This window comes from Hesperophylax consimilis, chromosome 1 (genome assembly GCF_061612785.1).
Source record: "Hesperophylax consimilis isolate HC1 chromosome 1, BYU_Hcon_1.0, whole genome shotgun sequence".
NCBI lineage: Eukaryota > Metazoa > Arthropoda > Insecta > Trichoptera > Limnephilidae > Hesperophylax > Hesperophylax consimilis.
Window position 1 is genome coordinate 35559635 of NC_142836.1, and position 72089 is coordinate 35631723.

Sequence of the window (72089 nt, forward strand, 5' to 3'; positions counted from 1 at the left end):
CCTAGCGAGACAGGAGCAGAAAAATATATGTAAACCTGTTTATAAAGATGTACTCAATAAATTGAAAATAGAAATTGAAAGGAATCTTTTATTACCTGCTTCTTAAACATAATGTTTCTAATCAATGTAATCTGTAATCAATATAATTTATCGGTGGTGTATACGAGTACATAACAGTAACATTTCGGTTGTGTATATGTGACATTTTAAAATTCAAAAATAGAGGTTGCCTCATTCACGAAAATGAGACAACCTCTGAAATTATATTATTTTTAAACAGTCAGTAACGACAGTAAAATTAGTTTTTTTGATATCTCCAAAAATTACTAAGTTATGAGCTTTCAAAGTGAACTCAGCTAATGCCATAGTGTCTCATAATTCTAATGATAGTGCTGTAGTATCGCCGCGCATGCACAGTGATGTCACACACTTTTCAGCCGGCCGTAAATATCAACATTCTATCAACACGGTAACATCTTCGGTACCTACTATACGGTATTTCCCAAAAGTTTAAAAATTTCTGTTCTCTGCAAGCTCTAATTAGTATGAAACATTTGAAAAAACATATGAAAATTCATTATTACGTCTTAGGCCTAGTTGTTTCGTAGAAATTCTGTGAATTTCTACGAGAATTATGATTACTTAATTTATGTAATGTTGATATAAAAAAGTAAATTAATGAGTTAAATTACTTAGTTTACTAATTTTGATGTAAAAAGGTAAATTATTAATTAAATTACTTAATTGAGGTAATTTTTATGTAAAAAAATAAATTAATTAATTTAATTACTTAATTTATGTAATGTTGATGTAAAAAAGTAAATTATTTAATTAAATTACTTAATTTATGTAATTTTAATGTAAAAAATGTTTAAATTAATTAGTAAAATTACTTAATTTAGGTAATTTTATAACTGCGGCGAAATGTGTTCAGCCAAGTTTAGCCATTCAGCCCATTGAGTTTTTTTGACAGTTGAAAAGGTTCCCGTTAAATGCCGATTCTCAGTCCGTTTCAGCTTTTGAAAAAAATGTGATCAGCGGAAGAGGATAACTGTCATGTTGTTAAGCTTGTCAGCCTAGTACAACTTGATAAAAACCTAAAACTCATTTAGAATCGGGGACCTTTCAAATGTCAACAAAATGGCGCTGGTTACAATTGAATTTCTGAGAAACATTCAGAGTATTGGCACATTGCTAGTCAATCCAAGGGAGCCTGCTATGCCTCAATACAAAGGACTATACCATCAAAACCGTGGTTTCAGCAATTCCCTCATTTTTCCAAAAAAGAAATTTCTTCACTCATTCGAATGAGGATCGGTCATTGTTCCGTTCCTTCCCATCTTTTTAAAATTCACGTCCTTGACTCCCCAGATTGTACATTCTGTGGTCTAGAAGTGGGAACTTTAGATCACATATTTTTTGGTTGTCCCTCTCTAAACAAATATCCTCTCTTCTATCAAGCCTTAACTAAAATTGCCTCCCCTCCATTCAACATTTCATCTCTTTTAAGTCTGAACTCGACTCCAATTTTCATTATAATTTTGAAATTTGCCTATTTAAATAAAATTAATATTTAAATTCACCTTTCAATACACCTTTCTCAATAATTTTAAATGATGGCCAAGAACACCCTTGAAGGGTGAAAGCCAGAAATAATGGAAAAAAAAAAAAAAAACTGGGCCTTATTATTATTTTTTTTATATTTTTAAAACATATTATTATTATGAATATTATATTATGAATTAATTATGCCCCAGTTATAATTGGTGGTATATATTGGCACGACCGAGAAACGAATCCTGATCAACTGCTTGGAAGGCAACTATGCTGACCATAGTTGCCTATATTTATTTATTTATTTATTTTTTATAATATTGATTTTATGATTTTGACTGTCCAACTAGGAAGGATTCCCGTTTCAGGACAGTCAAATTTACAGGTTTCAAGTTATCCTAGACGAATACAGGATTTAAGACTAGCTAAAATAAGTATGTTAAAACGAAGATACATAAAAAAGATACATAGAGGCGTTCGTGATTTCAAATTACATTTTTAGTATCATTTCGGAATCAGTCCTGCCTAGATCCAACAACCATAATATATATTATCTTCCTGATAATATATTCGATTCAAAATAAGTTGTATCTTGTACAACCATGATCCTTTTGAAAAGACCTTCTGAAAATGCGTTTAACAGACATCCTCGCTAAAACATTATTAATGTGACTGCCCAAAAACTTCAAGTTAGGAGGTTTCCAAGACCTATTGTTAGATTAATGATATCACGCGTGTATGCATAAACATCCACAGATTAATTTCCGTGATTTATTACATGCGGGGTCTAATCGATACACGTAGGTAATTATTTGCATAAATATCATGATGTTCTATTGGAATCATCAAAAAAAATATTTAAACATTAATTCAATCATTTTCAATGCGTTTTAAATAAATATATCATAACAATCGCAGCATGGTGAAGGCAGAAAAGGCTATATTTTTTATCGACTGTTTTTCATTAGATAGATACTTGGTATTTGTTTTGAACTTTTAGATCACGCCTCACGATATATCATTTCATGGCGTTGCATAAAGGACATGGGTTAATATTGAATAATAGTTCTATACTCATAACTTCTTGTATCTCTTCAACCCCATATCTAATGGAATTATTTCCTTCTTCTGCACGTTCGTCCCACTGCAACGACCTGTGAACTCAAGTTATTTCGAATAAAATTATTTGCCTTTCAAGATAATATGACTTACCACTCTTAGGACAGGGTGTTACACAGAATTTGAAAAATTCATCAAATTACAAAGTTAATCTTCAAGTTCTGTGAAGGTTCAATTCAAGTTCTGTTATTATTTCAGTTTTGTGAAACATCTGGTTTTTTTTTATGTAATACCTCACAAGAGTGTCCCTGCCTGTGCAGTGTACAGACAGGGGAACTATGTCACCACCCGGTTGGGCGGCGTTGTGAGGCGGAATAAGGTAGGGGCTGTAGGAAGGGATTTGTTAATGCGGGCCTTGAAGAGGCTCGGATTATAGGAGGGAGGAAAAACAGATGCCGGTAGCTCGTTCCACATACGAGCTGACTTACACAAAAACGAGTCGTAAAAACGGCCCGTTCTCATGAAGCCAACGTCAACCGTGAACGGGTGTTCAGTTCGTGTCCGTCGAGTTTCGCGCACGTGCACCGGTGCATCAGGAATCAATGCTGCTAGCTCCTTGGAGCAGCTGCTAGCTCCATTGAAATACCTGTAGAACAGACACAGCATGCCTACATTGCGTCTATGCATTAGAGAAGGCAATCGGTCTGTTAACAACGGATTGTCAATCAGACGGATCGCTCTCCTTTGCACAGATTCAAGCAGGTTTATTAAGTATTTTGGGGCACCAACCCAAAAGTGGCTCCCAAATTCAATAGTTGGGCGGACTTGAGACTTTTGCAGGGTCAGCAGCTGGTCACTGTTGAAAAATCTCCTAGCCCTGTACAAGACGCCCAACTTTTTGGAGGCCTGATTTACTCGGGCTTCTATGGATCCCCGATGGTAACGATATGCTAACAGAACTTGAATAGAACCTTCACAGAACTTGAAAATCAGCTATGAAATTTGATGAATTGTTCGAATTCAATGAAAAAAACCGTCCTTAGTTTTCAAGTTCTGCGAAGGTTTAATTCAAGTTCTGTTATTATTTCAGTTTTTTGAAACATCTGGTTTGTAACAATATGATAACAGAGCTTGAATAGAACCTTCACAAAACTTCACGAAAATCAGTTTTGAAATTTGATGAAGTGTTCAAATTCTGTGAAACAACCCGTCCTTAATCTCTTACGGAATACCAGTCGCTTTATTTTCAATTTCCATTGAACTCGATGCGTAATGGCTGGTTTTAACAAGATTATTAATATTATTAATGTTGAAAAGAAGAACAAATATATTTCGTGGATTGAAAAAATTTTCCTATTATTTGTGGAAATTGGAAAACGTGGAAGAGTTGATAGTTAATTAACGAATTTGTGGAAGTTTTCTTTACCGAACGGTAATAGCGTAAATTTGATTGTCGCACACCATCCCCTTTGGATTTCTCTGTTGCACGACGTGTCATTTATTGATATTTAAACCACAGATGATCTTCTTTTAAAAAAATACAATATAAATTCATTTTTTTCTTTATTTACAAGGCTACTTCAATCTATTTGGCGATTATTATAATACTTTTTAAATCGTTAGTAGATAACTAACAAACACGGACGGCGCTTGGCGCTGGTAAAAACCTCAAAGGCGGTGTGTTAGGTTATTTTTTTTGGTTTGACTACTTTGCGCTTTGACAAGTTGGTTCCTGGAGCGAACAGCTCCAATTGCACAGGACCGGCCCTGCTAACAAAGATATTTGAAAAGTTTTAATACAATTTATTAAAAAAAATCAGCGTATGATTATTGTACCTTAGGAAATTTAAATATGCACGGAGAAAAATGAGTATGAATGAATAAAATCCTGTTAAAAACGTGATGGCTAGCCATTGAATATTAGTTCAATCAGAATTTATAGGAACACGTGTTCATGCAGCTGCGCTTTTATTGATAAATATAATGACGCAATCCTCAATTTTAGATTTTTTATAAATATGTGTCCGACATCCTCATTCAACAAAACATTCGAGTTTTACTGATAATTTGTTAGAAAATCTGTCAATTCATTCGTAAAAGGCTTGCAGTCCCGTTTTTAACAGAAATACGAATAATTTTACCAGATTTTTAAAAAATTTGCAATCTTTTATATCAGTTAGTATTAGTCGTGTAATTTTGAGAAATAATTTAACTTCTGGCTTCTAATGCGAAGATGGTTGACACCGTTTAACACAACTGTGTTCCTAACAAATTGGCCTGCACCCACTCGCCTACCGAGATTATGTAATAATTTTGATGCAATATTCAAATAAATAAATTGCATCATAAGTTTACAATTTGTCTTTAAAAATTCATGGCAGTTTGCAATTAATTACAAGACGAACAGTAGGTGGCAATCATTCATTAGCACATATGAATATTGATACGAAACCGACAGCCTTTTAAAATAGATATCGCCTACAAAAGATATATCCTCCTCATTACACAGACTTGAATATTGATCAATGTTATTGATTTAGATCAACTAAGATATTCTGCAAGTATTTAAAATATTTTCTTTTATTTTCCTATTCACCGATAGGTACCAATCATTAAAGTGCAATATTTAATAAGATATTTTTTTACTATGAAATTTTAGAACTCTCTTCCAGTTGTGTGCACTTGTTATAAAGGTTCTTAGTAAAAAGTCTTACGTTATGGAATTTTATCATGAATTAACCCTTTCAAAGATAGAAATAACGAAATCTTTATTATTGCGTTATAAGAATTCTTTGCAGTAATTGATTACCTCAATTAAAACGACATCTTTTTGTGATATTGTAGTTTGGTTCATGATTATACAATGGAAGGCAATATATATATTTTTTAATTCTATTAGCTCCTGAAACCATCTTTACAAAGAGACAAATTTATGAACAAAAATACTATGTATTTTTTTAAGGGTTAATCACCCTTCTCTGCTCCAAATATACCAACCATATGTGAACTATATTTATTGATTTTTGAATTATTTTTTAGCATTAGCTTTACACACTTCCCTCGGGGGCTATATCATCTTTGAGGATGCTGTGTGGAGGTCTTTTAAGGAAATTAAGGAGATGATGTTCTGGGAAAGAAAAAAGTATGATGGATGGTTAAGAAAATGGGGGTCGGTGTATCCGATAGTAACATACGTATGAATCTATCCCTCCCAATGCATTGCTAGGCGATAGATCGAGAGAGTCCGGCTGGAGAGGTGAAATGGTCTCCCTCAATCCCAAGCAGGTCAGCCTTGCAGACCTGGGCCAAACTCACCCCCCATGAACCGGTCACCCCTGCTAAGACACCAACAGTAACGAACCTGAGCGTGAGTTCTGGCCTCCTGTAAATTACACAAAATGTTCTGCCTGAAATTTATATTGGTCAATACAACATTATTTTAAGCTTGCATTGTCGAATTATTACTAAACTCTGAAAGGAAGACTAATGGAAAGTGAATTTAAAAAATGCGGAAAAAGATTGTCGAAAATGAGTGGCACTGAAGATACTGGAGCCGCGATTGGAGATGCTGTGTAGGGTATATTTTTAAGGAAAGGAAGGATAAGAACTTCTGGAATGGAAAAGGGTATGAGACGTAGGTAGGAATCTGAGGGTTGGTATGTCCAGGAGTGACGTATGAATCCGTCCCTCCCACTGCGATGTAAGACGATGGGTCGAGAGAGTCAGGATGAAGACGTCAAAAAGTGTCTTCCTCCACCGGCCTCACAAGATCCCACCTGTCACGCAATTGGTGGGCAGATTCATCCGCCAGCAAGACCTGGACAAACCTCACCCCATGAACCCGGGTAGCCCGCTAAGCCTCCAAACGTATCGAATCACTTGCGGCAACATATGGCAGAGGTATCGGTTATCCAATAAATGGTTCCCAGGACTGTGGTCCCATACCCGCCTCCCAAATTGGACAATTAATAAAACTATTATTCCCTGAAGGTAGGCATCCTTTTATTTATTATACTTACGAGTATTTCACGAAGGTTTCTACTTGCCAAGTTGTCCCGGTAATAAATGATATTTATTCAATCACGTTGAGGTGTGTACTTTTAAAGTAACAATATCATCACCACTTTCAGGACATTTGCGAAACCATCCATGGATATTCCGGTTAAAATCTGTCCATAATTATATTATATTATGATATGACCCAACATTACCAGTTTATCGCCTTCCTACATTCAATGTATTAAATATCTCTAAAATGATCTCAATAACTAAAATACGTTGCTATATACATATTACTGTATTGACATTTGATCTTTTAATAATCACATTGCATGAATATTATTTTAATTTGATAATATCATTCCTTTCAGCTATAGAGTGTTGCAGTTATGTCAATACTGCATTCCTACAAGCGATAGGTTCATATTCTTAAAATTTTATATGTGATAAATATTTAAATATGTGACATTTAAATCAGTTTTATTTCACATTTTCTGGCAGGGACATTAACACTAACTAAAAACTTAAGAGAGAATACAGTTATAATATTGGTCTATCTCCAATTTTGGTCGAAAATGAGTTAAGTACATAAATGTACTAAAGATAAACTTTTTTTTTGGGTTCGAATATTGCATCTCCAAAACCCACCATCCCAAAGGTATTAAACCTATTAAAATATACTGTAAATCCTTTAGGCAATGTTATGAGCACAGAGATTGAATATCCAATATCTTACGATTAACATTCATGCCCTAAATATTGTATTTACGTCAGATACTACAGTATGGAACTGTAAACTTATTGTATTTACGTCAGATACTACAGTATGGAACTTTAAACTTATTGTATTTACGTCAGATACTACAGTATGGAACTTTAAACTTATTGTATTTACGTCAGATACTACAGTAAGGATCTGTAAACTTATTGTTTTATCAAAAAATATAATATTCCGAGGTTTGCAAACTTTCTATTTCAGTTTTCTCAGGTGGAGATACAATATTTTAACATTAAACTATCACTTTATTATATTCAGTATATTACGAATTTAGATGTGAATCTGGAAAATAAAAATTTTCATCAATATGTCACATTATTTCTGACCTCGTTATATTGCAAAATCGCTTCTGTGTCAGTGAAATGAACCTAGAGAAAAAAATAGGTAATAATTCGGCAAGATTGCTGATAAATCTTCACTGGTATAGTTATCATTATTACAGAATGCAGTCCGTACAAACATGCGGTCATTATTATTCATACATAAGCTTAGGTTAATATCATTTTATTGAAATCAATTATCAATACCTAATATTATCACAATGTTGACAATTTGTTTTCCTTAGGTAAACTATTGATAAGATTTTCATTGTTAATAATTTTAAAGTTCTCAAAATTATAATATTCTATTGATGTTTTATTCACTAGCAGCCTTACTAAAAACATGGTGTAAATATTACGCGGCGCGTAAGATCAGAACAGTGAAAACTTGACTTATTATAATGGCGTTTGTTTGGTTAAAACAGTCTTAAACCAGGCTTTACCACGCCTACGTTGAACGGGAGTGTTACAATATAATTAGTAACAACCTAAGTATTTACTTAGTGAATAAAATATTTAGTCCGTTTATAATTAAACATACTGATTTGAGTTGTCGCTGCATGGGTGCGTGATTTTAAATTGTATTCCTACGTTATGCGTAAAATTATTAAAGTTAAACAAATTCTTATTTTTAAAGTTGTATATAATAATTTTACATATTTGTAATAAGCATTTACTTTGAGGCTCGTCATAATTTACAATAAAAAGATATAAATTTGTTTTAGACCACTTTAATTTTAATTACACTCTACCGGTTTCGGAAGCACCCTTCCTTCGTCAAGAGAATATTAAAACTGAAGGAAACAATAAAAATACAAAATGTATAAAAATACATAAATTTATAATAATTTTAAATCATATCAGACAAGTGACAAAGAAAGTACCAATATTATTTTATTGTTTAATAATTAATCTTAGTTAGATGTCTTAATTTTTCAAAATTTCTTATTACTTACTTAGGACGGGATGTTTCGGAGAATTGAACAATTCATCAAATTTCAACATTCATTTTCGGATTCTGTGAAAGTCCTATTCAAGTTCTGTTATTATTTCAGTTCTGTCAAGCAACTAACCTATAATTATGAACGTTGAAAATTGATAAATTGTTCAAATTCTGCGAAACAACCCGTCCTATATTATTATTTTAAGGTTCTTCTTTTGAAAGACAAAGAAAAATGCATTTTTTATGAATACTTTCATCTCTACAAATTCTACAATTATTATTAAAAAAATTATAATACTTGACGGATTTATTTAGCGCAATTTTTATGAAATATCACCTCAAGGGCGCTACAAATATGAAAAATAACAAAATACTACAGTTGTTTGCCGTATACTTAACTACTATATTTAAATTTAAATAGGTAGGCCTAGTGAAACGATGAGAAATGGTAGTTTTATACATTTTCGTAAGTCTTGAATAATTATGTATTTACAAATGCCGCGGGTTGTGAAGTTTCGATTTTTTCCTACCTTTAACCATAAATCCAGGAATTAGACACCTGGTAGTTTTAAAAATACGTGCCGACGGGCTAGGCACATATTATAATTTGGCTGGCAACTCAATCATTTTTTTCATAAAACAAAAACTTTGTATTTAACCACGAACTTTTATTATTTTACATATCAACCGGTTTCGCTTAAACCAAGAATATCCGGAAGCTTAGTTTAAGCAAAACCAGTCGATGTGTAAAATAATAAAAGTTCGTGGTTACATACAAAGCGTTTGTTTTATTTAAAAATATAATGCCTAGTCACAAATTAATTGCTTCTTACGAAAAAAAATCTATTATTTAATGTTAACATGGATAAATCTTAGGGAATTATTATTTAAGCACAAATTAAAATATTATCAAAGCACCACTAGTGTATTATTTTATCTACAAAATAACCCGATTATTAGTGAATCTAGTTTGGTAATTAGTTACTATTTGTCGAAAGACTCTCACTGGAAAGAAATGTTACCGCCGGATCACATATTCGTTCAACCCGAAATCATTCAACAAACTGATTCACCGAATACGGGGCCGGGTTCACAATATTTCCGTTCGATACTTACTTATCGTCTCAATATTACGATTAAGTTTTTGCCATTCAAAAAAGGCCCTAAAAGCTAGGTAGTAAACGGTGCAGTTTCGCTCGACTCCCACCACCCATTGTGGGCAGTTTGTGCTATACATTTGGCGGTATGGAAAGATCGCCATGTATCCGACGCTCCTTTCCTATGCGATTTGACGCATATAAAAAGATGGAGCACGGACTGGAAAAATCATTCCAAAGCCACTTGTCGTGAAGTCAGTAGTATTCCATTGTTTGCTCTCTCACACGGATAACTCATTCGCCATGATTTCGGTAAGTCACTATCTTCCCATTCAACGCTTTACCCAATACAGACAATCTTAAGTTACCCCTACGTTTGGGGTAGAAAGGCACTTCAAAAAATAAAATACAAAAATTTCACACAATTTTGAAAAAAAAAAAAAAAAAAAAAAAAAAAACAATATTTTTGTTAATTTTAATTTTGACATCTTTATAAAAAGCATTTCAGATGTTGTTAATAAATTACAAACAAAAATTAGATTCGAAAAAAAAATAATAATAATAACTATAACTATAATCTAATTATAATTTGTAGCTATAATTCCAATGGCCATTTCAAAAGTATTTATTTGAAATCAATAGCTTTCCTTTTCATCTGAACCAGTATTACCTATTGTTTTCGTCGCGAGCCGTTCAATCTCCAACAAAGGGTAATAAAGATCTATCAGAAAGTTCATTCAAATTAATATTTGCGGTTTGGGTTGAGGTTTGAGAATACCTACATTTCGTTCACCTTATATTCTATGCAAATTTTGAGGATTAACCTAATTTGTACGAAATATGGACTAGTTGTAAAAGTGAATACACGGTCAGCTGTTACGAAATAATACGACAGTATATACACTTGAACGGACCCTACCTACTACCGACTACCGACTAGAAAAGTGTACCATTATGATTATGATCTACGGAAGAGTAATTACCTGTGTACGTACTTAGATAAGCTTACGAACGAGTAGGTACTTCGTGATCTTTGATACAAACTTTAGTACCTATAATACCTAGGATAAACCGATTAATAATTAGAGTTTTTTTTCGGAGGTTTTCCGTATTTTCTTTTTTTATCACTCTTAATTATTTGTACGTTCATTTTTAAAACTGTATCCAAATTATAATATGCAAAGAAATCATTTTAAATGTGCGTTCGATTATTTCAATCACTCTTAGCCACTCTGAACCTTAACTTGTAGCCTTTCATGCTCTTAATTTTCTTAAAACCGAATTTTATTCCAATTTCAATTTAAATATTCTACCTACCCATGCGTACCCATTCATAAGTACCCACCAATTTAAAGTGATCACAAAATAAGCTTGACTTTAATATAACGTTAATCGCAAAAAAAATCAGAAATTCTTACAAATTGCATTTCTATTTGGCAGAATTCCCATAATTTTATTATTTGACGAATATTGCTGATTATTTCACCGTGGGAAGCAGTTGGTTTTACACATGTCCGACACAGTAAGCTATTATCACGCGACACTGTTCAAGGAGGTGTTTCTTATAATATGTTTTACAATAATTGACTAATAGCATCAATTGTTATTATTATGAGTTATATTTATCTTTACCCCATCGATAAATCACATTTCACGACGGTTTCCTAATGATAACGCTACACAACTCGGTTGAACGTTTAATTGTTCATTTACTATGCTTTTATAAACTTTTTAGTATGCGTTATGAACTTACGTAAGTAAGTATACTAAGTATTTAGAATAAACTTCTAATTCTTCTGCTGCAATCTCCTATCGAGGTTGATTATAATCAGGGTAATATATTCATCCTGCAGACTCCACCCCCCATAGCACTTATGTAATGTGGGCTTCTACGGCCTACAACGTCTTCAATCAATCGACCCATGTAATTCCCATCAATAATTCATAATGTTTTCAAATGATTCATATCTATTAAAATATCGCAATTTGTGAGCGTAGGGTAAAAAATCTTCTAAATTAGGTTACTTCGTATTCCTATTATTAAGGATTATAATACATGCTATGTAATTTGGTCATATTTAATAGATTAATCACATCTAGTTCTATTTTGCAATTTTTGACTACTCTATGAAGAACTTATTAATTGGTAACATTATATGTCTAGTGTATTTTGAGGACGCAACTAATCAAATAGTAATAAAAATAGTAAAAAGTGATCTAGCTGTTCAAGTAAATGAATGTTTGTAACTGATTCTGTTTTGCCCTTTTTCAGATCGCAGTATTAGCCGCCGTACTGACCCTTAGCGTCGCCGCCCCACAATACGGACACCAATCCAACCCCAACCAGTTCATCCCCATCGTGCGACAGGCCCAGGAAGTCAACCATGACGGCTCCTATCAGTACAGGTAATATCCCCAAAACTGTATGATAAAATTACCATAAGATACAACGATTACACGAGTACCTATATATTTCTTTTTTCGTTTATTAAAAGTAGGGTGATATTTAGGAATCCGTCTTAGTATTGCATACATTGCATGTTATACAATACTAACCGTTTACGCACCATGATGTCAATATAATAATGCTTCGTGAAGACCTCCTCCGTGACGCATAGGTAAGCTCTTTGACTCTAGACCAGGGGTACATCTTTCTAATCTTTCTAATTACATGTAGAATACAAATAAACAATATAAAATTGTATATTTACAGATCGTTCCAGAGTGAAAATACTCTCAGTATCGCGTATGACCAAGATTCAGAATCAAAACTTTGCTTGAAATTTAGTTACATTTAATTTTTTTTTTTTTTTTTTTAATTTTTTTTTAAAAAGAAAGACAAACATTCCCGGGTTACGAATAACCCAACAATGTTTGAAAATCTCCTACTACCACCACAGAAAGCCGAAAATGTTGCTTGTGTTGTGATGGAGGACTTAGCCAGCCGAGGAATCGAACACGCGACGCTCGGGTGAGACCCAAGCGCTATGCCCACTCAACCACTGACCGGTCGAAGGGACCGAATTTAGGACGGGTTGTTTCGGAAAATTTGAACAATTCATCAAATTTCAACGTTCATTTTCGGGTTCTGTGAAAGACTTATTCAAGTTCTGTTTTTATATCATTGTAGGCTAGTTGCTTGACAAAACTGAAATAAAAACAGAACTTGAAAAAATCTTTCACAGAACTTGAAAATGACCGTTGAAATTTGATGAATTGTTCAGATTCTCCGAAACAACCCGTCCTTAGTGACCAAGCCTGAATTTCAAAGTACTATCAAACCTTCCTGTGCCTCTCTCGACCTTCCTTATATAAGTCAAATGGCTCGGGACAGCTGGAAATATTGTACGGAATCACAAAATGAACCAATTAATTTAATCGCGCAGTAACTTTTCCCGATTTTCCAGAAAAAAATACGAGTACCTAATTGACTATACAAATCTACCAATTACTCATTAAAGTCGATGGTAATATTATCGCTTCTCTTGCAATCCGCAATACTAAATATTTCCACTCGCTAAACCTTTAAATATCAAACGATGAGTCACGTTAATATTCACGTTTTATTGTAAACCGCATTTTGCGATATTTACGTAATTACTTCTCAATAAATTGCGTATTCAATTCGTTTACGTAGCCTATTATTATGGGTGGCTATAACAATCAGACATTTCGTAACGCACATGTCTCATTTAATTTTGTAAGATATTCTGCCAGTGAAGTAAATCCACGCATTTCTGCACAGATAGTAAATAACTACTCGTATGTTAAAGTGTGGAGAAAAGTTAGCACGACATAATACTTCAAACGGTCGAGCGCTATTTTTAAAACGATCGATATATCTGCAGAAATATATTGCTTCCCTGAAAACAGATCCATTCTCACCTCTGCATACTTTTTCAAGTAGATTTTTTTTTATTTTTTGGAATAACTTATTGAGTAAAACCTCAAATCGTAATATTTAATTATTTATTTTTGTAAGCAATATTACCAAAAAATAAAAAATCATCCTAGACTTGCAAAAAAAGTCAATAGATGTCGCACATTAAAATAAAAATATGATATATTTATCTAAAGACACTGTCTAGATTACATTTAGTTCGGGTTAAATCCTGCGATCATACATAAAGGTAGCTGCCAATAAAAATGTGCGGTGAGAAAAATTAAGACAATGTTGATAGTTCTTATTCGAAGTATGATACAATATGACCGATAGTCATATTGTATCATACTTCGATGGTCATATTCTATATAGTATGATTAAATATGACCGAAGGAGATAGGGTCCCATTAGCTCAGTTGGTAGAGCGGTGCCCGGCAAGTCAAGGGTCCTGGGTTCCTAGATGTGACCATATCTTTTTCTGATTTTTCTGTTTCAAATTTTCGTTAAGGAATCGCTAATATTGTCTTCAATAATTAAGAAAAGAATATTCTACACAAATAATTATTAGATAATAAACAAAACTCGCCCGTGTAGTAGCGATTACACTTGTATCGAGCCAGTAAACTGGATGATCTCTCTATCAATAACAATAAACAATAGGAGATGCTTGCAGTAACACGGTGTTAATGTTAATATCGGCTTATTGATAATCGTGATCAGCCGCAAGCTAAGAGTTCCGCCTTGATTCTTTGTAGTTATTAGTTGTGCAACTTGACACGCCCAAGACTGTGATATTCGCGGGATCAGCAATACAGTCCGTTTCTCACGGGGAATCCTTGCACAGTACCATTAGTCTGCCATCCTACCTACGCCTGTTTACCTAACATTTATCTGCACTTTGACTAGGTACACGAATAGAGTGGCCAGGTGTGGTGCAGGTCACAGGTCATGAGGTGGGTAGACCAGGTAGGGCTATACCATCGGACGCATCCAAGAGTAGTTAATGAGATCGTTCAAGCCTTCCACTCGTAACGAATCGATTTTACTTGGTTATTAACAGCGGTTTTGTGTCACAACTAGGTATGTTGTGTTTTCATTCCATTAAATTCACATAAAATTAATGTTATCAGATCTTCATAGTAATGATTTAATAGCCAATATAAAGATAAGTCGCTTCAAAAATACTGTGCCTTTTTTTCAAAACTGCTTCTTGCTCTATTATTACCACAGATTCCATCTTCTGGAATAAATTAGTTTCTTCGGTAGGTAGGTACCGTATTTATTTTTAATGTTTAAATGGTCATTTATCCTACCTTTCAGTGGTTATGAATATATGTAGTGTGCTAACAGTGTTAACTGTAGTTAGGTAGTACCTATATTAGGTCATCTGCCAGTTTTTATTGCACGTTACACTATTTACACCGTAGATTATTATTTCTTCGCTAGGTACCTACTGCATATTTCAACGCTTAATGTGGTAATTTCAGCTATGAAACCGGAAATGGAATCGTCGCCCAGGAGCAGGGATACCTGAAGAACGCTGGCAACCCCGAAACCGAGGCTCAGGTCGCTCAGGGCTCCTACAGCTACACCGGTCCCGATGGAATCCCAATCACCGTTACCTACATTGCTGACGAGAACGGTAACCAACCACTTATTCGTATTCCTTTTCTTCAAACTCCTTACGACTTCCACCATACAGCTTTGGACATAGATCCGAAACCGGCAGTTCTTTTCATGTCCTCAGCCCATTTCATATGTAAGCTTCTCTTTCCAAAACAAGGATGCCACACGATGATGTTGTAATTATTCTAACTGTCTTCTGTTAGTCGTGAGTAATACTAATATATCGTCAAAACCAGCTCCATTAGGCTTGATCTAATTGGTTTATTTGTTTATCCAGGTTTCCGTGCCGAAGGCGCCCATCTGCCCACACCTCCCCCAATCCCAGAAGCCATCGCCAAGGCCCTTCAGCTGATCCAGAACCAGCCCCAGCAGCCCCAGCCCCAATACAACCAGAACCAGTTCAACAACCAGAACAAATACAACCGTCGTTTCTAGATACCAGCTCCCCCTAACCTAACCTCACTTTTCCACACGATTCTTTCTAAACGGTTTCGTGCAATCGACAAAGGCCAGTCATCTCGGTATTACTCTGTAAATTTTAATCAGGATGACGGAAAATCAAAAGACATTATATTTATCTCAAGACATAATGTCTTTATGATTTCACATCTCTGTCTATTTCTCTCTGCGATCAGCATGTAGAATTAAGTAAAGAAAGAGTGATGATATTAATTTATTGATTTTATTTCGTCGTCAAGTAATGTTTATTTACCGACGTATAAAATAATATATGACATAATATTTATGAAATATTAACGAATATCGAAGTATTATTTTAATAAGCAATGAATCGTATTTAACACATTTTCTTTCGTGAGAAAATAATGAAATGATGCAGGTTTTCTACATTTGTAAAATATACATTGCAATATTTGCATTGTAAACCAAAAACACAATAAATAATTAGCACAAATTACTTGTTTTATTTCTTTTGTAATTATAAAATATTATAATGAATCGTTTACACAATGCCTCATTTACACACCCAATTACTTGTCTCAAATCAAATTAACTGAACCTCAAAGTGGGTAAAATATACAATGGAAACGGAATTTAAAAAACAATCTTTCATGAACTATAAATTGAGATACATTCAAGAATGCAGCTACTTAAATTATTCAGTTGTAATTAGGAATCCAGACCGTTTTTTTAAATAACAATCTATTAATTCTACATAAAATCATTTATTATAAAAATTATGTATTTAGAATCGGCATTTGTTAATCTATATAATCATATATTTTTAAGCCATAATATTTTTTCCCTGGAGTTCCCTAGTATTATTACTGGTACCTACCTTATATTTTCAAACATTTTACTTAACTCTTCCAATATTCAAAACCATTTTTAAAAAAGCAAGCCCAGCAACACCAAGTAAAATGAGTAAAAATGCACACATTTTAGAAAACAATGCAAAATAAAAAAGTTGTACTAAAATATTCGTTAAAAACTTGCCAGTATTTTCAGGTTACCTTGCGTTGCTCGGGGCCGGTATTTCACTTGCTTTTAAAGCTCGGTGTGAAATATATTTACGTTTGTCCTGAACGTTCCTGTTCGGAACCCTGACAATCTAACCTGACTGAAAACATTCCTCAGTACTAGGTAGTAATACAATAAACGCATGAAAATAATCTTCATTGTGTGTAAATTTTTTAACGTGATCCTTCCTACTGATCTAAAATCTTTTTTATCATTCTTAACAATGTCTAGCATTCCATTGTGTTGATGAGATCGCGCAACTACTAATCAAGTCGGCATTTTTTATTACGAGTCACAGGAAGCAGCATGATGGAGATTACTTAGGTACCTACTTCAAGGTTTGACTGATGTAATAGGTACGAACTTGATTATTTTATGGGCACAACGATCAGCGTTTGAAGTTAGATACCTACTACATCATACATTTAAAAATCTCTAGCCAGTATTAGTTCAGTGCATTCAGAGCAATCCCGCATTACAAATAGTTTTCCAAGTCGCGCTCAATTGGCTATTTTTAAAACATTACAAGATTACTATTGTTGGGTTGCGAGAAAACGGTGCTATCATTTTACAAAATCATCTATTATTTGTAGACCGGAACCGGAAACAAAACTAAATATATTTATAGCTCTACTTAAGCTTGAAAGGTCACTTTTGCGTGATTTACCCTGCTTTTCGAAGATTATAGCCTCTATTTGTATTATAGCTTGTTTGCAGTTTTTCTCTATGGATTTTATTATGTTTACAAACTTGCGTCGGCGTCCTGTCGTGTGTCAAAATTAGACACAATGAGCGGTTCTGGGCGGGCGTAAAACATTTATAAATTTGAATAATTGTTTGAACTACGTAATGGCCAATTAGTATTCTGACGCCATAAATGTTAGTGTATCGTATGAGCTTATAGTGACTTAAAAATGGGGTGTTTTTCAAGTAAAACTTCTGTGCAGAATGCACCAACAACATCAAAAAACTGTACTGATGTATTGTGGTTTGTTATATATGTGGCCTTCTGGGTGTTGATGGTAAGATTTAAACTATTCTTTTAATTGAATTCTAACCGAATGGTTTTTAATTTTTTTAAATATAGAGTTTATCATTCTTGTTTTGCTAATTACAGAAGATTTCTCCCACTCATGGGTGTGTTTCGGAATAGAAATTTAATACATGCAACTTTCAAAAGTGAAACGACGTATGCAGTTATGATTATGTTATATAATATGCTTGATATGTCATCCAATGACACACTCCTAACAAACTTAAAAATTAGGTTACCTTCCGAAATAATGAATAATAATATATTCTTCTTAACATTTTTTAAGGAAGTTAGGCAACATAATACCGCCCTAAGTGTGATACTACGATAGTGATAATCAAGAAATGTAAAAAACATGATTATTTGTTTTAGATAATAATAGCGGCTTTTGCCTGTGTATACGGCAACCCGCTGAGGATTATCAATGGGTATGATTCTTTTGGCAACACATGTGGATTGAAGCATAATGACAAACTATCCCAGTTTCCCCTCTCAGGAATAAATACTTTTGACAAACGTTACTTGCTATTCCTAGATGTAAAGCACCTAAGGAAATCCCTAAAGATCTGTGTGAAGCAATGTCCTACCAGGAGACTGGAGTCACTCGATCAGATAAATCAGTTTTATAGAGAGACGGGATCTAACCTTTGCCGGTATGATTATGATTTCAACAATCCCAAACCTGATTCTTCCAAAGTCATTAATGACCTTCTGGGACCGTGTCCAACTCTGCCGGTGTACGAGAGCATTCCAGTGCTCCACCGATGCTTCCCTAAGCCAGTCAAAGAAATTGCTCAAAAAGTTTTCTCTGACTTTTACGAGTACCTAAATAGCTGGGAAACCATAGAGCAGATATTGGCCGATTTGTACTCATCATGGAAGGAATTGATAATATTTTCGTTTGTTGCTTTTGGTAAGTTACTTAATTATTCCTTTTGTGTAATTTATGTGCAATTTTTTTAATCTATTGTTCCGCTGGAAATATTATTTGCCGATTCTCCTAATTGAATTATCATATTGGACATTGTTAGCCTACAAGGCCACTTTGGCCAATATTTGTTTAGCACAATTATTACACATCTTCTGCATTTGAAACAAACCAATGTACCTACATAGCTACATAGCAATTATTATAATAATTATTGAGCTGCAAAATTTCAGAATCAGATATGTTTATTTTAATTATCTGACGTAACTGAACAAATTCGATTTTGCTGTTATCACTTAACACGTTGAACGCCATTGTAGAAATGAAGAATAATTACCATTTTAAATTTGAAAAAAAAATACTCAGATGGCATCGGCGACCATCAAAAAGTAATCCTTTTTTTTTACCAAAATTTTCCATGAAAATCAAGAAAATTAACTGCGGTCACCGGTGACCGTCATGGCGCTATGGGAGAAAATGACGATTTTCGTTATGAGGTCACTGGTGACCTACATGGCGTTCAACGTGTTAAAATGCAAATAACAATTTCTCAAATATTATTTTTATACATGCAATTTGGGTGTCAAACCATTTCTAATTTATTAATAATTATGATAATTTATAGATCATTTTTTCGATTCCTGAAAAAAATATTTTGGAGATCGCGAAATTAGCTCGATTATCCAATGCCATGAGAAGCAGAAAAAATTACTGTTTTTAAATATGTATTCGCATTCTGGTACTCATTTTTTGTAGTGCAACATTATTCAGGTGATACATGATTCCTAACCTAATACTAAAAATCACAACATTGACACGTTGCAGGGATATCACTTGTCATGGTATTCATCCTCCACTGGTTGGCAACCCTTGTGTCATGGATCTTCATGATTGCCGTGTCCATCTCCTCCGTCCTTGGCACGGCCCTGCTGTGGTACACCTACTACGAGATACGACACGGCCTGCGCCAAATTCCCGATGATATGATTTTGCTGGTAATAAATCATTACTAATTTTATTTATTAACAGTTCAAATGATCACATGCAAACGTTATCGAGGTCTAAATGACATGCACAGACCTGGTTGGGAAGGGGGTTGCTTGTAGAGTTGTTGGATAAAGCCTCGGAAAATGATTTTTTGGCAGGCAAGAACAGTTTAGAACTAACTATAAAACCATCACTGTTTCTCTTCGCAGGGGTAGGCAGAGAAGATGGACCGCCAAACGACTCTTTTTTTCTTTTTTTTTAACATTCCCGGGTTACGAATAACCTGACAATATTTTAAAATCTCCTACTACCACCGTAGTAACCGTAAAATGTTGCTTGTGTTGTGACGGAGGACTGAGCCAGTGAACACGCTACGCCTGGGTGGGACCCAAACGCAATGCCAACTCAGCCACTGACCTTACTTAATTCACATTCATATCCTTCTGTTATTCCGACTCAAGTATTTGGTTCACTTGATTGTACCATGTCTTCCACGAGCGTCCCCGACTTCTACATATATTATATTCTCCTTAAATTCCCTTCTTCGTTCATTCGCTCTACATGCCCAAACTATCTATGCGCCCCTTTCTTAATCTTATTCATTTCGCTTACATCTGCTTTGTATTATTTGCGAATCTGCACAATTCTCAGGGTTTTACCACACATATGCCTCATTTCTACAGTATTCAGTCTACTTTCACCTTCCTCTGCCAGTTCCATACCTCATGTCCTCCATTATTGGAGTTTTCTGTTTTTACACTTCTTTCAATATCCCCGTCAGCCTTTCCATCTCTCGTAAACATACTTCCCAAACACACAAACTCATCCACCTGCTCCAAGTATTCATCATTTACAACTACATTGCACACTGTTTTTTTCCCCTCTTTTTCGAACACCATGACTTTGAACTTGTTTACATTCATCATTAACTCATTCTTCATACATACTTCGCTTATCCTATACACGATAATGTAGATCTTCTGTACTGTTAAAAATCTAATCTATATAATGGGCAACATACTTTCAGATTACTAGATTTCTTGAGCATGCCCACCTCTATTAATTCTTGCATACAATAATCCATTTATAGATTGAATAATCATGATGACATTACACAGCCTTGCTTAACACCTGTAATGTCAAACCACCCTATAAATCCGTTAAGGCGATGCCATACGTAGTAATGCAAAATCATGTGTTTTTGGTTTGAAAATGTGGTCGCCTAGAAATGTTTCAGATGCTTTAATTAAATACTTCGAGTAGAATACATCTTGGCCTTTGAAATAATCGAGAAATTTTTAGATAAGTCTTTTTATAAGCCCAGAAAAAATAATGTAAAGGCCCATGAAAATTGCTTTAAAGTTCAAAATCTCCTACTTACGAACCCACTTTCGGTTATGATTTTATTGTATAATGTGGCAAAATAAGTTATTTATAAAATGATCGAAAAATAATTAAATATTTATGCCTGAACATCCACAAAATAAAATAAAAGGCACTTTTTGGCCATGTTTTTTTCTTGCATAAATCAAAACAGGCGGATGGTGTTCAGCGGGAATTTAAACCTTATCGCCATCTAGGTAAGGGTTGTTATTGATAGCGGCTCAATTTAAAATATTACACGACTTAGTGCATCGCCTTAACTAGGGTTTGCAATCCTGTGGGATTTCAGCAGAATTTGATCCCGCTGATTTGCGGTATTTTCAATTGTGGGATTACAGATTTGAACAAAATACTAAATGTTTCCCAGAAACTTGCTAAAATGATGAAACTTTAAAACCTGGAATCGCTTTTACGACGGAGATACTTTCAGTTAGCACACACTTTCTTTGCTGAACTGCAGTGCACAAATATCCGTTCACATAAGGGTGACAGTTCTTATTTTTTTTTTTTATGATAAACTATCAATAATTAATGCTTATAAGACAAGGTTTTTATGCATAGCACAAAGGATAACAAATTGTTATAAGCATTAATCACTCGCCTGTCTTATAAACATTAGTTTATCATTAAAAAATATATGAGTCGTGTAATTTCTATACCCGCTATATCAACTTTCATTGATTTGGAGAAAACCGCAAAAAACTGTCACATCTCTAGCGTACACATAAGTAATTGCATTAAAAAAATTTATATAATGAATTGGAGTAAAAAAATTTCGAAAAGCATTTATTTTTCTATATATGTCTAGCAATAATTAAGTAATTTCGATAAATAAAATGGATAAAGCGGATTTTGATACTCACTTCGTGATATAGAGGCTTTTGAAAGTCAACTGAGCCGACATGGCGGGTTTAGAAACACACGCGTAGATCATTTTGGCACACGAGCGTGGCGTCACAGCGGCGGCCATATTGTATTTAGGCAAAATAACTGCTTGTGATTGGTTGAATCCGATATAGCGCGTTTTGATAGTAACTTTCTGTATGATATAGCGGATTTGGTTTCTCACTCGCAGTTTTAACATGGTTTTTGGTCGTGATAAGGAGGGTTTTGAAACTCAATTTTAGGCTCCCTTGTTGCTCGCAAAAATGTGAACAAGATGTCATACTCAGATCATTTTGTCAAAAAATCGGATATAGCGGGTACAGTAGAACCTCGTTAATTCGAAATCCAGCGGACATCAAAAATCAAATTTCGAATTAACGAATTCCCACGTAATTCGAAATTTTATGAAAAAAAAAAAAAAAAAAAACGCCAAAAATCGATTTTCTCGGCCGCCTCTTCAAATCCGGGTGGTATTTTAGTTGTAAATTCGTATTAATACCAATTATTTCTTTATTTTCGCGGTCGATTACCGTAGCGGCCGGCCCTGTAAATTCAGATATTCGCAATAAATTCGTAAAAATGCTATATATTTACGCGTAAATCGAGATTTCGCTGCCGATTTCGGTCGCGGCCTACCCTTTAAATTGAGATATTCGTAAAAATACGATATATTTCCGCGTAAATCGAGATTTCGCGGTAATTTTCTGTCGCGGCCGGCCCTTTATTTCAAATATCTGAATTTGAATTCGTAAAAATTCGATATATTTCCGCGTAAAACGAGGATTCGCGGCCGTATTCTGTCGCGGCCGGCTCTTCAAATTCAGATATTCGAAAAAAAATCATAAAAATGCTATATATTTACGCGTAAATCGAGATTTCGCTGCCGATTTCGGTAGCGGCCTACCCTTTAAATTGAGATATTCGTAAAAATACGATATATTTCCGCGTAAATCGAGATTTCGCGGTAATTTTCTGTCGCGGCCGGCCCTTTATTTCAAATATCTGAATTTGAATTCGTAAAAATACGATATATTTCCGCGTAAAACGAGAATTCGCGGCCGTATTCCGTCGCGGCCGGCTCTTCAAATTCAGATATTCAAAATAAATTCGTAAAAATATGATATATTTCCGCGTAAATCGAATTTTGTCGGCAGTTTTTCGTCGCGGCCGGCCTTTTAAGTTCAGATATTTGAAGTAAATTCGTAAAAATATGTCATATTTCGGCATGGATCGAAAATTTTCGGCCGATTTCCGTCGCGCCGTATTTTTTCAACGCGGATATTCGAAGTAAAGTTAGTAAAAATACGATATATTTACGCGTAAATCGAAATTACGCGGCCGAGTTTCGTCGCGGCCGACCCTTTAAATGCAGATATTTGGCGTAAACTCGTAAAACTACGACATATATCCGCGTAAAATGTATTTTCTCGGCCCTTTAAACTCGGATATTCGAAATAAATTTGAAAAAATACGACATTCCAGTGTAAATCGATTCAGATTTACAAAATAATAATACTAATTAGGACGATGTATAACCACGTAAAAATACATTTTTCGGCGTTTTACCGCCACGGCGGACTTTTAGATTCAGATTTACGAAATATTATGATTTATTTTCGAAAAATCAGATTTTTTCGAATTACACGAACAAATTTTCGTGCGCGGACAAAAATAAATTTCGAATTAACGAATTTCGAATTTAAAAAAATTTAATATGAAAAAAATTTTCAGCGGAAATTTTTTTTGCGAAAATTTCGAATTACGCGTTTTTTCGAATTATCGGGGTTCGAATTAACGGGGTTCTACTGTAGTAATGTGGCATAATGACCCATTCTGTGCCCACCATTATAGGTCTTTCATTACGGGCTCCTTTATCAGAATTCACGTTTGTATGGGGAGTTTCCACCGTTGTTTGAAGTTAGATTGCACCCAGATACTCCACTACTTCTGTCGGCTTGCTGACGTATTTATTCAAATTGACAGTCTAACCTAGGTCTCGTAGTAGGTGCAAAAAACAGTTTTGTTTGGATCTTAAAAGTTTCCCTGTCCTGGCAGACCAGAAGAAAATTGTCTAGGTATACAATGGTCCTCACATTTTGATGTCGTAGGGTTTCTGCAACCCAATTAGTCACCTGGGCAAAGGCTTGTGTAGCACTGCTCAAGCCCTGGGGAAGGTATGTCGTTTGTAAAGACTGTCCTTTGTATTTATAATCATTAGAAAACTATGGTGAGTCTCTGCGACTGGTATGTGAAAATATGTCTATTTTTATCATCCAGTCAAAATGTGATTGGTGAAATTCAGAAACTTTCTGCTGAGATATTTTAAAGTATATGATTTAAGATTTTCTCGGCCAAAAGTATTTTTGTTATTTGTTTTTGGGGTATTATGCCGTGTTGCGCTAACTCCTTCTTTAGCCAACGTTTCGGACAGCATTGCAGTGTCCATCATCACACATCTGCCCTGATAATGGACACTGCAATGCTGTCCGAAACGTTGGCTAAAGAAGGAGTTAGCGCAACACGGCATAATACCCCAAAAACAAATAACAAAAATATTTTAAAGTAAATTTTCTTACCGATAAGAAGACTTTCCAGGTTAAGGATAGGTCTGTTGCACGGACCTTTTTGACAATGAACATTTGGGAAAGAAAACCGGAGTTGTTGACTGCCGGGTTTAATTTGAGGATTACTATTTCCATTGTCATTGCTGGGGTAGTCTTTGTCACATATCTTTTTAAAATGAGGGTAGTTAGGCGTAAAAATAGGGGCTTTGTAGAGAAGGGGATTCTGTATCCCCCTATGAAAAATCAATCTAAAAATAGAACAACTTCGGGAGCATTTAGAGCAGCCCAATTGTTTTTGTAATTCTGTAATTACCCTGCCCGAAATCTTAATGGTGCACCCCTACCCCTGTAGCAATGCCGGTTAAAGGTCTGCCCTCGCACCGATCTCGGGGGTCTCTTTGGGCATCAGCCTCCCTCGGAACAGAAAATTTGTCCCGGGACGGAAAGAAATCTCGGGCCGGAAAATGTTGAACTGTTTTTGCTACCTATTTCTTTCCGGGCCCTTCCTTTGGTGGACCAGTTGAAGTGTTGGCCTGTGGTAAATACCAAAAAACAATTTTTTACTCCTTCCAATTTCTGCAACTGAGTAGAGAGTACCTCTTCATTGAACAGATGAGAGGAAAGAAGGGATCTGTATTAGTATCCTGTGCTTCGAAACCCCATTCCTTCAGTCGCTGCAGAGACTGCTGCTGTTGCTCCCTATGCTTGAGAGCTGCATGGGTCATCGCCGCAAAAGATTTTTCAATTGTGGCGTATTGAACAGACGCCGAATCAAATGGACCGGCAAGGTGGTCTTCAATGACCTTGTTCTATCTTACGTTGCTCCAATATTTTGTATTATTACATATATTATTATTATTATATACAACGGTTTATACTGTTGAAGGCGCTCTAACACCTCGAGTCTGTCTCGAGATGGTGCAGGCATTAAAGGTCATTTAAGACAAATGGTTGACAAATACGAGGATTATGCCACGTATTCTCTGAGGCTGCATTCTCTACGTATCCTGCTTCGAGAGTTCAAGGAATAAAAACTATCGGACCTTAAACGCCTGCGACGCCTTTTTCGTTTATTGTCACACAATAAAGATGCTATCTCTCACCAAGGAATATTCTGGATAAGGAATGGCACTACATAATACACATTATCATGAAACTTGTTTGCTGATATCTTTGATTATTATTTTATGTAAAACTTTGCATATTTGTTTTGTGAGAAGAACAGAATGGAGTATGTATATAAAAAAAGTTTTGTAATTAATTGATTTTAGGAATCCTTGAGAAATGAGAAAACATTCTTATGGTATTCAATCATGATGATTTCTTTGATTATTATTTTTTATTTATAAAACTTTACACATTTGTTTTGTGAGAAAAACAGAATGGAATTATTTTATATGTATATAAAATAATTTTGTAGTTTATTGATTGTTATTTTTGTTTTAGGAATCCTTGAGGAATGAAAAAGCGTTCTTATGGTATTCAATCATCGCAACTGTCATCACGGTAAGTTTCAAAATAACAAATTTTCTTTTGAAGGCTGAAAGGGTTTAAAAAATAAATCTTCTTTTATGGGAATCTTACGTGCTGGTTTTACTGTAATGTGTTAAATTTAATTTGCAGGTTATTTTGTTACTGCTGGTCTTCTTCATGCGCACCCGAGTGTCCTTCCTGGCAGCACTGTTCAAGGAGACGGCTGCCTGTCTCGGGGCCATCCCAGGCCTCTTCCTGCAGCCCCTCATCACTTTCTTCTTCCTCATGATATTCTTCATCTTCTGGATGTTTATCATTGTAAGTACCTATTACCAGCCTTAATCTTTAACCAACTGTAAACTTGCTACAACTGTACCAACACCAAAATGTGCACATACTTTGTTTGGTGAAATGCTTTGCAATTAGTGATGTGCACCCGCGAATATTCCCCGACCTAATATAAATTCCCGATAGTCGAAAATTTACTTGTTTATTAAGAAAGTTATTCTGAATGAGATTATATTTTTTATGAAAATGTATTATATTCATAAGTTAGTTTTTCAATATCTCCAAACATAATGAAGTTATGAAATTTCAAAGTGAACCTCGGTAACACATATACAATCTTGTCTCGTGACATCACATGGGACATAATTCATAATAATAATAATTTCCCTCGGGGCCTATGTCATCTTTTGGGATGCTGTGTGGAGGGTCTTTTTTAACCTCTTAAGGACCACGCCCGAGTATACTCGGGCGGCTATTATGTGCCAGAATTCGGAATTCATACTAAAGAAAAATTTTAATTATTTTTTCCACAACATCAATATTCAGTCCCATTTTGGGTCCGAAATGGCTTTTATATGAGGATATATATTTTGAGTAAATAAAATTCATTGAAAAAAAAAGGTGTTTTTTTTTCCATTTTTAATTTTTAAATGATTACTGAAGGGGTTAAGGAAAGGAAGGATAGGAAGTTCTGGGAAAGTAAAAGGTATGAGGGTTGGGTAGGAATCTAGGGATCATTGTGTCCAGGAGTAACGGACATATGAACATATCCCTCCCGGCGATGGGTCGTGAGACTAGTTGGAGAGGTCAAAGGGTTTCCCCAAACCAGCCACTGTACTGTGCCAGTCATTGTATGTACCTTGACCAGAGATGTGCTTTATTTCAAATGGAAATGCAAAATGGGTATTTTGCATTTTAAATGCTTTTCTAAAAACCATTTTGCATTTTGCATTTTAAATGCTTTTCTCAATGCATTTTCCATTTTAAATGCTTTTTGCAACATTCTTTCTACTATCTCCACTCATCTTTTTTTCATAATCCCCAAATATCAGTCGGTCCTCAACCTCGCTACGAGAGATAATTTACATTTGCCAAGTTGCTCCCTGGTAGGAGCCCTGGCAATTGAGTGATACCATTACAAAAAATACTGAACATGGGGCCATGATGCTGTAATATTAAATAGCAGTTTCTATGTTTTTACGTTGGCAACATTAGTCCCGCGCAAATTTTTTGTGGTTTCATAATCTGTAGTCGTGGTGTTTTTGGATTTACCATCATGTAATATGTTTGTTCTACATTGATGTCCATTATTAAATGACAAAATTGTTTAAAAATTCTATAATTATTTTAATTGTTTGACCTGAGAAACCATTTTGCATTTTCAATGCATTTTGAAAATAGGTATTTTGCATTTGAAATGCTTTTCTAAAAACCATTTTGCATTTTGCAATTTCAAATGGAAAATTTTTGACCCATTTCCATTTTGCATTTCAAATGGTTTTGGGTACCCATTTTGCACATCTCTGACCTTGACTAACGCTTATCGGCCAGCCGCAAATTCATTTTGATAGCTTTTATCTTCGATACTATCATGAATTTTCCGAAAATTTCTGTCCTCAGCATGCTCTAATTAATATTTTATATTTCTAAATAACATGAAATTTCATTGTAGGAGACAACCTCACGGGGGTAATATTCCCCAAAAATAAATTCTTTGGAATTTACCCATCACATATGTATATGTACAACCCATACAAATTTGATAATGGGTGCATGAGAATGGGTCATTCTCTATGTACTACGAGCTTATTTTAATATGTATTGTTCATAATTTCATTCATGTTCAATTCACTATATGATATTCAATTCATAATTTGCCCTTTTCCCCACAGGTATGCCTGGCGACTGCCAACTACCCCGGCGTGCAGCAGCCCTACTCGCTGGCTTCACCGCCCCCACCCTCCACCACAGCACTCCCCTTCACCACCTCCACCCACCTGCCCAGACACAATGGCAGTGTCGCCGATATCAAAAGTAACCACACCAGCAAAATAAAGTGTTATTGTTTCATTTTATCTTTACACAAATCTCCTTGGCAAAATGTCAAATTTGGAACACAGGAAAACCTTGCTAAACCCTACAATACATTATACATTGGTTTACCTTTTTCAGATACCAGGTATTTCCCCGCCCTCTTCCTCTCCCCTACTTACTTCAGCCTCGCAATATTATATAGGAATCCCATAGTTCCACTGGCTCTGGAGAGTTTGAAATCTTGAACGGTATCACTTAAAGTTCATTATTATAGTAAAACAGTTATTTTTTCCATAGTTTATATTCTTGTTTTGGGTTATTGTTAAAAAATGTAAGGAATGATCCTCAAACAGCATTTTTTGCCGTATTTATTTTTTTGTGTTATTTATTTATATAACATTACCTAAGTCAACCTATTGTGTGCCGGCATATCTTTAACCCTTACCACTCATTTTTCGGGTGCCAGCCGACATCACTATTTGTACGCTACAACTCGGCTGGCGGCCGACAAGATAAGACGTGCGCGCGCGGTGTATTTTCGCACGCACAATTTGACACGTGACGTTGTTTCTTGTGATTATTTGATTAAAAAAAATTAATTCACGTTTTCATAAGATTTTTTATTTTACTATAAAATAACCTTTGCATATTCACATAACCTAAAATGGCGGGAACTTGACGTGATATGGCATCTGAATACCAAGTGTTTTCGGAAGATGAATCTTATGAAAGTGACAGTGAGTACGAGCCTGTTGCTTGTGATTTTGAAGATCCTGATGATGAGAGTGTTAACAGCACAGAAAATAACAATGATAATGATGACAGTACAACAAATGTAGCAAGTCATAGTGAGCCAAATAATTGGAACGAAGTGACCGAAACTTTTCAGATTCCCGAGTTTCCATATTCTCCTACGACTTCCGAAATTAGAATTCCAGACAATCTTAGACCAAACACTGCTTTACGATTCTTCCAATTATTTTTTACAGAAGATTTGATTTCTCAGATTTTGTCGGAAAGTAACAGACATGCGATGGAAATAATCAACAAGGAAAGGCCTTTGTCTGTAAACTCAATTTGGAATTCTTAGCGAGAAGTTACCATGGAGGAATTCAAGGCGTGTTTAGGAATGATTTTGAACATGGGACTGCACCTTAACAAGACCGAACAGGACTTTTTCTCTCGCGAGTGAATCAACTCCAACTCATTTTTTCCAGACATAATGTCACGCACAAGGTTTTTTCAAATATTTTGGGGACTTCACGTTAGTCCTCAACCTGATGCAAACACGCCAAGAACAAGAGTTCAACAAATTCAAAACCTTGTCAATTACATTGACAGTAAATGTCGCAAAGTGTTACCATCGAGGAATGTTGCCGTAGATGAGTCTACAATAGGTTTCAAGGGCAAGGTAATATTCAAGATGTATAACCCTATGAAACCACAAAAATTTGGCATAAGAGTCTACGTCCTTGCCGACAGTGAAACCGGATATGTTACTGTTTTTGAACCATATTTTGGGAAAGAAACCACAACTGCACTAATCAGACCAGATTTTCCATTTACAGCTCGAATCTTACTTACATTAGTAGACATCGGATTATATGCACTAACAAAGTGCCAAAATATGCACTAAAAAAGGCCGAAATATGCACTAAAAACTCTTGATTTGCCCAAAATATGCAAAATCAAAAAAACCATTTATATTTTAATTAAGACCGTACAAAAACATCGAAATATTCTTAAAATTATGCATAGTTTTTGTGACAATATACAACTAAGTATTTTTCCAAATTTTCGAGCTCAAATTTGTGACGTTTGTCACTCAGTATTAATTTGTACGCCGAAAACGACCTCTCTACGTCAATTGACGTCATTGGACAAAATTTAAAATTTGGCGCCATTTCTGGAGATATCTGTTTAGGCAGGGTATGGACCTGTGCCGTTGATGTAGGCATTAATGTTCTTCATATCTTCAAGACTCGGGTTTTTAAGCAAAATAGAGTCTAACTTTTTACGAATCTTTTCTGATATTGAATTAGGAAGGGCGTTGGCGAGTTCGATCATTGTTTCTAGTATTTCTATTGCTTGAATTAGAGGAAGGTTTTTTGTTTCCAATTTTTTTATGGTATCTGGTAACTTGTGGAAATGTGTTGAGATGAGGGCGATATTCTGTTTAATGGATGCGTCTTCAAATGCTAGCTTGCTTGAATGAATTGCAATGGCCTCAGAACTGTCAAATTGCCCAACTACTTGTTTTACGGCCTCAAAATTTTCAGCATAGAATAATACTGCCTTTAGCCAAGTACCCCATCGAGTAATTATGGGTTCTGGCAGCAATGCTACATTTGGCAATTGCTCTTTATAAGACTGCAAACGCGACGGAGAGGAAATCAATTTATTAACATTCCCATACTCTTGCCGTATCTCTTCTGCAAGGCGATGAAACCCGTGAGCTAAGCAGATAATGTGTAGTAAATTTGGATAAAAAGTTTGCAAGGCTTGGCCCGAGCGCGTATTTCCAATCCCTACCGCGATTCAGTCGGGCCAGCGAATTACGGTCACACCCTCACAGAAACAGATAGAGTAACGAAGCGCGTAGGCGACTGAATCGGTATAGCTTTTGTAAGGTGATTTATGCATAACAATCCGTTTCAGTCAGTCAGCCACCGCGCTCGTGCCCCTAGCGTCCGAGTCACCTAGCTCGCTATACGTAGATGATACCTCCCGCTATTAAACGAAATATGCACGATTTGGGAAAAAAGGCTGAAATATGCATTAACGTCGTAATTAGAGAGTTATATGCATTTGCATATGCAAATGCATATAATCCGATGTCTATACATTAGTAAACAAAATGCTTCTTGCCACTAATACTGCTGGATTCCACGTCTTCACGGATCGATTCTACACAAATGTAAAACTGGCTGAAGAACTTCAGAAACTAAATATTCATATAACCGGAAAAATTATTCCAAATAGGAAGAATATGCCAGATCAGTTAAAAAAGAATAAACTGAAAATAGCAAAGCATCAAGTCAAAATATTTGTAAAAAACAATATTACTGCACTGGCCTATAAAGACAAGAGCACTGTCCACATGTTGTCTTCATTCCATAATGGTGACACTAAAATGGTTAGCAGGTACAAAGCCGGAGCACGAGGAACGACTGGGGAAATTACAAAACCAGTTGCCACAGGCAGAGAGGACGGACCGCCAAACAACTCGGTCTTGGCACACACTCCTTGCCTCATTCACATTCATACATCGTCTCATACATACTCTTCTATTATTCTGACTCTTGACATGGCCCGACTCAAGTATCTGATTCACTTGGTCGTGCCATGTCTTCCTCGGGCGTCCCCGACTTCTGCCACCATTCACATTTGCATCGTATATTCTCCTTACACTCCTTTCTTCGCTCATTCGCTCTACATGCCCAAACCATCTAAGCGTCCCTTTCTTAATCTTACTCATTACGCTTACATCAGTCTTGCACTCTTTGCGGATCTCCACATTCCTCACACGATCATACATGGTTTTACCACACATACGCCTCAGGGATCTCATTTCAACAGCATTCAATCTACTTTCATCCTTTCTTTGAAAGTTCCATGCCTCACTTCCATATATCAGGGTAGGTACCAGCACTCCATTGGGGACTGCTAACTTCGCTTTTTTGGACAATTTTTTATTAGCACCAACTGCGTTCAGTCCTCCATAATGCAGTTACCTGTAATGTTATGTGTAATAAACAGTTTCATTATATACAACTAAGACCGCGTGACAAAACAGTTGCAGCCAATTTCTCTCAAAAGGTTTAGAAAGGATCTTATTATTCAATTAGTAGGAAATAAAAGCGTTGGTCGGGAATCAAGAAAAAGGGGACGCCCAAGTACGCTAGATGCAGTGGAGCAATTAGAAACAAGCAACACTACATTGCCAAACTGGACAAAGGTTCTAAAGACTGTACTGTGTGCAGTAACTGAAAGATTCCAAGGGGAAGACGCGAAACAGTGTGGTTTTGTGAGACCTGTTCCAGAAAACTTGGTCTCCATCCTGGAGAATGTTTTAAAAAGTACCATACTATGCAAAAATATAAGTAGTCCATAATGTTTTCTGTAAACTGTTTTTTATTTGAAGAATAAATCATAACGAATGAATTTTTAACGATTTTTTTGTAACAATCGTGCCTATCAATAATTTTATTTTTTTTTATTTAACCTTTTGAACGCGTTAATTTGCTCCGTTTTATCTTTACCCGTACGCGGTACATTTTTTTTTTTTTTTTGTAATTATTTTTTATTTTTAATAATATGTTTACATGGTACATAATTCATTTTACATCTTGGGTTTTTTTTACTACTCTTCCATTGAAAGCATTTGCTTGTGTATGGAAGGGGAGTGTACATAAATGTTGTTGTTAGTTAGTACTTAAATAATTCATTGTACATAAATGTATGTATACATATTTTCAAATACCTATGCACGCAATTAAATGTCAAATTATAGCATTCTGGCATGATTTATTGGACTATATAGACAGAACAGATTATTCTCCACAATATGAAAACAAATCCTCGTGTGTCAACACTCTTAGATGTTTATAAAAACAAAAACATAAAATTTCATACAAAGACGTACCGTATCTTTTTAATGTGGTCCCGCCATTCACTCGGCGTGTGTGTACTTAGGCCACTGCGTTGATAGACAGAAGTCGGACACCATGATCACTTATCATTTTTAGTTATGAAAACTTTTTCTCAAACTCTTTTCTAAACTCAACACTTAAAAATAACACATAAATTTTATATCACTTAATAAATATTGTTTTTTAAGCACTTTAGAGGAATCTCTGTCGGTCACATTTTTTTGGAACTATGGTAAACTTTAAAACAGGGTTCGATACATAAAGACACCACATTCTTTACATACGTATCTCGTTAACTGCATTTTTTTATTTTTCAATCGGCATACACGACATCGTCTACGCGGTTTTTTTTATTTTGCCAGTTGATGGAATCAATTCGGCCATATGCTTAGCGGCATATTTAGGCAAAACCCGAAACGGGTTGAGGTGGGCTGATGTATTAGGCTCTGGTATTTGAGAAATCTCTGGTTTATATTTCTCAACTAGTTGCATAATAACCGCCAATTGAAAATCTGCTAGAGATTTTTTTATACCTGTCACTTGGGTGTGAAAAAATACTTTTTATACCATTTTATGTTCTTCCTCATACAGGATAAACTGCTCAGCATCACGTCGCTTTTGTCAACAGCTCCCATAGATTTATTGTAATCAATGACACAGGCGGGCTTGCGAATGAGTTGTTTAGTTTGGTGATTTATTTTACTGGTTTCCTTAAATGAGTTATCGTGTAAGGTAGTTAGCATATGTACATCCCTTTTATCACACCATTTTAATGCTAAAGGGGGACCGCGGCTTTTTGACTCAAATTCGCCTTTTTTCAGTTTGATAAATTTTGGCATTTCCTTCCGGTTCTTTTTTATCGTCCCACAGGCGTTTGTTTTTTTCGAATGCAAAAAATTGAATAACTTGATTGGACTTGAGTACCAATTGTCACACCACAAATTGTGCCCTTTGCCAAAATAATCAGTTAGGAGTGTAGTAACAACAGCGCCGGTTATTTCCAAGTTTTGTTCATCTGTAATTTCCGTGCCTTCTCCGCAGTAAATTATGAAATCTAGAATGTATCCAGTTTTCACATCACACAAAACAAACATTTTGATTCCAAAGCGATGTCGTTTTGATGGAATATATTGCTTAAAAATAAGCCTACCCTTGAAAACAATGATACTTTCATCTATACATAGGTCTTCATAAGGTATCACAGACTCCTTAAATAGTGTTCGGGTGTGATTTAAAATTAACCTTATTTTATAAAGACGATCTATAGGAAGCGAATTTGAGTCACAGAAATGTAAATTTTGCAACAACAATTGATATCGGTCTCTACTCATGATCTGGCCAAAAATAGGGGAACTTAGAAATATATTTGTACTCCAATACTCTTCAATAGTCAAGTGTTCGTTTCTTGTCATAAGCATGGTTATTGCAAAAAATAGATACATTTCTTCAATACTTGTGTCCTTCCACTTATGAATTCGTGACTTCGCACCAAATTCCTTTGAAATGAGAAGAAAAGTATGGTAGTCGTTTGTTTCTCGAACAATTTCATTCATGTAAGTTTTTAGATTCTCACGGCCAAAAGCATTTTTGTTGTTTGTTTTTGGGGTGTTATGCCGTGTTGCGCTAACTCCTTCTATAACCGACGTTTCGGACAGCGTTGCAGTGTCCATCATCAGGGCAGATCCGGTAGATCCGAAGATGTGTAAATTTTGGCTGTCGAGTTTGTGCTTATTTGTTTGTGCTTATTTGTTTGTGGCCTGGGCCCGTCCAAGTGCGCATACTCCAATACCATATAATAATACAATATAAAACCATTGTATTTATACCTTGATATTGGGTACATCTACTTTAACCGCGCTCAATCGGTTTTCTAATTCTAGAATTCGCCACAAGATGTCGCCACTTCCGTTGGCATTTCGCACTTGAACGGGCCCCAGGCTAACATAAATACTGTGCTTTCAGAATTCGCCACAAGATGTCGCCACTTCCGTTGGCATTTCGCACTTGGACGGGCCCAGGCCACAAACAAATAAGCACAAACTCGACAACCATAATTTACACACCTTCGGATCTAGCGGATCTGCCCTGATGATGGACACTGCAACGCTGTCCGAAACGTCGGTTAAAGAAGGAGTTAGCGCAACACGGCATAACACCCCAAAAACAAACAACAAAAATTTCATTCATAATCGAGCGATTCAAAAAAATCACTCTCTGTTGAATTTTTGTTAAATTGTACAGAAACGCCGGATTGAAAATCATCAAATTCGTGTACTATTGGAATATGAGGTCCAGACACCCAGGAGTGTAGCACTTCTTCACTTACAGACTCACTCGCTTGAGTGTCTGTATCTGAAAGTTCCGAAGGTTCAAATTCATCTTCGGACATTTCATAATCAGAATCCAAAACGTTCAATATATTTTCAATTTCATCATCTTCCAAACTATGGGCCATTTTTTATCCGAAAAATCAAATGAATTAAAAAACTAAAAACTTTTTGTGAACGTTTCCTAATACATTTTGAAATAGTATATAAAACACGAAAATAACACGCACTTTAGTAATATATAACTAATATAAATATATAACAAAATATATTTAAATTAATAAAGTATATAGTAAAGTCAATAACTCAGTTTTGTGACACAATAAAACGTTAAAAAATACGCACAATCGGCCACGGTCACTCGTGGATACAGTAAAATTAAATTTGCTAGACGAAACACAAGAAATCAAAAAAAAAATGATTTCTGAAGTGAACAAATTAATTTTAATTTTTCGTAATAATTCAATCTTACAGCAGAACACAGAATGTTATCGGCGCAGATTCCACAAATCAACTCGGCGCGCGCAAGCGCAGATAACATACTAGTACTAACGCCATCCTTTGACAAAATTGTGAACTAAAGCACTCAAAGGCGCGAAGAGGCGCACTTGATTATGGATCTTTTTTTATGAAATACAATTTTATTTTTGAGAAATTCTTGTAGATGTCAACATCGTGTAGTTCTACGAATGTCCAAGTGAGCAAGAAATACATTTATGACAAAAGAGTGCTGGAATATCGGCCGTCAAAGTTTCCGTATCAACTGTTGATACAGCCGCGTGTGAGTATAGACTTTTTGCCGTAACAACAGTTGATACGGCCGCGTGCAAAAGATTAAGTTATAGTTGGCTGACAAAAATATTAAAAAATAATGAAGGGTTAAGGATAAAATCAAAAATCGTTTCTCTAAATATAACTGGCGATTCTGGGGAAACCCTTTATGGGAGATAAAATACTATTTTTATAAATATGTAATTTTATAATTTACAAAACATCATTTTGATGACAAAAAACAAGTAAGTTATTACAAAAAATGAATCAGCTGGCGCCTGCCGAAATCTTTATGTCGGCGGTCAAGAAATGAGCTAGCTTCATCACCAGGAAACAACAGTAGACTATACAAAATTAGCATTTAGTTGATTTGCCGGGTTGTTAGCTTCATTGCAGAGTTCAGGGTTTATATAAAAGGTTAAAATAACTTTCTAATGAGTTGTTTAATTTCCAGCCTACGCCCTGGAGCTGATAGAGTTTGTTGACGACTCGTGGGTCAAGGGGATGTGGTGGGTGTACATAATCGGCCTCATCTGGACCAGCGAGTTTATCCTGGCTTGTCAGCAGATGGCCATCGCCGGAGCCGTGGCCCATTGGTATTTTAAGTGAGTACTCTGCTGTGCTTCAGAATTAAATTTAAAGTTGCATTCAGCGTAAAATTGACAATTTTGGTAATTTCTCCTTTAAAATGTGTTTAGCAATATTTACTTTATAAGTAATGAAGCCATGATAACTTAGAACCATACATTCTTTTCCGTGTGACAATGAAAGTATGTTATAAAGTGTAATACCAAATTTTAAAAGGTTAATAATTAGTATATTTATGTTATTATGTTTGTATTCCAGGGGCCCCCAGGCAAGTGACTCACCCGTCCTATATTCTGTGAGAAAACTGATCAAGTACCACATTGGATCTGTTGCCAAGGGATCTTTCATCATCACACTATTCAAAATTCCACGTTTAATTCTGACCTACATTTATGCACGGTAAGTCCAATTTATTTTTATTTATCGACTTTAACTCATCAGGCCTCTGTCATATTAATCATTATATCTTAAAGACGTTCTCAGAAGATCGGAGAATTTGCATGTATTTACCAAAGCAAGAAAATCCAAATAAATTGAATATTTCTGAAATTATTTGAGCACTAAAAACTGTTCTTGAAATTTAGTGAAATATGATTTCAAATACATATTATTATTAGGAACTAGCTGTCATGTACCCGGCGTTGCTCAGAGACTTTTCCCTACTTTCTATAAATATAATATACATGTATTAAATATATAAACCTTCCAGAAGAAATTCTCTAAATGATAAATGAAAACCTGTTGCGTAGTTTAGAAGAACTAAGCGCACACACATACGCGGATAGCAATTTTGTTTTACACTATTTAAAGATAAACATAGAATTTTTAACACTTAACTAAGACATCCAAAAAATACACTTTTTTTAGACAAATGTATTAGGCCCGGTATATCGGTTGATTTAAAGCTTAGCTCGGTTGGAATGTGGAGCTTAGCGTGGTTTGGAACATAATTCATATATACGTCAGAAGCCTGAATATCAGCAATATTACACATATTGTCTGTGATTTTATTAGAAGAAAGTACATACATGATTTTCTATGCTGGGTGAGTGGTATATCTATGCTCCTACGTCATTGGGAGATTGAGAGCTTTAAAATGTCAAATGTTTTAGGCCGGCTAATTTACCCACATGCATTTCGCATGGTGCTATAAGCGAGGTACTAATTTTAAATAGTATGTATTTGTTTTTGCTTCATCAATGCACTATTCATGAAATTATGACAAACAAACCACTGAAAACATTGTCCTGACGTTGAAAAATTCCTCATACAATACCTTACCAGACTATTTGTCTATTTTAGATTGTTTATCAATTATATAACATCAACATCCCCATCGCTCGATGAATACTGATAAAATTATGCAATTTACGTATATATATATCGGTGAGATTGGAGTATGTAATTACCTTACATAAACGTCATATTTGACATTTGTTACTGTTAGCGCCACGGTGTGTAAAGCACGGTGTGACACTATTCTGCGGCTTACCAAGGGTTAAGCGGCCGATTAAGCCTGCTTATATTCGTGCAAGGAATGTCGCACATAGCGAGGAAACTGACTAACTGATACACCGGGACTCAAACATTATTGTCACCTCACTTTTTTGTCGTTTCATATTTGTTATTAGTAAGTAATAAAAAATTCATAAATTTTTCTCAAATTACGTTCGGAACCTTTGGTTTCATAGAGGTGTACATTTTAATTATTGTCTGGTTAACTTCTATATTTGTATATAAAGCTTGGTGTTTTCTCTTTCTAACTATGAAACGATTTCTATGAGACCATGTGAGCTATTCCCAAAAGCAAACAAATTGACTACATGGGTAATAGCGGTCTGTTTCCAAAACCAAACAAATTATCCTGAGGGGTTAAAGACGGAGTGTGGTCTTTCCCCGAGAGCTCTATTGATACCTCTTTTTCTGTTACAAAAAAGAATAGGTTACAATGATTCAGCTATGCATTTTTATGTCATGATTTGCTTATTATTGATCTATTATGTATGATTTCAGTTTGAAAACGGGTTCAGATAAGGGCTCTGAAACTGCCAAGTGCGGACTGAAGTGTGGAATCTGCTGCTTCTACTGCCTGGAGAAGTTCATTCGCTACCTTAACCACAATGCTTACACCATCATTGCCATCGAAGGAGTACACTTCTGCAAAGCTGCTGGAATTGTAAGTATAAAACCTATATGTCAATTAGACCCATTTTTTCATTTCAGTTTAGTGAACTGAAAAAACTTCTTATGTGGGAACCTTATGGTGGGGTTTTACTATAAATAGTATAATGAAATAAAATCTACTCCTTTTAGGCATTCAACACCCTGGTCAGCAACGCCCTCAATATGGCCACCGTGAACTCGGTTGGAGATTTCATCCTGTTCTTGGGCAAGTGCATTGTGACAGCGGTGACAGGCAGCGCTGGACTGATCGCCCTCAAGAGGAACCCGGAGCTGCACTTCTACGCTGCGCCCCTTCTGCTCATCTGCGTCTTCTCCTTCTTTATCGCCCACTGCATACTCTCTTTATACGAGGTGAGCCCATCATAGCAATTGGAAAAAATAAATTGAAACATGTTATGTAAAAACTTTTTTGTGGGTTTTACTCTAAGTATCTCCGGAGATATCGAGTTAAGTTTACATTTAGGCAATTTCGTATCACAATCCTTGTGGTAGAAATATGCTGCACGCATAATTACTTTTATTATTTCTAGGGGTAGAATACCCACCTTGTTGGGGCTGTTTACACTTCCCAGCATAAATAACTTTTTTTTTTCTGATGTTGCATACCAGCAAATCTCACAAAAGTTCAATGGGAAGCCAGTCAGTCTTTTGTAAAATGTATTCCACTTATTTCTTTTTAAAGTAGTCCTGGCAAAGTTGAGAAAAGTGGGCATTCGTTATCCTTTATATGAATAATTCAACCATAGCTCAAAATGACAGCAAATACTTAACTAAAATCCTTTCCAGATGGTGGTAGACACGCTATTCATCTGCGTGTGCGAGGACCGCAAGATCAATGGAGACGCTGGCCGCTGGAACCAGACAGCCATGGGGGGCCTGGCCTCAGAGGCGAAGGTGGGGGACACCGATGCGCCCCCACCTCAGCAGACTGAGCTGCACACCCTCAATACTCAGGACGAATAGACACCAGCAACATAACCTCAATAGGTGCCCTTGCTCTCCCAATTTTTATAGAATTTGTAACACACAACGTACCTACATTGGTGTTGACATACGTATAGTTTAGTATAATTTATTTAGTACGCTTTACGTATAATGTGTGAAACTCATCTTCCAATATTTTGCTGTTGCTCGGGCAGCTATTGCGGAGGTACGTAATATTAAGTTTTATGTCATTACGAATTGAATCAACCCTATTTTATAAAATTAATTTTTTACACATTTTTTTCACATTAATGTGTTTTATATTATCTAATTTACATAATTAACTTTACCTACAATTTTTTCATAATATTAAGATTAACTGAGTTGTATGTCACCATGAATTGAATCCATCAACTATTTTATACAATTATTTTTATACGCATGTTTTTCATAGTATTTATTTTAATGTGTTTTAGATAATCATTTTACACAATTCTACCTACAGTTTTGTTCATATTATTAATTGCAATTTGTTGTTTAATCAACCAGGTTTTATGTCATGAATTGAATCAATCATTTATTTTATAAAATTAATTGTTTATACATGTTTTTCATTTTAATGTGTTTTAGATTAACTGAGTTGTGTCATTACAAATCGAATCAATCATCTATTTTACACAATTAATTTTACATACATGTATTCATTTTAATGTGTTGTGATTAGCTGAGTTATATATTATGTATTATTATGAATTGAATCAATCATCTATTTTATACAATCAATTTTTTATATTATTCATTCAATGTTGGTCTATTTAAATGTATTATTCGTGTGAATTATTCACTTCATGTTGTGATTGTTTTTAAATATTAACGAAGGAAAGCATATATGTATGTATTTATTAGTGAACAGCTGTTATACTGCTTTTATACTTGTATTTATTTTTATCAGAGAACACTAATTCATGTTGTGATTTTTTTTAATATTAACGATTAAGGAACTTATTTATACATGGAAGCATTTGTACTGCCTTTAAATCTTGTATTTATTTTTATCTGAGAAGCAAACATACGTCCAAACTGAAATCATTATTTAATTCTGTCTTAAGTATTTTCAAGAACTAGGTTGTAAAATTCAATATAATGATTTGTATAATATATACATATATGTATTTGTTGCCTCATAATTATAATCATCTGATGTTCTAGATTGATTAGGATAATCATCATTATGTATAAACTAAGATCATGAATTATCATCAGATTGTGAAATGTATATTTATAGCTCATTCGGTTCCATGATAACTCCTCTAAATGACAATTCAACACACCTTTTAAAAGTGATATAAAGTTATTAAAAGTGATGAAACAAAAACTAGGTTAAATAGTTACATATGTAACCCATCTAACCTAGTTTTTGTTTTATCACTTTTCATAACTTTATAACACTTTTTATAGGTGTGTTGAATTGTCATTTTCATGAGTTATCCGGTCACACCAGCTCATTCATAGACAGCTCAACAGGTAATAAATCGACTTAAGTCAGGCTTGTCAATGTAATCGATGCCATTTCTTAATAATGTTTTTTTAGCAAAGAAATGCAATAAACCCAAGCCTTTCTAAAGTTGATAATGCCACATAAAAATGGAATGTTTCCTCCGCACTGTAACAATGTCTGCCATTTTCCTCACTCAAAAGCTTTGAAGTCATAAAATATGTATTTAACTATATTATTTTACTGCCATGAATAGACTAGTTCTACTGTAATACTCAACAGGCAGAAAACTTCTTTTATATTTATCAGTGTAAGAACTGTACAGCCATTTTTATAAGGTCCATCAATTTTAACAATTAACATATGTGCATATATTTCTACCACAAGTAGGAATAAGGAACTCCAGTCCATTTTTTTATCAATAATGACATACTTAAATGCCAGCACATATATTTTTTAGTTTAAATAATTTTCAAAGTTTTAATTTTTCAATGCCCGCTAAAACACACATGACTTCACTGTATTGTATTGACTCTCGGTATTAAACCGAGACAGACTCATAATGTAGTCATTGATTGATTGATTTAAGGAGTATTAGAAAGCCGTTCTGTATTTGCGTCTAAAAGCTTACAACACACTTAGAAATAATTGTAATATGTATATTCCAAAAAGTCATTGACCGTAAAATTTTGCATGTTTGCGAAAGATTTATCAAAGTTTGTGAATTTATATTAATTATTTTTAAAGGTAACAAAAAAAATGTGAAGTTTAAGTAACTTTTATCATATTTCTGTGTAATTAAAAATGTTCTTTAGTTTCATATAAAGTGGTTGTTCTACAGTTTATAAGAAAAAACAATAGTAAAAAAAAAAATTGTCTATTTTTTAAATCGAAACTTTTATGTTTTTATTGCAAATGTCGATAATATTAAAATCTGCTTTCAAAATTCTCTTTGACATGCATTAAAAAGCAGCAAATTTATTAGATTTACAAATTTCTGATAACAAAACATACTTACGTATGAATGCAGAATCAGCATTGGTTGACCTATATGATTATGTATTTTTTTAAATATTTTTCACTGGGATTCCTTATTGAACCTGCTAACTACTGATTTGTCAGTCAAATGTGTAATGCTATGGAAACGGAGGGAATATTCGGAACAGCTTTTTTCTGCAACACAATATAGTGAGATTTTACTCAGTTGTTTATTACTATGTATATGTAACTCCATGTTAAAATATAATCAGAGTTTTAAATGCACTTTTTTATCATAATTAAATATATATGTATTTACAAATGTTATTAACTTGTCTTCAATAACTTTTATGGCACATTTACATTATATTTTATAAGAGAGATCTGCAAACTGTAATTACGTATGAAAGATATTTTTTATATAAATTAATGTGAATTTTACCAATATATTAATTATACATTTTTACAAATATAAAAAGAGGCTTTATTCATTAAGTTAGCTTTATTCTGAAATAAATTTTAATAAATTATATCGGATTTTTATTCATTAAAAAAATTATAAAATATTTTTACGAGAAATGCATGACCAAAAATAACAAATTGAAATAAAATTTGTTGGCCCTTTGAAGACTGGACTAAGAGTTGGACAAGGAAATAGTTAAATAAAATAGTGGATAAAAGAATAGTCATTTTATTGTGAATGAAACTTTATAAACTATGATTTTTTGGGTTTAGGGTTACCCTTTTTTGCCTTACTTTTATTACCGAACTTGCTACCTTTTCCTTTCGCTTTGAATTGCTTACGTTTGATTGCAAATTGAGGTTTGGCTTCAGGTTTAACCTGTTTTTTAGACTTAGGAGGTATGTAAGCTTTGGGTTTAATCTTTTTTATCACCTTCTTCACCACTTCTTCCGTTTCACGTTCTAGCTCCTTTTTAATGTCACCTGAAAGACAAAACAAAAGGTTTATTAAACAGAAACAACTAAGATTATGTAATTTCGATGTAAAAGAATTTTCATTGTAAATATATTTTTTTCTATTTTTAGAATTCACCTAAATATATATGACGTATATTTGTATGTCTTTATGACAAAAAAGTGTCCAATAACAAGCGAAAAACTGGTTGGGCCAACCCATGGAGGGAAGGAAAGGAGAGATCAAACTCAACTGGGCACAATTGGTCATTGCTTACTAGGCTAGTATGATTTCACCGCTCAGTGTAAGCAGACTGTTCGTTATTAAACTATAAAGTGCATTTGTTACGTGTAAATGATGAACTGCAGTGTGAAATTTTGTAAAAAGTAGAGATGGCATTATTTTTCACGTGAAAGTATTTGAACTAATGTGTTTTTATAATAAATTGACCGTTTCCGACGCATGCTTCTGGTACATGTTTTGGGGTAGCTGATTCCTTTGGAGTACATGATACTGCAATGTTATGCGATAATAGGCTTTTGGTTTGTCAGATGACACACTGTTATTCAAAAGGCTTGATAGCAGTATCGATTTTCCCCTGACTTTAATTATATAAATAATATCTAGTTTATTTATTTTGTTACATATCATAATTAGGTTTATTCAAAGTTGAAATTTTATTTTTAACTAGCGGACCCCGCAATGCTACGCTATTGCAATTGTCTTTCTCGGGTGTCTCAGACTTCTTCCACCATTAATTATGAAATACACCACAATGTTACCGTTAAAAAATTACATTAATTAGACTCCGTATCTCATTTGGGTGCAGAGATATTGTGTCAAGTATTCCTCAGGCGTCCCCGAAATTTTCTACCATTCAAACCACTCTCTAAGCGCTTCTGGTACTGATAAGGACAAACTTTGAAATTTACAGCGATATCGGTTAAGAAATTTCTGAGATTGAAGATTTTGAACAGACAAAAAAATTTATATATAAGATAGATAGATTACCTATCCATCTATCTAATGTTGGCTTAATCTTTCACCAATGTACCGCTAGATGAATGGGAGTGCCAATTTTAAATTTACTGCAAACTGGCCACAAAAGCCTAGTGGGAAATGTTTGTATGACCACCTCTTCTCCCTAATTTCCTCCAGGACTAATCAGAACTAAAAAGTAAACTGTTAAAGTCTGTTTACCTTCAACTTCTTCCTTGGCCACTTCCATGGGATCACCCTCAAACATGTTCATGCTCTGCAGCTCGGGGTAGGCTGTCTCAGGTCTTGAAGCCTCATAGTCCACCTTCTGCTGGACCCTGTTCTCATAGCGGGAGGCCGACTTCTTGGTGAGGGACTGGCGGTAGCGGGATGGACTCACGTAAGAGGGATTCTCCCATAGAGTTGTGCCTCCGAAGGATCCAGAAAAGATTTTCACCTGTAAATGTATTGTAATCGTATTATAAACCTATTTTAAATAACAATGTACGTGCATAAGAATATAACATCAAAGTGATTTAAAACTCACCGGATTTAGAACAAATCTGGGTCCGATTTCAGCTAGCGCTCCGTCCTCTGACAGAATTTGATAATTTCTAAACCAAATACGGTTATCCAGGTACGTGAAGGAGTAGACATGGTCGAAAAAGGGCTGACTCTTGGGGTGGTGCTTGGGGACCCCGAAGGTCTGCTGCAGCAGCTCCTTCAGCAGGACGAGGTGCGTCTCCGATGTGAAGGTTGGGTCAAAGGACAACAGCGGGCGAGATCCTCTCAAGCAGTTGCCGGTAAACTTGAGTTCAGCCATTGTGTATACTACAAGATTGTGAATGGTTAAGGTAGGGAACACATTAAGCTATACGTCATTTAGGAATGGCAAGAGAAAACTACTATTATATCAAAAAAGACTTACAATTTTCTACCAAAAATTTGGCAGAAGGTCCATTGGGAATGCTGGAGAACCAAACGTAGAGATCCTTTTTTTTCCTTCCTTCAAACATCATGGCTTTGTTGCAGTTCTTCATCTCGCACATCTCGTTGACAACAAAGAGATTCTTGCTGCGCTCCATCTTGGACTCGGGCTTGTGGTGTGGCATGAGTTTCTTGATGTCCTCCATGAGGTGGCGGTGACGATGGTTGATGCCGCGGGATGCAAATACCAGCACTCGCTGGCGATTTACCCATTTTACCTGTAATACAGTCACTTCATAAGTATTAACAAAGTATTTTCTCTCAATAGGTACTTTAGAATAAGAAAAGGATCACCCCACTGTAAATACACATAAATATATCATTGCAACAGCACATTTATGTAATTTTTTTACAGTTTGTAGGGCACATTACGAATTATAACAAGTCAGTAATCATGAGTCTTGAGTTGTAAGTCACAAGTTACAAGTCTTAGTTTATAAGTCATCAGTAATAAACCTTGGTTATTAGTCTGAATGATAGTTTTAGGTTAGATAAATTAAGTTACTTTATATGTGATGTTTTCTCAGGAAACTTTTTTTTCTATTAAACGCAATTTATAGATTGTAACATGAATGACAGACAGCGGCAAATTTGATTAGAGATGGGGATGAAAAAATAAAAGTTAAGATACTACTTACACATTTTAGAATGCCAACTAATTAGTTAGCAGATTATTCAATTATTTTTAGGTTGAATTACTTGTTTGCTGAACCAGCTGCATTCCCGGAGAGATCCGGAATGCATAGCTGAGCAGTGACCTTTTTGTCAATAGAATTTATGTTAAAAAATATGTAAAATTTATCTATCGGCAAATAAATGTTTTATTATTATTATTATGTTGCTTAATTTGTGGTGTAAGCTAAAATTATGCACAAAGCATGTGAAAGAAAATCTATTTCCTTTTGAAGTCTATAACAAATGTAATTTTTTTGCTTTACACTAATGTCTACTGTTGCCTCTACATTTACATGAGTTATTTAGAGGTTATGTAGTTTAAGTCTGAAAAGAGCTTAAATTCTGAGACAAAGTATATTAAAGTACACAATAAATCAAATAAAAATTCTAAAGCAATATAAATGAAATATATCTCATACCATTTTTGGTGCAGGGTCATCAGAAAACCGCGCTACCGGTGGAAGCTCTGGAGCCTTCTCTACCACCTTCACAACCTTCTTCTGAGGTTTCTTTTTGCTTTTCAACTTAGCCATATCTATTGATAATTAATATAAGGATGGAAAAAATAAACAAAATCTGGATTGAAATATTAAACCTCACACGAAGTCACTCGAGTCACTTCCACTAAATAATACCCGCAGCACGAGGTTTTGACATGACATTTGTTTAGAACCGTATTCCAGAGAAATGTTATTTTTGGTAGCATAAACAAAAATATTTTTCGAAGCATAGATTAGGACCCAGGTTATTAAGGTCGATACAGACGACTGATCATCGACTTATTTATCCAGTAGTTTATTTTATTGACAGCGTGGCGAAGTCCTGTTTTAACTTAACCGTTTCGCATTTCTTCTATTTGTAAAATTGTTTGTACTTCCTGTTTCCGGTTCAAGATGGTGGCCGTTTGAATGGTTTAATAAAGATTATTTTTTCTAATGTGATATCATCATGTTTATTTGAACTTTCTTATACGCATTTTTTTGCTTGGAGAATGCATAAAAAAGAAATGTCATTAACAGTGGGTTAAGACATTTCAATTTTAGTTGAAAAACTCTATGTTGAATGTCATTTGAAAGCTTTTCTACAAGTGTGAACTTGTAGACAAGAACCAAACAACTCGGTCTTGGCACACACTCCTCACTCGCATTTACATCCTTGAGGCGATTTTTCACAAAAAGCGGCGCTATATAAATTATCCAATTATTTTCGTCTTATACAGACTCTTCCGTTATTCTGACCCTTTTAGTTGATCAACTTTTATTGAACGACAAGATTTCTAACTAAAATCTTGTTACATCGTCGAAAAAAGGTTCACACATGTCAATATACCTGAACCCCATAAATAGAACCCGCTGTACAAAGCCCGTCTTCTTTTTTTCTTCAAGTATGGCTAAAAAGTATTAGTATTTCCAGAGTGAAAGATTCTCTTAGGGTGACCGGATAAATCATCAAAATGATAATTCATCACATCTTTAAAAAGTTATATAAAATCATGGAAAGTGATGAAACAAAAACTTTATTAACTGGGTTAAGTAGTTTGGATTAGGTTTAAATATTATTTTTTCATCGTTTTTAATGACTTTATGTCACTTTTTAAAGGTGTGTTGAATTTTCACTGTGCTGTGTTATCATGGAAACACTCTTAGTCTACCCTGGTGTAAGACCATCATCAAAAATTGAAACGTTGCTTGAAATGGCTTTAGCCGTGTTTTGTGACCAGATCTAAATAGCCAGGTACTTCTCCATCTTCTCCATCCCCACTACTTCCAGCCTCACAACGTACATAGATGATGATACGAGATGCCATAGTCTCACTGGCTCCAGGTGATTTAGAGCAGTTGGGGCTCTTTTGCGGTTTCACATAAAAAAATAACGAAACCGAAAAATGGTGGTGATTTGAAAATGAATTTCCCAGTGTTAGATATATCAATGTTATTCTAATTTTTTTTTAAATAAAGTTTATGATGAGAGCAAAGTTGTCGAATTCGGCTGCACGTATGCAAAATTTAAAAATTAACACTTGTTTTCAATCTAATTACCTACAACGAGAAACAATTATTTATTTCGGGGAAAATGGTAAAGATGCATTAAAGCTATTTTTTTTCTCAATCGCCTTTCGAGTTAATTTTGAAGGTAAGTAAATTCTTTCAATAAACCAAACAAATAACCTATTCTGTGCATGTATTTCCATCTCCCCGACTTGTTGATTCCAGTAGTTATCAAGTTGAAATCAAATAATGTTATTCAAATATAAATGCGTATTATGCGTGCAGCGGACTTTGGAAACTTCATCAAATTTTTTATCCAATTTCGATTCCCTTCAGTATCTTTTAATATCGTAATGTTATCTATCTATAAACAGCAAATAGAAATGACAAATAAAAACATGCACCTAATTCAATTCTTCTTTGAATCCATTTTTTAATCAAAATATGACGTTGTTATGCTTTTTCAATGACATGTTCTCAATTTATTCCCGCAAAATGTAAAAAATTATAGAGACGCCCGCACAAATAATTTCAATAAGTTAAATTTTTGTCGTTCAATAAATATCGGTCAACCATAAATAAGCCATTTACGTCCAACTAAAATCGCACCGTCTGACAGAGCTTTATAACAATTGGCATGTGCAATTTCTATGGAAAATGATTTTCATCCATTTCACCATCCGTTTTTTCATAACGATATATTCAGCCATTGATTTTTATCAGCCAATCAACCGCAAGTAAATTTAAATCGGCTACAGCTGATTTGCCGAACTGAGCCATCAAATTTAGATTCATCGCTAGTCGTCAGGTCTCAAGAATTGAATCTGCCAACTTTCAGAAATTATTTCGCCTCTCTCTTTGCCCTAAGGGTGCAGACATAAATTCGCCGAAAGATATTTAGCGGTCACGGGTACAGCATGGGTTCAAAACTATTAAATTTGTCTTCATCGGCAAGGGTAAATAATCTTTATTCATAAAATAACAAAACTATTTTTATTTAGGTTTGCTGTGTAGTCATTACCGTAACATGTTCATTATGCAATAACTCCTCATACAATAAATTGCACTATTTATTTGTAGCCATATTTCACGAATAATAGATAACTATTTGTACCTAATCTAATATGAGTGTATGTTAAAGGTTTACAATACAAAACTATAGCTATTGTTTCAATATACTGACATTAAGTGACATTCTGACATTTCATGTATTAAAATTATCTCTGGAGTGCCCGACCGTAACCCTAAACACTGTATCTATTTTGATAATAAACCATTGTTACAGTGATAAAGAAGTGTAACAATTTTTACATATTATATTATGATTCCGAAGCCGTGATATGTACGTGAGTAAGTCGGGAATGCTCTCCACCAAATTTGTTGAATATAATATTTCTTTCGATTATAATTTGTGCCTATGAAGATTTCAGTAAAATTGCTTACAGATATAGTGTCGTGTGCAATTAGCAACAAAAACTCCAAAAGAGGTGAAAAGGAGTACTGCACCAAGTTCTCAAGAGTGACTGCGGCTGCATTCAATGACTTGGAGAAGACATTCAATATCTAGTGCAATATATAGATACATATTCATTTATTTTGGTTATTTCCAATAAGACTACAATATGGCGCTACAAACCAAAACAGCAATTGATTACAAAAATAAAAACATGAAGGTGGAAATCAAGAATGATCAGGAAGAAAAAGAAATCTTACTGAAGATTTACAAGCACCTGACAGACGCAGGATACATGAGAGCAAATTTCAACGGGCTAGCTCCTTTTGATAAGATCGCTGGTGGTCTGACGTGGTGCATTACCGGATCTGATAATTTAAACAACATCGGATTCTTATTTGGATATGGAGAAGAATTGAATATTCGTAAGAAAATTCTACTTTCTGAGAGAATTATAAATGCCCTCCTTCGTGCCACCAAGAGATGTCCTATCATCCTCCAGCCGCATCAAATCATGGGTCTGGATGTCGACAAGCTCATCATTGTCATTAAATGGCTCATAAGTCAAAATTGTAAATTTGGAAAAATCACCACTGATCATACACAAACTTTGATCACTCTCAAATTGGATGAAAGCACTAAAATGGTTCTCAGTAACATTATTTCAGTTATTGAAAAATATCAACCCACGAGACGATATAGGCAGAAAGTTCCTGTAACATCTGCTGAGAACTATAAACAATCCAACCATCAGTATGTGTATGTTAATTACAAGAAAACCAAAAACAATAAGTTGATTTTAGACGAAAGAAACGATTTCATTGAAAATAAATCAGCTGGTATTTATCCAATAGATTTGGATGAGATTGATAAAACTATTTGTGATGATGATGAAGCCAGACAAGAACACTACAATCTATTGGGCGAAGAATTGTCTATAGCATCCCCCAGTGAAACTATAACGGCAGAACTAAGCAAGTTGGAAAACTACACAAAGATATCGGAGTCCCTCAAAAATGAAAATATCAATTTGACAGAAGTCATTTCTAGGGATTCTACAGAGTTAGAAAATACACTGATTGCCAACAGGGAATATGAAGCAGAACTCGCCGCGATGGAGGGCCAGATCAAATCCGAAGAAGATTATCAGAAAGTTTTGGATATGGTGATTGAAACCAAAAACATCAGAGATGAGTTTTCTAGTTTACGTAGCAAACACATAGAAAAACAAGTTCAGATTCAAGAGGAGAAAAGCATTATTGCGGAAGAAGATTTCACTCAGCAAATCAATTATATGAAGGAGCTGAATGAAAAGATTATTGAAATGGAAAACAGATTAGCTGAAGAAGATGAAGAAATCAAAGAGCTAGAACATCTACTGGATCAGCCGGGACCGGCTGAGCTGGCCATGTACCAGAGGAGATTCTACGAGCTGTACGATCAGATTGCTGCCAACACTATCGAAACTAAACAATTCTACGACTTTTACAACACCTTGATTGACTCCAAACAATACATAGAAAAAGAAGTAAATTTGTTGAATTCCGTGCTAGACAATTACTCGAGAGCCATGTCGGCAGCTAACTTCCGCCAGCAGTTCTTCAACCAACTGGAGTCCATTGTAGAGTGGGTGACGCAGACCAAAAACAAATTGAATACCATCCAGAACAACAAGAAAGAAGTTCGACAAGGTTTGTACCAGCAACTTTCCTCGCTTATGGAGCTGGAGCGCGAATATGCTACGGTGGTATCTCAACTCAACTCCGAAGCTTCTCCCGAAAAGCGACTGAAAAATATCCACTTGTTCGACGAGTATTGAAGAGTTCTGTAAATCAGATACTAGCCTCAAATATTTTTATGTAAAAAGTAATCGTAAATTTTAAGCAATATCTATGTTTATTTATTTTTATTACAACCTAATTAATTCAACAACAAAGTTTACAATTCCACTAACCTTTGGGACACCAGACCCTTTTGAGGGAAATCAAAAATGAACTGTAAAGTGTTTCAAGTGCAAGCGATTCTGTTAAAAAAAAATTATGCGCTTTCTCATGGAATACATGTTTAAATCGCACATCAAAAAATTCTAGCTAGAACGAAATTCCAATGCCAGCAGCGCATCAATGGTTTGTTGGCGGGTAAAAATTCTCGTCACTGGTGCAGGTTTTTTCCCCAATAGTCTTATTGGGGAAGTCTCCAATATTATTTATGAGGTACACCCTCTTTAAAACACATAACTTTTTGCTAACTGTTAATTAAGTTCATTTTATGTATGTACATTAGGGTGTATCGATTTTTAACTTTTTTTTTGTTTTCAAATTCCAAGTTGATAAAAAGTTGCTACTAGGTACCACAACTTACCACAAAAAGTTTTAGATTTTTAAAAAAATGCTTAGGTCTCCCGCACAAGCCTTAAAGTTTTAATTTTTTTCAAAAAATTAAAAAAAAAAATTTAATTTAAAAAAATAAAATCGTAATTTTTGTGTTCTGAACTCATTTTATGCCTTCTGTAAGAAAATTAAAATTAATTCCGGTGGTTTAAACTTTAAAAAAAAACATGGTTCATATATGTGCACAAAATTACAAAATTTCATCAAAATTAACAAACTTTAGGGCTTGTGCGGGAGACCTAAAATCCATTTTTTATAAAAAAAAATCTTTTCTTACTTATTTTTATGCCCTAATATTACTGTTTTTTAACTTGGAATAAACACAAAAGTTACGATTTTATTTTTAAAAAATTGGATATTTTTTGAAAAAAATTAAAAGTTTAGGCCTTGTGCGGGAGACCTAAACATTTTTTTAAAAATCCAAAACTTTTTGTGGTAAGTTGTGGTACCTAGTAGCAACTTTTTCTCAACTTGGAATTTGAAAACAAAAAAAAAGTTAAAAATCGATACACCCTAATGTACATAATAAGTTTTTTACAACTAGGTGTAAATTAGCTCAGATATTATATTGTGCATTGTATTACAAAATTATTTTCAAACCATCAATTAAGGTTAAACGCGACGCTCGTTATATTCTACGTGTTAATTAATTTATTTAATTAAAATACGCTTTTTCCAAGGTATTGCTTTACAATATTAAGACAAATTATTAGTTTGCGCCTGTACATAGGCAATATGAATAAATAGTTTTGTTCGTTTAAAAACTCAATTCTTTCGAGAAAGACATACAAATACAATATTGTACCGATGATTCAATTCAATAGAATATAACGAGTGTCGTGTTTAACCTTAAAGTTGGAAATTGTGGAATTGGTTTAAGTAACAAGTAACCATGGCTGATTGTTTAACTGGAAGTATGACCCTGGGGTTATTTAAATAAGGTTTAATCAGACTATCATTACACGGAATCACAATAATAATTTTTTTTTTTAGTTTTGTAAAAATTTAAATATGTAGCTCCACAGCAAAATTTGTTTACAATGTTAAATAATACATTGTACTCTTTTTAAAACAGTGATATTTTTATTTTCTATGGTAAAATTTTTTTTAAATTGCAAATAAATATACGGGATGCAATAATTTATCAACTTATATGTAGTTTTGTCATTACAGATATTAGGGCTAACGGTGTAATTTATTTTGTGCATATATTAGTTTCTCTAACTCAGTGGTCGACAAACTCATTGGTCATTAATCATAAGAGTCAAATAGCAGTACAACGATTTAGATTTCTTTTGGAATCTAAATTTCTATACAAGGACCCTGTTTCGGTCCTCGAAGTAGTCGGTTAAAACTAGGTACACTGAATAAAACTATATATGTATCACAATCATACTTTATAATCTAATTTATTGATAAAAATTTTCAAGATATTGTTTTTTCATTAACTGATGTTTTTAATTACAAATCGATAATTTAAAAAGTAACAACAATTTGTCAAAACACAGCATAAACAAGGAGCGCAAACTATGCACTCGCTAATATAAAAAATGTTTGACTTGCAAATATTAGAAATACAATTAATTGTATTTTCGAAGGAAGCAAACACTTTGGGGTGTGACATTATATATTAATTGAAAAAAAACACACTTTCTAATACACCACTTTTAATTTGAATTAATAATGACAGCCAACCGGGTTTCGGTTATCTCAAGCTTCATCTGGGCTTATTATATTATATAATGTAATCGCCGACAGTGCATCCTGGCGGATTAGAACATTACTGTTCTCACAACAATGTTTTGACATATTTAAGTATTTACCTATGCTGTCATTTTTATTTTAGATAGAAAAATATTGTTAAATTTACGAAATATTATTCGAATGATTAGTAAAATAAAATGTATTTTAAATACGTCAGTCATTGAAGGGCCGCACTCAAGTCAAGCCAAAGAGCCGCATTTGGTCCGCCCACTGCTCTGAGTTTGTTCTTTCGGCCACCTTCCTAAATGTTTGTAAATCTGTATGTATTTATTTATAAAAATAACATTCCATTAATTTAAGTTATATTAATTTGCATCTTGTGCACATAAGTTTTAAGCTTATAAAATTAGCATGGTTCCGGAACTTTTTGTTTTCTCAAATTAAAAATTAACAGGTTTCTACTGTAATACACCACTGGCACTATTGCGTTCTCCAATAATGTTCTTTTTTATGTCTAGAATTACAATCATGTAGTTGTTAAACTATTTGAATAATTTTTGCTTTATATTAAATTTAATAGTTGTATGGAATGTACGTACTAAGTACATAACTGTACTGAAGTTGATAAAGGATATCATCACTCAGTGCCTCTATAAAATGCAGAAGATTCTTTTTATAATTAATATTATTTTGTAATAAAATTATATGGTTTTAGTTAGTATTTCTAAATTGTTTGTTTCCTGGGTAATATGTAAATTTTGTAATTTATATCTTCCCTTAATTTACATAAGCTTGAAGCAATGAGAAATCTCTTTACTGGGCGAGCTATCAAGTATCTGATCACCGAGCTTGAACTGTGTAATTAAAATATTATCCACTCGAGCGATTTGTTGTATATATACATTTACCATATTATTTAGTTAATATCAAAATAATCATACGGAAACATACAAACTGGTTTAAAGCCAATGAATCCACCTACATTTCGCCGTGTATCCCATGTTTTTCGGATCTATAAATTTGACACACTTATGACAAGCGATCGCAAGGTTTTTGCAAATTTGCCATAATAAGCCAAAAATTGCTCGGGTGTTTATATTATAATTACAAAATATTTAATTTGAGATTATTTTCTATTTATATTGGATTTCCTCATGGTTCTGAAATTTTCTATTTAAAACTGCTTGCTTGACTATAGAGATGATTCTTGTTTTACAATTCTGTCATATGAAAGTTAAATTATTATGTTATTTATGTTATTTATTTATGATCAATCCTTTACTATCAAATGCCATTAGAACTATTTCCCGGAGGGAGGTCATACATGACTACTCTAGTTCTAATATCTAGTTCTATTATGTTCTGTTTTTTCGTTTTCATACAAGTTACTAGGAAGAATTTTCATCGATGACGTACATACAACCTCTCTCTGGAACTACTATAGTGTCTTAGTAATATTAAAACAACTTATTGATTTATCAGAGGTTAAAATATATTTTTACATGCAAAATATTGAAATGTTTGTATATTTTGTTTGCAAAATAGTATAATTTACTGATGAAAGTTGTTGAGATTGTAGCGAGGAAATTTTTATTTATGACTATCTTATTTAATTTAATAAAATCCAACATAAAAAATACTTTGACTTTTAATATACAAAATCTTTAACTTTAACACCTGTGGAATTAATAATTATACAATCTTGAATGGAAGATGTTAACCATTTGTGATGAAACATCCGTACTTTGAAAACCTTTGGTTTATTCGGTAAAAAAGCAATTACGTACCCACATTATGTTGTCAATAATTATTGACTTGAAGCCAAAGACCCAAGTGTAATAGTGAGGATTTCCAACTGTAAACTATGGTCTTGCTCCTGAGAGTTCCATCGTAATATCTCTTTCTGTTACATGCATTGTTTACGAGATAGATGGAGAGTTTGTTTTGGAACTATGAGACTGATTTACAATTTTTTATACATTTCTTCATACAAAAATGGCCTAAAGATTAACTGAAAACACTTGGCCTATCAAGAGTTTTAGCTAGCCCGCAGTATCATTGGTTGTTTTAATTTGCAGAGAGCAGGATTATTGGGAGTCCGCAGTTATGCTACCACCCACGATGCCGACCTGGTAGTCATCGGCACCGGCCCTGGAGGCTACGTGGCCGCTATTAAAGCCGCCCAACTTGGCATGAAGGTATTATTTTATCAGAATGTTCCTAATCCTTCAGATTTCTGCAGAAACATTGCAAACAGTGCATTTTACAAACATAGAAACCATCAATATCAAATTTGTGAATCTTTGAGAAACCAACAACATAATGTTACTAGGTACCTACTACCTACATTGTTAAATGTCATACTTAGTTGTTTTCAAGTTCAATTCTCAGAAAAAGTTTACACAATATTATTATATCTGATTCAGTCATGTATTATTGATGCTTAATAAATCATAAATAATATGATTTCCTATTTTATAACTACTCGTCAATGTTTGGTGTGACATTCAAAGAAAATGACCATATTAATTTAAAATAATTTTTTTATATTATATTATTATATGTGATATAATGTGCATCAAGTATCAACCGTATGCACCAAATGAAAAAAAACATAGCAGTGTAAATATTATACTCAAAATATTTGTTTAGTAGTATTTGAGTACTGGGCTTTTGGAGGTCTAGCATGTTCGATTGATAAATCCCAACGCTATTGTAAATTTGTCATCTATGGTCAGTTAGTGATATTTCGTTAACAATTGATAAGAAATCTTCTGAAGGCCAACGTACAAATTTTAGCATGACCTCCATAGTATCAGAGAAGCTTCGTTTAACTGTCAATATCCACATCTTTTTAAAATAATGTCGATCTTTATGCAAAATTACTGGCTTATTAACTAATGGAGTTGAACTAATGAAGCTCTTAGAATTGAAAGAAGCGAGTTGAATCCATTTGGGCCAATGACGCTACATTGGTTCGTCCTTGGATAAATGAAAGTTATTCACATAATATGTTGTGAATAAAGAACTCATTAACCAATTAACTCCCTTTTTAGTGTCAAAAAGTAAATGCAGACTGTCAATGCATATTTAGGTTAGCATTCAATGGTGTTAATTTATAATCTTTTTATGTAGTTGTTCGACGTTTGACGTTTAGGAATGTCAATTCATAGACAATACCTTCGGTGTTGCAAGTGTATATGGATTTCTTATTTATTGCATTATCAATATGGCTATCAATAGCGCGACCGGGCCCTGGAAATCGATATAAAATCCTATCGCCTATATAATTACGCCTATCGATCTGATATTGTAAAGTTATTGATTTCGCTGTGCTCAACCCCTGAGATTATTGAAGCTAACATAAATTTTCTATTTCAGGTGGTAGCCATAGAGAAGGACCCGACACTGGGAGGAACTTGCCTGAACGTAGGCTGCATCCCTTCGAAAGCCCTTTTAAATAACTCCCACTACTACCACATGGCTCATGGTAATGACCTGAAGGAGAGGGGTATTGAAGTGTCCAACGTCACCCTCAACCTTGACAAAATGATGAGTGTAAAGGCTGGAGTAGTCAAGGCTCTAACTGGTGGAATCGCCATGCTGTTTAAGAAGAATAAGGTTAGCTAAATTAATATTTAATTCTCAGCATAGTCTATAACAGCAAGAATAGAAGAAAACCCCCACCATCAAGGAGGCTACTCTATAATAAACCTGCAAGATAATGGAGGGTTGGGAGGCCTAAGCTTAGATGACTTGGTTGGTGTGGAGGCAAATGCCTAAGTCTTAGGAATAAAAAACTGGCAGGAGTGAAGAAGTTTTCTGGAGGTGGCCAAGACTCGGAAGAGGATTGAAGTCGATGATGGTAATAGAGTATACTAGTCTGACGATGTGTTTTACATACTGTTCATTTAATCAATAGTGTAATTTTTAATTGCAGATCACATCTCTTAATGGCTACGGAGAAATCACAGGCCCCGGAAAAGTTTCTGTCAAATTAACCGATGGATCTGTAGACACAGTAAATACGAAGAACATTCTTATTGCTACTGGATCAGAAGTTACACCTTTCCCTGGAATTGAGGTACATATTGTACTATAACATTTATTTAATAAATTATGTGAGTACTGCACAAGAGTGCAATGTTGAATCTTGAGTTGCTCCCAACCGTCTGGAGTCTGTGAGATTATGCCATATCCATTTGGGGTAAGTTGTGAGGCTGAATGTAGTGGGGAGGGGAAGGAGGTGGGGAAGTATGTGTCTATTCAGATCTGGTTACCAAAAACGGCTAAAGCCATTTCAAGCAATGTTTCAATTGCGAATGGTGGTCTTTCACCAGGACGATACTAAAAGTATCTATCAATACTTCCACTTTACAGCGGTAATCATTTATAACAAAGTGTTTAGTATTTGGAAGAATATAGCAGGAGACTGGCAGGAATAGAGACGTTTTCTTAGACTTCTATTCCCAAAGTTGGTTGTCTGTACGTATTATCTTCTAACCTCGCCTGTTTGTTGTTTCAGATTGATGAACAAACCATTGTATCTTCAACCGGTGCTTTGAGTTTATCCAAAGTTCCCGAGCATTTGGTAGTCATTGGAGCTGGAGTAATTGGGCTTGAATTAGGATCCGTATGGCAGAGACTTGGTGCTAAAGTAACTGCTGTTGAATACCTGGACAGCATTGGAGGTAATTATTAACCATAATGTAACCAACATTTGTGTAATCAATTGTTTATTGCTATTTTCTTTTTCTTAATTCAGGTGTTGTTATCGACCAGATTATTAGACTTTTTATTTTTCTGATACAGGTGTCGGTATCGATCAGGAGGTAGCAAAGAGCTTCCAGAAGATCTTGACAAAGCAAGGAATTAACTTCAAGCTAGGAACAAAGGTACTGGGAGCAACCAAGAGCGGAAACACAATCAAGGTTGATGTGGAAGGTGCTAAGGACGGAAAGAAAGATTCGGTATGTTTATTTACATAAGAACTTAGTTATTGAAAAGTTGATCATCTTACTGCCGTTGTTCCAACCTTTTTGAACGATCAATCTCAGGCTCCGATCAGACAAGTGATTTATTCAGTAACATTCGATTCGCCTGGCCATGCCCACTTTCACAGACAATAAAATGACATCAAAGTTAAAACTTTCAATGCTAAATTAACATTGAAGAATTAATTATTGTATTTATTATTAATGCATATATTTTTTTAAGTACTGTAATACGTAAACCGATATTTAATATTTAAGCGTATGAAATATGTTAAAAATAAAGTATTAGCTTGACTTTAATGCCACCGTGCCTTAGCCTCGCAAATATGTTTCACTCTGTTGACACTTTTTATAAGTAGTCATTTACTGAGGCAAGCTTAATCCAGTAGTTTGGCTTCCTTAAATTGGTTAATCACTCAGTTGTCACTTTTCAATTGGAAAGAGCATAGTTGTGCGTTTGAGCAGTGTTGAGCCAAAATTTCGGCTCAGTAGTTGATCAGTAGGATTGGAAAGAACGGCCGTAAGTTACTGAATAGTTGATCATCTGAGTTACTGATAAGTTGATAACAACATATATTTTATTAAATTTGTAGCTGGATTGTGACGTTCTCTTGGTTTCCGTTGGAAGGCGTCCATACACCAAGGACCTCGGTTTGGAGAAGGTTGGAATCATCACAGATGCTCGAGGCCGAATTCCTGTCAATGAAACATTCCAAACCATCATCTCTGGGTATTCCATTTTACCTACATGTATCTCGGAATCACATCTAATAAAAAAAATATATATAATACACGAAACCAAAAATGTAACCAAATTGTTCAGGAGAACTTTCAATTTGTCTACTTCATTATTTTTTTACATCTCAAGTTGGTGATAAATTACTAAAATCTTCACCGTAGTACATATTGCACGTTGAATGAAAATGTTGCTTCTGGTTACTTTTATGTGATATGTAAAACTTTCAAAGGCTAATCAACTAAGCTTAAATTATGTATATCTTTTAGGGTTTATGCCATCGGTGATTGTATCCATGGACCCATGTTGGCCCACAAAGCTGAAGACGAAGGAATCGTTTGTGTAGAGGGAATGACCGTAAGTATTATTTTGAATCTATGCACATACAGGGTTTTCCAATAAGAGGTGTTATTTTGAATAGCCCGCTATTTCGGTAGACGTTACTTTTTAAGCTGTCATTTTTTGACATTTGACAAGTAGAAACAACGCCATTAATAAAAATGGAACGATGCACGTTTCAACAACGCATTGAAATTATTAAAATTCACTTGAGTGAATCAAATGCTAATTATCTTGAGTGATGAGGCCCATTTCCACCTCGGTGGCTTCGTCAACAAGCAAAATTGTTGCATCTGGGGCTCGGAAAACCCAAGAGTTATTGTTGAAAAGCCTCTCTATCCTCAACGTGTGACTGTTTGGTGCGGTTTATGGTCTGGCGGAGTCATTGGACCTTACTTTTTCGAAAATGAGGCTGGAGCAACAGTTACGGTGAAAGGATTGCGCTATCGAGAGATGATTAATGATTTTTTATGGCCGGAATTGGATGTTATCGATCTGGACAACGTTTACTTTCAACAAGACGGCGCTACGTGCCACACAAGCTACGAAACCATTGATCTTTTACGATTGAATATCAAAATAACACCTCTTATTGGAAAACCCTCTACTTACTATTATGCATTTCATCGATTTCTGAGCCTATTGATTAATATAATTTTATCTTTACTTTATTTTTTCAGGGAATGCCTGTTCATATCGACTATAACTGTGTTCCCTCTGTTATCTACACACATCCCGAAGTTTCTTGGGTAGGAAAATCAGAAGAAGACCTGAAGAAGGACGTAAGTTGTCACATGATACATTTAAAATAAACCCCGTTGTCCCACTGGCTTAGTAACGGCGAGGAATCGACAAAAACTGAAGACCCTGCTCAGAAAAGTTCCACAATGGATGCGCTGCAAAGCGTAGTGAACTCTACTTTTCTGCTTTCTTTATTTTTGAAGATTCCTTACCATTACAGTCAGTGGGACAACAAGCTAAAATTCAAATATCTGAAAAGTGCTGATCACACCCCTCAATGGATTCAGCATTACAAATACTAATCTACTTTATTGTTATGTCAATTTGAAAGCACTATGTAACGTAATTAATTTATACTTGTTTTGTGTAAAAGCCCCAAGGGCGTAAATAAATAAATAAAATAATTGGTTGAGTAAAAAATACTATTGAAATTATTTCAGGGTGTAGCTTACAAAGTCGGCAAATTCCCTTTCATGGCTAATTCCCGTGCGAAAACAAATAATGACACAGACGGATTCGTCAAGGTTTTGGCGGACCAGGCCACTGATAGAATTCTTGGAACCCACATTATTGGACCCGTAAGTACAATTTAAAATACATTATGTCAATTTGATTGCAGACCAACGAACCTTAATTTCTGTTGTCATAAAATAGTGGGAGAACTTACTTATCACTAGAGGCAGTGTGTCAATGGTACTAACTCGACATCTGGACATATAATACCTACATTGATATGAATATGATCATCCTGTGTTGTTTAGTTACTATTAGATGTCTTTTGGGAATAGGATATTGCGCCATCTGTTTCACCGCCCTCTAAACAGTCTGTGCAGTTTAGGATTGGTTTTATCTAATGATGTGTTGCTGCTGGCGTGCTGTATTTTTAAAGTTTGATGGCATTTGATTTGCTAACAATTAATTGAAGAATTTCGTTCTTATGCCAATACCGTCTGTAATGTGACGCTATTTACTCTAATTTCTAATGGAATAAATTGTGCCATTGTTCAATAAGTTGTTATGTGTAATATGTACTGCTGAATAATTTTACTAAGAAAGTGTTATTTGATTGACCATAATTACTGGTGAGGCAGCAATTTGGCTGTATCTTGCTGCCAGTGGAGTTTGCCTGAACATACCTAGCAAATACATATCCCTTAACTAATTATTTATATGGGGATCATTTCTGATCACTTAGGGCGCTGGCGAGCTGATCAATGAAGCAGTGTTGGCCATCGAGTACGGAGCCTCAGCCGAAGATGTAGCAAGAGTGTGCCACGCACATCCGGTAATTATAAATTAAATTATTTTGAAAATTAAAATATCATTTTTAAAGTTTGACTGGTCGGTGGCTGAGTTGATATCGCTTTTTCGTCCCACCCAGGCGTAGCGTGTTCAATTCCTCGGGTGGCTAAGTCGTCCATCACATCACAAGTAACATTTTCCGCTTACTGTGGTGTTAGTAGGAGATTTTCAAATATTGTCAGGTTATTCGTAACCCGGGAATGTTGGTCTTTCTTTAATTCTGCTAGTCGAGGGGTATTTTTGGAAAGATTGAAGATTTCTTAAATCATATCCAAAAAGTTATGGATAGTAAAGTGATTTAGTGACAACTAAATGTTGAAATTCACAGTTCGCATAGGATAGTGCATTAAGTTACCGTTTAGTTGACTGGAATAGAATCTTTATATTTTTTGGGTTTAGTAGCGCCCTGGTAGGTGGGGGTTGCTGTCCTTGTCTTGTCGATGTGTGGACACGCACTAATCTACTTAATCATTTGAGTTCACCAATAGTATCGTCGAGTCAGCGAGTCGGCAAATACCTATTTGCACTTTTGGATGGCACTCCCAGGTCAACACCGGGCTAGTGTAAACAGGCCATTATTTCAACTGCTAATAACAGTTAAGACAATATTAAAATGTTTTCCCTTTCCTTTCAGACCTGTGCCGAGGCGCTCAGAGAAGCAAATCTCATGGCCTACTGCGGGAAACCAATCAACTTCTGAATAATAATATCAAATGCATTAATTTATTTTAAACAAAAAGTAAGAAGGTTGTATATATATTATTCTGTCACATTACGCCTATAAAAATAATTTATTTCTTTTGTAAAACTAATTAGGGTTAAATTGAAATTTCCGACGCAACATTCTTACCTTGTGAGCACTGCCTGTTCGATTTTTATATACAATAATTTTTTATTGTATTCATACAATATGTAACTTCATTTTTTAGATCAAATAAATAATAATTCAATATTCTTAAGTATACAGAAATTGTAATCAAAGCGGCACGTACAACAACCTCATTATCTAATTATTTGTTAGTAAAAACCAAAAATTAATAAAAATGTAATTTTTTTTAAATGTTTTTATCGATTGAAAACCCCATTACTCCAGAGTGCATTTAGTGTAAGCTTTGTACTTATAAGTTCTGCGCAATAATAAAACAAAACTTTGAATTATCTTCAATAAGATGGCAATAAAAATAATATGGCTTGAAAATACAAATAAAAACAGGTTGAAATAAAGTTCATTTTATTTTTCAATATTATTTGTTAGTCTTACAAAATAAAACAATCAATTTACGTATAATGTATGTGATTCTACACATCTACACTAAATAACAAATAATATATTATATATATTATCAATCCCTGCTAAGCGTGGATTTGTTCTTTGGGAGTTAATAAAAAAATGTATGTTAAATTTAAATTTTGAGTTTTTTTTACTACCTAGCATACAATTAAAGTTTTTTATAAATTTTTTGGTTACAGTTTTCACTCTGGTGAATTTTGAAAAACAAAAATGTTTTGATTCTTGGGATCAAATTTTTGGAATCGAATTATGTGCAACTACTACTATGTTATTTTTTTTAATTTCCACCAAAATTTTACATGCAATAATCTCAAGAGAAAAGAAAACTTCAAATTTTAGTGCAAAAAGGCTCAGCATCAAAAGGACACAAATGCCTTTATTTTATATTTGAGTACCAATCTGAATAGTTAGGTGCTTCCCTCCTCAACATCTCCACCGGTATAAAATCAAAATGATTTCCCTTGGCAGCGTGGTGAGTATCACGGCGTAATGCCAAAGCATAAAAATACCAACCCTAGTTACTTTTCCTAATTAAGTAATTTCATCAGTGGGCCCAATTTCATTTGATAACTTAGTTGAGGCCTTATCCAATTAACTACATCATGACAGAATATTCATGTAATATTATGAAATTTAAATTAATTATCCATATTAGGCAAAGTCTCTAGTGTGATGTTTTGGATTTGAATACTAATACATATTCTGAAATCTGAAACATTCTCCGAGTATTGACATTTAGCATCACGAGGGAACAAAAGGTTAATGTTATTACATAATATACAGCATTAGAATAGTTTACATATTGTTCCCGGGTAAAATAAAATGTATTTAAAGCTAAGGCTCTAGTTGGATGGAAGTATTGGACCAAGTTGCAGTAGATGCCTACGAAAAGATCAAATATTTAAGAAAGATTATTTGAAGAGCTAAATTTCAAAATAATAGTTACATTTAAACGACTGACAACAAAGATGATTATTTCTTAACAATACTGTACAGTTATTTTACATTATCCATTGTTCCAAAAGAGAGGAGACAAAGCTTTTTATAATTATTAAATTTGTGTAAATAATTAAGTAAAAACAAATACACCATAAATATACAATTTTTAACAAAATAAATATAAAATTAGAGAGCTGCAGTAAAAGGACATAACACAAGGAAAATAACATCTGTATAAACTATCACCTCAGCTGAGGAAGAATTGATATTTTTAAAATAAATAAAATGTGCAGAATGTAATAATATGTATTACTATAGAAAGGGAAAACATTTAATTCTAATATACGTAGTACCCTTTTGTTACTAATTCCTAATACACATACATTTTACACAAATAACAAGCTAGGCCCGGTTGTTTTGTAAAATTCAAATGTAACATTGTCATCAATTTGTTTTTTTTTTGACATTTGAAAGGTCCCCGTTAAACGCCGATTCTAGGCGTGTTTCAGCATTCTATCAAATCAAAGCTGACAAGTACAAGTTCAATATGATAGTTGTCCTCTTCTGTTGATCACAATTTGTTCAGAGGCTGAAAGCTGAATGGCATATGGGAATCTTTCATTGATGACAATTTTACTTTAGAATTTCTGCAAAATAACTGAGCATTAGTGATATAGATGCCTCATTAACTTTGCATATATACAATTATTTAGCAAATATTAATTTGATGAAATAATTATCGATGACCTACTTGGATAAACTGGTGATATTATTTAATTCCAATGCAGTAGTTTACTTGTACTCCTTTGTAAAATAAATATGAGATCAAGCCACACTTGTACAAGTAACTAACTATGCAGTGGCAGACTGCAAGGAAGAGGTATCCAATCAAATCAACAGATTTCCGACTACTGTGCAAGTTGCCGGTTTACTGATTGACTGAAGAGTTTCAGTCTTAACGCACACAATAACGAAAGAGGGGAAGTGCGCCTCTCGGGGACCAGTTTTACTTAGTCCGCCACTGAACTACATTACAAGGTTCTAAAATAATGTAAGTACTGGTATTAAGCCTTTGAAAGCAAGCCAAATTATTATATTGTCAAGAACACATAAATATTGCCCCATTCTGCACGAGTGTTAGCATCACCATTACATTTTATGTTGGTTTGGCCACTCATAGGCGTTCATTAATTAATATTTAAAATTTGTTAAATTATCACACTGCTATATCAAAAAAATTCTTTATGTAAGTACTTTAAATAATAAAATACATAACATTGTCTAATTATTTTTAAATAAAACAACATCTAAGGCAAAATTATGAGATTAAAATGTCTAAAATTAAAATAATGCTCCGATAACAATAAGACATTTACCAATAGTCTAAAATACTATCACAAAGATCGAGGTTGAAGACAGATGAAAGATGTTTTTGATAATCGATGCTGTCGTTTGTGCAGAAGATAGCGGAGGCCATGTCTATAACGTGGCCATCATTGACCACTTGTTTAAATACATCTTCCAGTTCGTGCATGCTGAGCTCGTGGTCGATCCAGAACATGGTAGCCTGGTTAACGCAGTCGGTCCACACTTTGGAATTAGGCGGCAGCATCATCAGAGTAGATATAACTATGGCCTTAGCGCTGCTGGATAAATCCACTACATCTCTCTTAGGAGACTGGTGGGTGCTTGCATCTTTAAGGTAATCATTCTCACTGCACTGGCAACATAACACTTCTGTTTCTACAGCTTTATAGTCGCTATCAAGAAGGTTCCTACTCAACTTCTTAATGTTTTCGAGTAACATCCTCTGTGCTATATTTCGGTTTTGTAAATTGTTTTTTAGATCTTCAGAGTGTTTAATGAAAGTGGAAGGACTAGCGTCTGGGGTGTCTGATAGCAGTGAGTTCAATTGAAGATTAAGAGCTTCAGCATAGTCCTTCCTCAAGCTGGCTAGCTGAGCCCGTAGATGAATGTCGATCAGAGGCGTGTCGTCATCCACAAATTGATGTAAATGCATCAACACAATGTGGGCCCAAAGAGGATTCTTGAAATCTTCTAGTGAAGTAATTGGATTGGGCAGCCGATTATAAACGATGCTACTCGTGTTTGAATAGGATTGCTCCATAAAATTATTTGGGAGGCTGAACAATCTGAACATTCTCTGGGCTGCAGGACGGGGGTTTGGAAGTCGTAGAATTCGCTTGGTATTCTTCATCTTGACAACCCGAAGAGCTCCTTTAACCGTTGTATCCTGGAACTAATAAAGCAATCCTAATGAGGGAGACAGAAGTATATATTTTTTAATGAGAGTATTAAATTAATTGAAGTGGTAAAAATACCTGCTGATACGAATTGCCCGCAATGTGGAGTTTTCCTTGGGAGTTTAAAAATATGGTGAAATCTCCTCCGCAAGCTACATTGGCTAGATTTCCCCCAGTAGACATCTCAAAGCTTTCAAAGGTCTTTGCCACAGGTGAGTCCAACTTATACTGATTACAGCCCTTATTGTGGATATAAGAAGAATTTCCTCCAACAGGAACAGTTATTGATATGTCTTTGGGAGGTGAAGACTTCTTATCATCCACAGGTTTCACCAGGGGATCAATAAGAGTCGGTGTTAATATCTCTTTTTGATCACCGGTACCTAAAAACAAAGTGATAATAATAATAATATTATAAAGGTTTTGGATGTTTAAAACAGTGTCAGCACAAAAAGAGAGTGCGTTTAAGATCACTGGGGCTTATTTTGTACATAAGATAGAATGTTGTGTAAGGACGGGTTGTTTCGGAGAATTTGAACAATTCATCAAATTTCAACGTTCATTTTCAAGTTCTGTGAAAGATTTTTTCAAGTTCTGTTTTTATTTCAGTTTTGTCAAGCAACTAGCCTACAATGATATAATAACAGAACTTGAATAAGACTTTCACAGAACCCGAAAATGAACATTGAAATTTGATGAATCGTTCAAATTCTCCGAAACAACCCGTCCTTAGTGTGAAAATTGCATTTCAAAGTGAATATACATGATATTATTACCTAATTGTCCATCCAAATTTAACCCCCAAACGTAGAGAGATCCATTTTGATCTATAGCGCAAGAGTGGTGCCACCCTGCAGAGATCTGAAAATTACATAAAAATACAACATTATTATGATATAATCAACGGGTACGAAATATATTCACTAATTTTAATACAATTGTAACACATAATGTACCTTGACTATCTTTCCTTTGATATCTTGTGTGTTCACCTTGGTGGGGTAAAGGTGGGGGTTCTCATCCGCGGGTACAGGGGAGGGGAGGGACTGCTCGGGCGCGTGTGAGTCTCCAGAGTCTCTCTGAGCCCCCCGCGAGCGTCGGGCTCCACGGGCCCCCACCCTCAGACTCTGGGGGCTGGAGCCCCACACCCAAATCTCATTGCCCTCTGTAAGAGCCAACTGGAAAACAATTAAGTTTACGTTTAAAATCTATTGAAGAGGAAAACACAAAATAAAAATAAACTATTCAATAAGTTTAGTAACAACTTAATGATTATGGACAAGGTTAAAAATGAATAAGGAAAAGGCTCTTAGGGTATTTTATTTGGTCACTAGTTGAACCCCGCCACGCATTGCTGTGGCTCAGTCAGTCCGTGCAGATAGAGAAACAATAGCGCGTGTTGCTTTTACGTCCAACAGATCCGCTAATTTTCAAAAAAACATGTTTTTACCTATCACAGGTGACATCTATATAATATATATAGGTATGTAAAAACACACGCATATTCAAATGCAAAGTTATGTCAAAATTTCAAAGCAATCATTGAAGAACTTTCGGAGATTTAAGATTTTTAACAAACGAACATTTCCCTTTTTTTTCTAAAAAAAATTCAAAGAAAATTTCTATGCTTCGTACATTTTAAACTTAACATCCCTTTAGAGCACATAACTACTTGTCGTTATGGAATATTTTAAATATTCCAACTTATGACCTAACCTTTTTATTAAAATTGTTAAACTCCAAAATTCAATTGTTGTGAATTCCCGCATTTAATAAATCTACATGAACCTAAACAAACAACTAGACAAACAATAATATAGTATATACACATATCATTTCAACTATAGCTTGCATTCCCTAATACAACATTTACATATTCTTGGTAACAAATATTTAAACGATATTGAAGTATTTGACAATAATTTCAACTTTGAAGCGCATACAGATGTGCAAACTATTTCTAACTACATAGTTTATAAATTATTGTTAACGACAATTTTGTACATATTTATCAATATTATTGTTGATTTGTAAGATATTGACAGATTATCTATTTTTATGTTACTTATTCATACTTTATGTTACCTACCTATATTTTGTTAGCTGTTATATTCTACGTTACTTATATTTTGTTATAACTATCTTAATACGTATAAATTCAGCCTGCGTTATGTTTGTGCTCGCGAAACTCAAAAAGAAGTCGACCGATATCGCTGAAAATTTTAAAGTTTGTTCTTATTAGTGCCAATAGTTTTAGAGTGGTTTGAATGATAGAAGAAATTGGGAACGCCCGAGGAATACTTAACGCAATATGTCTGCACCAGAATAAGATACGGAGTCAAATTCATTATAATATAGTTTTTTAACTACTGTATATTGTGGTATACAGTAGTGAATAATGGAAGACGTTGGAGATGCCAGAGAAAGACATTAGCCATAGCGGGGTCCACAAGTTATATTATATTTTCATTGTAATTTTTCATAAAAAGATGTACTGCAAACATTTGGGCGTTTAAAATTAAGTTAGGTTTAAAAAAAATAGATGGATGTGGGAATATAGAAAGATGCTGCATTCATACAAATGTTGTGTCACTCGGGTGAGCTGCACAATTATCTACAAATAATATAATATTTCATTGTTTTATGCCCATTGCTGCCTCAAGGTTCCTTAAAAACAAATTTAAAATGTTCAAAGTCATCATAAGTTTTTTTATTTATTTTTATTTGATACAGTTTGATAATGCCTTCAGAGGGCGAAACAGCTGTCACGCGTAATAATAATTACACAGCAGAACTTGTTTAAAAATAAACTGTTTTTATAAACCCAATAACAATATTATTGAATATATAAAAAATAAAAAAAATAAAATGGAGTTCTACAAATTAAACTTAATAACAATAAATAAATATCATCATAAGTCTTTTTGTGTGCACAATATTTTACGGGTAAAGTTTTCATATTCTTAAAAGACCTTCAGACACTTTTTCGAATGTATGAGGAGCTTGCATATATCAGCTCCATCACTGTTGACGCAAAAAACACGAAGATCCCTTCTTTCGACCCTTTAACGTCAATATGTCTTTCTAGTTTACAAAGATTTTGCTCATAGTAAAAAGATCACACGTGCGCACCGCCATGTTTGATGCCGCAACGACATAATGAAAACTAATGACTAATGTCAAAAATTTCGAATGTTCCATTCGTTCTTTATGAGTAGCGTTAATTGAAACCAACCATTTAACTACGAAATATAGTTTTGTGTGTTTAAATTTTGAAAAATGATCAATCGAACAAAATATTTAGTACAAAAACTGCATGATGAACAAGGTAAAATGATATTTTTGCAAGTTATGTATGAAATTAATTCAGGACGGGAATAAATGATAAATGCGGGAAAACAATTATTCGGGGAACGATCGATCGAGAATTCACCGTAGGTATGTATAAGATGTGAGGAACATACCGTATGAAAATATCCCACTGCTATCATGGACACACGATTCACTCCAAGATTAATTTCAAAGGGCAGGTTGCACTTGTGCCGATGAGAATGACCGATTTGGCCAAAGGCTCCACTGCCGCAAAGGAGCACCTTTCCAGACTCAGTCAAAATGGCCGTATGACACGCTCCGCATCCCACAAACTTCACCTGTTCAAGAATAATTTATATTTTCATAACAACATAAATCAGTGAGGAAACTTATTTCATTGTGCGATAGATAGTAAGATGTTTTTTACCTTCTCTGATTTTAATGTGGTAACTTTCTTTGGTTTGAATTGGTTGAAGATTGTTCCATGCGCTAATTGACCATGAACACCCCATCTAAAAACATAATAATGTGATGAAATTTATTTTTGTTTCTACAGAATGAATAAATTACTGTGTACACATACTTAATATTGCTATGGAATTGATGTGATTGATAACAACTCACCCCCAAGTGTAAAGTGTCCCTTGGTCAGTGACACAAGCTGAGTGATATTGGCCCGCTGAGATTTGGACAACATTTTCATTGTGCCAAGAGAAATAATCTTTATTTAAATTTTTTTGTGGATAGGTATTGTATCCCATAGTTCCAACCAAGACGAAAGAGTCCAGACAGAATCTTATATCTTGACCAATACCCAACTGACCGAAAAGATTGTCTCCAAGAGAATAAACCTATAAACAAAATTACATATATATATATATATAACATTGTATGTAGTATAAAATCTAAAATATTCATAATAGAACCTTTTGAACGCGTTAATTTGCTCCGTTTTATCTATACCCGTACGCGGTACATATTTTCAAATACCTATGCATGCAATTAAATGTCAAATTATAGCATTCTGGCATGATTTATTGGACTATATAGACAGAACAGATTATTCTCCACAATATGAAAACAAATCCTCGTGTGTCAACACTCTTAGATGTTTATAAAAACAAAAACATAAAATTTCATACAAAGACGTACCGTATCTTTTGAATGTGGTCCCGCCATTCACTCGGCATGTGTGTACTTAGGCCACTGTGTTTATAGACACAAGTGGGACACCATGATCACTTATCATTCTTAGTTATGAAAAGTTGTGAATGACAAACTAGTACTAACGCCATCCGTTGACAAAAATGTAAACTAAAGGACTAAAAGGCGCGAAGAGGCGCACTTGGTTATCGATCTTTTTTTATGAAATACAATTTTATTTTTGAGAAATTCTTGTAGATGTCAGCATCGTGATAGTTCTACAAATGTCCAAGTGAGCAAGAAATACATTTATGACGAAAGAGAGCGGGAATATCGGCCGTCAAAGTTGCCTTATCAACTGTTGATACAGCCGCGTGTGAGTATAGACTTTTTGCCGTAACAACAGTTGATACGGCCGCGTGCAAAGAGTTAAACACCATGTACGTGTCTAAGAGGTTAGACTGGACACCAGAGACAGTGCCTGTCCCCTTCGCTCATTGTCACAAGTCACACATATGCACAGGGCCAGCCCTGAACCAAATTATCAGCGCCTTGACTCCTTGGCAAATTGGCACCCGGAGTGGACTGCTCCAATTGTGTTTTGTTCAATAACAGTAAACAAACATGATGAGTGGATTTTTTTCTATAACTTACCCCATTCTCTGTAAGCAAAAGAGTGTGATGTCTTCCACAAGACACACTAATGGCTTTTCCCATAACTTCCAGGTCTATATTCATAAAACCCACTGCGCCTTCTGCGTTCTTGATACACACCTTTCCTTGGTACGTCAAGCCCCAGTGGGAGTGACCACATGACAAAGTTATCGGCAAGGATTTCAGCGCTACATCTTCACTCTTCATAGCTAGTTGCTTTTCTGGTGCAGGGACTGTTTCATCAAAAACCACGTTCTTCAACGGAAGAATCTGCGGGATAACTGGAGAAGTTCGCGAGTGAAGGGTGGATAGAACACCGAAGTATGTACGAATCAGTCTGCGCATTCCACTTAGCTGAAAAAAGAGGTACATTTTAAAATTAAATAACACTGGCACAATTTTTTTAAATGCTAATACTGCACCAAACCGTCTAGAGCCAGTGAGACTACGGCATCCCCAATTAGAGTTGTGTTGTGAGGCTGAATGTAGCGGGGGAGGGAAGGAGATGGGGAAAAGTAATGTTGGGAGTATTGCTATTTTTAAGTTCTTACAAAGTATTTTCTTGCTTCACAATTGATATTATTACCTACATACTATAAAACTTATTTAAATATTACACATACTAACTATTGATATTTGAATAAAGTCCGGTCTCCAGCAATCAAAACATTGGACAAAAACAAAAATATTGTGGCCCCGCCCCAATGTTTCATGTTTGCACAAACATTAGGTTCAATGTTTGTGGTAATATCGTCGCTAGAGACCCTGCCTTTATAACAACACCACGTAGAATGTGGCCTCAGAACGAGGTATCCCAGTAAGGCTACATATTTCATTCCTTTCCATTTTGTAATCTGAAAACTAATAAATAAAGAAGATACTCACATGGGCGTTTGGTTGAGAAGTTGCTAGGGCTTTGAATATCACATGAAAGCAGTCTTGCAATGGACACATCCAAATGCACAGTTCCTATTAAAGACAAATAAATAAATAAGTATGACAACAAAACAATTTAAACTACTACATACCAGCTTCAATACTTCTTTCCTTG

General features: G+C 34.6%; 6 protein-coding genes across 6 annotated transcripts in view; 4 read left to right on the plus strand and 2 right to left on the minus strand.

Moving 5' to 3' along the window:
- The first annotated feature begins 9943 nt into the window (after window positions 1–9943).
- On the plus strand, window positions 9944–16172 carry LOC149426773 (endocuticle structural glycoprotein SgAbd-2-like). The gene is made up of 4 exons (XM_089633181.1): window positions 9944–10062; window positions 12023–12156; window positions 15121–15275; window positions 15537–16172. The coding sequence occupies exons 1-4, from the start codon at window positions 10054–10056 to the stop codon at window positions 15692–15694; spliced, it is 456 nt and encodes a 151-aa protein (XP_089489307.1). The 5' UTR covers window positions 9944–10053; the 3' UTR covers window positions 15695–16172.
- Window positions 16173–17500: 1328 nt separating this feature from the next.
- Ctl1 (choline transporter-like protein 1) lies at window positions 17501–42710 on the plus strand. Its single transcript, XM_089633229.1, has 11 exons — window positions 17501–17760; window positions 18144–18684; window positions 19525–19694; window positions 25965–26024; window positions 26142–26309; window positions 28172–28313; window positions 36518–36668; window positions 36910–37050; window positions 38665–38827; window positions 38965–39186; window positions 39622–42710. The coding sequence occupies exons 1-11, from the start codon at window positions 17653–17655 to the stop codon at window positions 39796–39798; spliced, it is 2043 nt and encodes a 680-aa protein (XP_089489355.1). The 5' UTR covers window positions 17501–17652; the 3' UTR covers window positions 39799–42710.
- A 179-nt stretch (window positions 42711–42889) lies between these two features.
- Window positions 42890–46461, minus strand: LOC149426775 (ribosome biogenesis protein BRX1 homolog). Its single transcript, XM_089633243.1, has 5 exons — window positions 46208–46461; window positions 45055–45331; window positions 44674–44957; window positions 44349–44583; window positions 42890–43177 (listed from the first exon to the last, which is right to left on the minus strand). Exons 1-5 carry the CDS (start codon window positions 46319–46321, stop codon window positions 42948–42950), a joined length of 1140 nt encoding a protein of 379 aa, XP_089489369.1. The 5' UTR covers window positions 46322–46461; the 3' UTR covers window positions 42890–42947.
- Window positions 46462–48573: 2112 nt separating this feature from the next.
- Window positions 48574–62495, plus strand: LOC149426776 (dihydrolipoyl dehydrogenase). The gene is made up of 12 exons (XM_089633206.1): window positions 48574–48732; window positions 55402–55521; window positions 56705–56944; window positions 57264–57407; window positions 57849–58014; window positions 58136–58293; window positions 58911–59047; window positions 59323–59410; window positions 60073–60174; window positions 60574–60711; window positions 61329–61418; window positions 62070–62495. Exons 1-12 carry the CDS (start codon window positions 48694–48696, stop codon window positions 62133–62135), a joined length of 1488 nt encoding a protein of 495 aa, XP_089489332.1. The 5' UTR covers window positions 48574–48693; the 3' UTR covers window positions 62136–62495.
- LOC149426777 (coiled-coil domain-containing protein 93-like) lies at window positions 49235–51359 on the plus strand. Its single transcript, XM_089638431.1, has one exon. The coding sequence runs from the start codon at window positions 49399–49401 to the stop codon at window positions 51046–51048; it is 1650 nt and encodes a 549-aa protein (XP_089494557.1). The 5' UTR covers window positions 49235–49398; the 3' UTR covers window positions 51049–51359.
- Window positions 62496–62629: 134 nt separating the features above from the next.
- Window positions 62630–72089, minus strand: part of LOC149426778 (uncharacterized) — a 16893-nt gene continuing 7433 nt past the window's right edge. Inside the window, exons 10-18 of the mRNA XM_089633193.1 lie at window positions 71924–72007; window positions 71039–71392; window positions 69866–70092; window positions 69669–69753; window positions 69394–69579; window positions 66886–67107; window positions 66706–66790; window positions 66008–66312; window positions 62630–65925 (exon numbers count right to left, since the gene is read on the minus strand). Coding sequence (XP_089489319.1) covers window positions 65038–65925; window positions 66008–66312; window positions 66706–66790; window positions 66886–67107; window positions 69394–69579; window positions 69669–69753; window positions 69866–70092; window positions 71039–71392; window positions 71924–72007 — 2436 coding nt within the window. The 3' untranslated portion in view covers window positions 62630–65037. The remainder of the gene's footprint in view (window positions 65926–66007; window positions 66313–66705; window positions 66791–66885; window positions 67108–69393; window positions 69580–69668; window positions 69754–69865; window positions 70093–71038; window positions 71393–71923; window positions 72008–72089) is intronic.

What these genes read in the sequence shown, in the direction of transcription:
- LOC149426777 (XM_089638431.1), top strand. Translation starts at nt 49,399, where the DNA reads ATGGCGCTACAAACCAAAACAGCAATTGATTACAAAAATAAAAACATG.
- Ctl1 (XM_089633229.1), top strand. Translation starts at nt 17,653, where the DNA reads ATGGGGTGTTTTTCAAGTAAAACTTCTGTGCAGAATGCACCAACAACA. An exon ending in CTGACCTACATTTATGCACG is followed by an intron (nt 37,051 to 38,664) that starts GTAAGTCCAATT and finishes GTATGATTTCAG; the next exon opens with TTTGAAAACGGGTTCAGATA. An exon ending in GCATACTCTCTTTATACGAG is followed by an intron (nt 39,187 to 39,621) that starts GTGAGCCCATCA and finishes AATCCTTTCCAG; the next exon opens with ATGGTGGTAGACACGCTATT.
- LOC149426776 (XM_089633206.1), top strand. Translation starts at nt 48,694, where the DNA reads ATGGGTTCAAAACTATTAAATTTGTCTTCATCGGCAAGG. An exon ending in ATTTGTCTTCATCGGCAAGG is followed by an intron (nt 48,733 to 55,401) that starts GTAAATAATCTT and finishes TTTAATTTGCAG; the next exon opens with AGAGCAGGATTATTGGGAGT. An exon ending in TTTGTGTAGAGGGAATGACC is followed by an intron (nt 59,411 to 60,072) that starts GTAAGTATTATT and finishes TTATTTTTTCAG; the next exon opens with GGAATGCCTGTTCATATCGA.
- LOC149426775 (XM_089633243.1), bottom strand. Translation starts at nt 46,321, where the DNA reads ATGGCTAAGTTGAAAAGCAAAAAGAAACCTCAGAAGAAGGTTGTGAAG. An exon ending in ATGACCCTGCACCAAAAATG is followed by an intron (nt 45,332 to 46,207) that starts GTATGAGATATA and finishes ACTGTATTACAG; the next exon opens with GTAAAATGGGTAAATCGCCA. An exon ending in CCAGATTTGTTCTAAATCCG is followed by an intron (nt 44,584 to 44,673) that starts GTGAGTTTTAAA and finishes ATACATTTACAG; the next exon opens with GTGAAAATCTTTTCTGGATC.
- LOC149426773 (XM_089633181.1), top strand. An exon ending in GACGGCTCCTATCAGTACAG is followed by an intron (nt 12,157 to 15,120) that starts GTAATATCCCCA and finishes TGGTAATTTCAG; the next exon opens with CTATGAAACCGGAAATGGAA. An exon ending in CTACATTGCTGACGAGAACG is followed by an intron (nt 15,276 to 15,536) that starts GTAACCAACCAC and finishes TTGTTTATCCAG; the next exon opens with GTTTCCGTGCCGAAGGCGCC.